We start from the raw sequence: 63,240 nt of genomic DNA, 5'->3' as shown, positions 1-63,240 counted from the left end.
CGTTTCACCGATTATTTACTATATCTCACACTTGTGTAGAAGTCAATAAAGTCTGTGAAATTGATACTTCATTTTTCCCGCCTTTCATTCCCACTCGTGTATTCTGACTGGCACGTGACGCGTGTAAATAAATGTTCTATACTACCAGTTATGGATGTTTCGCGTACACAAGAGGCAGACCGAAACGAAAACATTCGTGAATACAGCAAAATAAAAAATGTTTTCATCACGGGTACTAAACAGTGCCTGCGATACCGCCTGTGCCGATGTGGAATGAAGGCACTTCGCTCCCGGCACCTCGAGTATTGCAAAACGAGGAATATCGGTGAGTGATTTTTGTCATTTTTATCAATTTGTTACTGCATGGAACATTTTCTCAAAAATCGGGGAATGTAGCGGGGTGTATATGTATCGAATGTACATATCCATGCTAAATGTTGCGGCAAATGATCAATTTCCTAGAAACGCAATGACAAATAAGTTGGGAGTGAAACGTGAATTGTTTTTACATCAGTAACTTTTGAGACTCATTTCTTTTCGCTGACCCAAACGATGTCTTCTCTGCCGTCGTATTTTTTTTATAAATGACATGTGATCTGCTAAAACATAAAATGTGTGCAGAAAATTCCGAATTTAAATGTTATGCAAATTTTGGAAAAGTGCCGCAGGCATTTCGACGATGCCGCAGCCCCTTCGAGGTGCTGCAGGCACTTCTGAAAGTATCGAGACATAAATTTGGCCCATAACTAACCAAATCTCTAATAACTCGCATTCGTACAATAATGTTTTATGTTCACAAAGATCAAATAGTTTAGCAATCGGTTTATCTTCGCGGGTAATCTTAAACTCTGGTACGCGATTGTTTTGGTCAATTGAAGCAAACCGTATTTCCGAAACATTATGCTTTTTGAAAATTTGATTTTCTGTCCGTTATATGCTGTTCGATATTTTTTTCTTTCAAAGTTTTGTTTGCAGGGAAAAAATAGGTTTTTACGTACATATAAGAACTATTGAAATTCTCGTATGTGATCATTTATGAGCTATACTTTCTATGTTCTCCATTTTTTCATAATATTTTTTTTTGTAGATATGCTTCATATTTTTAGGAAAAGGCTATTGAAATAAGTTCAAATATCTACAGAAAACTTCGAAATATCAAGATAGTTTCTGACTTTATATCGAAATAATTGTCTTGCTAGTAAATGGTAGCTGTCCACAACTGGCACCTATACAAATGGTATTGATATTATAATGCAAATTTTGACTGTTGAGACTCTTGCTAGAAAACTTCGCTTTATCACGATATTTTCTTGCAGTATCGCGACAGCTACTTACCTATCTCGTGGCAGAAATATGACACCACAAATGATGGATATTTAAAGCGTAAGAAAGGTTTGGTCCCTTTTATTTTACAATACTATAAAGTCGGATTATTACAGTATCATGGGGCATTAGGTTTTGTCCTTCTGTTTTTTCTGTTTTCCATTTGTCTTTTTGTCTAGCTTTGGGCCGAATTTATGACCGATACTTTCAGAAGTGCATGCGGCACCTCGAAGGGGATGCGGCATCGCCGAAAAGCCTATGACACTTTTCCAAAAGTGGCATAACGTTCAAATTCGGAATTTTCTGGACACATTTTATGTTTTGGCAGATAACATTTTATTTATAAAAGTAATTTACGACGACAGAGAAGATATGGTTTGGGTCAGCGAAAAGAAATGGGTCTAAACAGTCACTGATGTGAAAAAAATTCACGTTTCATTCCCAACTTATTTGTCCTTGCGGTTCTAGGAAATGGATCATTTGCCACATTTAGCATGGTTATATACATAAGATACATCTACACCCGCTACATTCCCCGATTTTTGAAACAACGTTCAATGTAGTAACAAAATGACAAAAATCACTCACCGTTCTCGCTCGTTTTGTAAACATTGGCGAAGTACCTGCGGTACCGGACGCGAAGTGCCTTCATTCCTCGTCGGTACAGGCGGTACCGCAGGCACTGTTTAGTACCCGTATTCATGTAGATCACTTTTCCCTGATACAAGTCGAATTTGTCCATGCTGCACAAACACTTAAAACTTAATCCTCGTGCAATGTCGTATGTTAATAAATCAATGGTACCGATTTCATTATCCGATGCCAATGGAATTAACATATCGTCAGCATCCATATTTAGGACATATCTGCCTCAGGCATTTCAATAAATTTGTGAAGCACTAGCCGATTCAGAAACCTTTTTTACAAGACAATGTGTAAGTTGCTAAGATACCAAAATCATACTATTCCCGACAGTCATTCTCGTTTATAATCATGGGAAGTCACTAATGTAACACACAATTATATTTACTGCAGTATTACGCACATGTTTTCTTTTTGTTTGTTTGTTTGTTTTGGGTTAAACGCCGTTTTTCAACAGTATTTCAGTCATATAACGGCGGGCAGTTAACCTAACCAGTGTTCCTGGATTCTGTACCAGTACAAACCTGTTCTCCGCAAGTAACTGCCAACTTCCCCACATGAATCAGAGGTGGAGGACTAATGATTTCAGACACAATGTCGTTTATCAAATAGTCCGGGAGAAAATACGCCCCGCCCGAGGATCGAACTCACGACCCCGCGATCCGTAGACCGACGCTCTACCTACTGAGCTAAGCGGGCGGGCCATGTTTTCTTTGCTAATACGTTGCCTAACATGTATTTGAACTATTCAAAGTGTTGCACATGCGGTTTAACTATTTTTGTGTCAAATTGTTCCGTTAAATCGCTTATGCATCAATGCAAAGTTAAACTGTAAAAAATCGCGAAACATCAAATTCTTTAAGATACCTGCATGATTTATGTTGAGCATGATAAAAAAACATAGGCCACGTGTTTATTTGATTTTCAAAGTGAACTTATCTTGTATTAGTTTCCATTCATGTTTTGCCCCCAGATTAATGCAAATATAAACATATCTATCATAAATATGTGATTTTTTTTGTAGTTTAAAGTATTAATGACAAAGCCAGCATCGTAAAAAGAAAACCTTTTTAAAACTTATTTTACGTTGAAAAAAATATGTGACTTGCGAAATGTTATATATCTTTTTCTAAACATTACCAACATATTATATCTTTTCCTAAACATTACCAGTCTTAATTTTTTCCATTATACGTTAAACAGTATGTGAAAAAAAGATCACCACAAGTTGTTACTTTCGCGGTTTGCCATTTAAAGGCAATGCCGTCCAGATTTTCCTTTGAAGTTTTGTCATGGGTGGACGGATAGCTCAGTGGTTTGCACACTGGCCTTCCAATCCTGAGGTCGTGGGTTCGATCCCCGGCAGCTACTTGGGAATTTTCAGAAACGCTTTTCAGTGTTTCCCACCCAACCAGAGGTGTACTGGTCAGGAACCCAGGCAATCCTCGAGTGTATCAGTGCTTTACACTGGGCACGTTAAAGAACCAGGCTGTCTATTCGAAACGAGCTAGGCTAAGTTAGCCGGACAAGCCTGTATCTGATTTCTGATCTCTCTGTCGTGGGGGCTTTGTCTCACTCTGTCTCTCTGATCAGATCGCTCTGTATCTGTACTAGTAGAGGATGAATTATGCGACCTGTATGGCTGCATTTGAACTATGTAAAGCGCCTTTGAACGTGAAATTGATCATGAAAAGGGCGCTATATAAATCTGGTATAATAATAATAATAATAATAATATAATGTTTTGAACATTAGAACATGAGTTTTTGTCTCTAATCTGTCTTTAAATGCAAAATCAAAAGAGAGAGAAAAGAACGTGTCGGGAATCAAACTCGGGCCGCAATAAAAAATCTGCGGTCTTGACCAATATACCAAGGAGGAATATGCGCGTAACGGTCGTTAAGTTTACTTACACTATCCCGGTATTTTGAATGGAAAAATGCTCAAAATCAACTAATTCTTAGGTGTTTCTATAACATAATCTGTCAATAACTAGGTTTTAAAACCTTAAGAAATATAGCAACAAAATTCTGATATCTAATTGTTTTGTCGTACGATCTTTAAAACAAGTCTACAAAAACATGTAATGCGCGAAACCATTATTCCATAAATCATGTCCAAAGAAATCACAAGTCTTGTTGGCGTCAGTCCATGATACATGTATGTTTTAAAACATTTAATGACTCGACATGATTCTTCCGAAACCACATTTCAGTAGAGACTGTGCTAGATCGAAATAACTCGACATCGTACTTGCGACCACCTCTATTAAGCGATTTTTGTATTAAACGACCAGTCAAAATCCCTCCCGAACGTTTTCAGTATATAAATTCATTCCATTAAACGACTTTTTTTATGAAACGACTAGCGACCACATAAATTTAGTCCCGATAGGTAAAATATTCGACAGAAGTATCTATTAAGCGACCGGTTACCAAAATTCTACTGGGCATTTCTTCATCTGTGTAATTAGCGAATACGTTTGGCACGTGACTAAAGGCAATTAATCTTTGTATCAGTCAAACTGACAAACAATCTAGCCACAATTTTCAAGGCTTGCGGACTTGGAAAACTGATCACGTTGTTAAAACAGATTTTGAAACCATACATATATGTTCATAATAAATACAGTTACATTAACAGTTAAAAATAACTTTCCTTTTCATCTGACTGAAATTCATTAAGAGACCATTCCATTAAGAGACCACTACTTAGCAGTCCCTTGGGTGGTCTCTTAATACAATGTCGACTGTATACATTTTCGTACATTCTTCGGAAGATTTTCTTAATGCTTGGTTGAATACACCTACAGATCTATGTGAACGTCAAGATGGAAATAATAACACAATGAAAATCTGACTTAAATATGCGTAAATATCGGGCCATCTTGATATATACGGAAGCAGACGTTTCTTCTTTGTATTTTTGGTGTTGAACCTTTCATGTAATTGTAAACAAAATACTCTTCAACCAAATGAAAATTAGAATTTATATCGTGTCTGTTCGTCCGTCACAGGCTCTTATAATATTTTTCATTCTAGTTCTTGATATTATATTTGTAGTGTTCAACTTTCAAAAAGAAAAGATGTTAACGTTTAAAAACACTAACAGGCGTGTAATCACGATTGTTTCACTTGTTCTGGCGACTCACTTCTTGAAGTGCTGGGACGGAAGCGGTAAACGAACATGTTTTCGGGTGAGCTTATAACAAATCAGGTGGGTGGGGCATAGACATTTTTCTATTCTTACGGCTGATTTTCGAAACGGAATGAAGAAATTTGGTGACGTTTTTGAGATATAGGAAGGGAAAACGGAAAATACTACCGTCGTCGGTTATAACAATAGACTTCTCCATGTTTCGATTTTTGTATATTTAATAATTATAGGTGGTGGGGGTTAGTAGAAAATTCATAATTATGGGCAGTGAGGTTGGAGGAAAATTAAAAGTCATGGGAAGTGGGGTTCGAGGAAAAAAATATGGGTGGTGGGGTTTTTCAAAAAGTGCCTACCGACCCCATACAATTAATTCTGTAACTGCCCTCAATAAATATTTCAATGGCCAAAATATTAATTTTGTACCTTTTGTAACAAATTATCTACGTGACATTTAATTGCGAATGAAGCTATACATTCACATCTAGTTTTGTATACTTGTACATTTAAAGTTGATATCTAAAGATAAGATATTTGAGTTAAAAATGTAGCTTTAAAGTAATATTCAGAGTATATTAATAAACATAACAGTATCTAGTTTAAATAGAACAGAACACACATGCCTTTTTGCCGCGTTTATATATTAAATTAACATGATCGTAACGTAAAAGCACTCTGCGAAGATACATGATGGTATTTAGCTGAAAATGTTTAGGAATAGCCGTTTGAAGTACTTTTATTTCGTTCCTAAGAAAAGTGTATGTTTGACATGTCAACGCTATTGAACAAACGTACAGCTGAAGTAGGGGTGTACACACAGGTGTAATACGGCTTGTTTACATTTCTATAAATGCAAATGATCTCCAAAATGCCAAGTGTAAGTCCACAACGATAAAAGAAAACAGTATTGACGTACATAAAACATTAAAATACGTGTTTAACTAAAAGATGAGATTTTTTTTCTTCTCGGAAGTGCTCGATTACTTTTTTATTACTTTTTACCCTATGAGAAAAACTGTTTTTATTGCAATGATAATTTCATTTGTACAGTATAAGTAACTTAACTGCATGAAACTGTCTTAAATTTCAGCTTGATAAAATCAATGTTCAAGGCATTGTGGTATTTTCAGAAGCGCGTGTCGCTGTGACAATTTATACCAAAATAGTTGTCGTGACTTAACTTTTAACCAGTTAACCTAGGCCTACTTAAAGCATGGTTTCGTTCTATTTTGTCATTTGTACCTTAATTTGCATACGGACTTTAAATATACCCAATTTCAACTATGACAGTTATAAAATTTTATAATGTGCAGAATTTAGTCTGTGAATATGCGTTTACAAACACACACATCAAAAACGGTGAAAATGTAATGTTTTGGTTTTTATCAATTTTGGCAGCAAAACTGCAATTAAAAGTTCATTTTTTATTAAAATCAAAACAAGATAGCCCGCTTTTATCCATATTCAGACAAATATGAATGTTTGCCAATGTTTTGCAGCACAGTATTAAATGAATTTACCATATGTTCTGTAGTAACAATCTTCTGAGATCTGGCACATATAGCACGGCCCAGTATAACATTAACAAATAATTACTAACTTTTTTTGTTATAAATGACGTTTAAACAACAACAACAAAAACAACAACAAATCTTAAAAAAGAAAGGTAGGGACCATGTATCTTCTAAGAAAAGTTTTGTTTGACATGTCAACACTATGGAACATTTTCTAAACTGTCGACCAGCTGAAATATGAACATATTTGTAATAAGGTAACTGGAAAAAGTTAGGATTTTGTCTTTCCGCAATTATTTGAAATGCTCTTTGATTAGCTATTTAGTTCATTTTTAATATTTGTAATTGTTAAATGGGTATACAATTGTTATAGAGGCACGGTGGGGAAACCACGTGACTAAATCGGATAACGTGCACGCAAAAGTGCTAAAAATAGGCCCGCTTCAGGTATGTTTTTTCACTATAACTTCTTTTATCCGCAGTTGTTTAAAACAAGATAACGTGCATCAACCCCGCAATAAAAAGCTCTTTCAGCGGATACATGTAACTTGATGAAACTCTCTTTCGTTTTAACGTAATCCTTGCCCAACCGATTCGAAAGATGCAAAATATTTTGGTAACGAACATGTCTGTTCACAAGTTACGCACCTAGCACAGTTTCTGCAGAGAATTTTCGCTGGAATGTAGGTTTAACATAAAGCTTGTCATTGTCCAAAGTACTGTACCAAATAGTTAACATGAATATTCTGGAATATTGAAGATATCGTAAGACAAAGGGTGCGGTAACGTACACGTTGCGGTTTTTCAGTTTTCCCCAGAGGGTAACGTACACGTCAAAGACTATTTAGAATGCATGTAGAACATTTTTGTCTTTAAATGACTGAACTGTAAACATTTTGATATTGTTAAAAATGACGCAAATGCTGGGAATAGGCTGTTTTTCTTTCGGTAGGTTAGTATATACAGAAATGCTACTCTTCAAAGGCCCATCTAACCAGACATCGGTAAGTTCGGATATATTCAATACATCAAAACCTGTTTTGATTTATCAGTCTAAATCTAAGATCATAATGTGTGGGTAGAACGTTGGACTTGTAGTTCGGAGGCCGCGGGTTCGAATTACGTTCGCAGAATGTGACTGCTACCATCACAATGCATTCGTTCTTCGCGAGAACTGGCAGAACTCCAGGAAACAGTCATCGAGAGTGGACGATATAATGTATCAGAATTTTACTCTGCAATCCATATAAAATTATAAATTATTAAAGAAACCTATACACTTTAAGTGTTTTTTTTTCTATCAAAAATCGACTAAAATGCCACAGTAAGTACTAGACTCCCATTCTCATGCACTTGTAATGTTATGATTTATCCTTAGCGTTGGGGTCCTGAAATTATGGTTGCAGGGGTGTATGCACTAGGTCGAACCTAACTACTAACTTGGGGGAAATGTGTAAGCGGCTCGTAAGGTCAGTCGGTAGAGCTTTTGCCTTATAAGCAAAAGGCCCCGGATTTGAGTCCCGGTCAGGCTGCATATCGTTAGCGGGGGTTTCGAATTCATGACCGTCTATCAGTAAGAGGTTACAGTGACTTGAGATGAGCGACCTTAACCACTTGACAATGGAGACGGATCATAAATGTATATGGTAACATTTTTTTCAAGAGTAAAATAAAACGTGAAACATAAAGGTTTCTTTTAAATCTAAATTTCAAGGAAATCTTTATTCGATGGCGGGGTTTCCAGTCCTTTAACATTTCACAACAACTTTGGTCAGGCTTCTCATATCAGAGTACGTCCATGTACTGTATTCCATAACATTAAACACTTTTAAAAAGTTCCCACATATCATCTAAAGCTTAAAGATACATGAATATGTATGCCAATGATGATCTGGTACTATAATGTTAAAATACCGTATACATGCGTGGTTGATATGAGTGGCCTTGCGAAGGAGGTAACTTTACAGACCAAATGTGTGTTTCCTCGACAGGTAAAATTATCCATTTGATATTTATGAAATCAGTACTCAACTGTATTAAATTATTGTATGGATTTTTATAACTGAAAAATGGGACCACATAGAGTTATAGTTCTTCAATTCTGCACATCCTCTCATTGTGTTCTATCATTGTGTGAAGTAACAAATTAGCACATTAATACTTCTTGAGTTATGCTCCGGACAAGAAGCGTCACGGACACCTGTCGGTCGCTAAACGGACAGACAGACAGACGGCGGAAAAGTGATCCCTACATGTCGCAGCTACTTTGCAGAAGGCGACACAAAAATTATCTAAGTTATCTGTACTTGTTTAAAGAAAAACTAAGATTTTTACGACATTTTCTAACTTTAAAATGGCAAATGTAAAATCGAAATCCAATATAGCTTAATTTAGTTTAATAGTTAATTATAATCTTTTTAATGTTTAACATGAACAATAGATTATATAATAATGCAAACCATTATCAAAATATAAAAGGTATTTGATTTTATACTGACAGTTTAAACGACAACGTGTTTATATTATTGGTTGATTGTTTAATATATGGTTCCATGCATGATTGAACTCAAAAAGGTTGTCAATGATACAAATAATGTGCATGTTGACATATCATACTAAAAGATTCTCTGTATTGAAACGTTTTAATGAAGAAAAATCATGGTTATCAAACATGTAACGTTCGAGTAATCGTTCGGGATTTATACTAATTCCAGCATCTTTTTAACAAAATCAAAAAATGTTTACAGTTCAACGGGTCATCAAAAAGATTTGAACATATGGATTTGATTAAACTCCGCTGACAGACAAAACTATATGGTTTATTCCCAGAAACCTATTCGACTTTTGATATTTGGAAAGATAAAAAGCTAACATTTAAAATGGAAACTGCTAACAATGTCCACTTGTCAAAATAACATACACGTTTAAACCATTAAATTCCAACTGCTGTTCATTTTCACTGTAGCATCTTTGTATATACTAACCTATCGGAAGAAAAACAGCCTATTCCCAGCATCTGAATCTTTTTTTAACAATATCAGAATGTTTACAGTTCAGTCATTTAAAGACAAAGATCTTCTACATGCATGATAAGTAATCTTTGACGTGTACGTTACCCTCTGGGGAAAAATAACGTGTACGTTACCTCCTGAAAATTTACCGCACCCTTTGTCTTAGGATATCTTCAATATTCCAGAATAGTCATGTTAAATATTTGGTAAAGGAATTAGGACAATGACAAGCTTTATTCTAAATCTACATTCCAGCGAAAATTCACTCCAGAATTTGTGCTAGGTGCGTAACTGGTGAACAGACGTGTTCGTTACCAAACTATTTTTGCATCTTTCGAATCGGTTGGGCAAGGATTACGTAAGAACGGGAGGGAATTACATCAAGTTACATATATCCGCTGAAGGAGCTTTATAATGCGGGGCTTATGCACGTTATCTCGTTTGAAACAATTGCAGATCAAAAAAGTTACAGTGAAAAAAACATACCTGAAACGGGCTTATTTTTAACACTTTTGCGTGCACGTTATCCGATTTAGTCACGTGGTTTCCCCACCGTGAGAGGGTCAGCATATTGTTAGAGAAAGTATCGTTGCGAAATACTATTCAAATATTTAGCCCAATCAGAAACGCCTTCTATAACTAGAATAAATCAGAACGCATTTATATAGCACAGAGGTGCATAGATCTAAAATGAAAACAGCCATAGGTGATTCATTCGCGATTTATTATCCAGCGAACACTGTGTCTGTAGAGTGTTCATCTCAAACCTAATTTGTTGTGATTACATTGGGTCTTGTAGTCTATTATTACAGCTATCCAAAGACTTCGAGTGATAGATCCATCGTAAACTTGAGATCTCGAGATGTTAGAATGACCACGCATATTGGTTATAGTATTATGACAGTGCTATAGACGATATGATATATCAGCTGAGCATCGAGAAGCTTTAACAAGGATACGAAATAACCATAATATTAATTATGAAAAGTAAGTGTTGTCACTATTTCAACAAATGCCCCCGATTTAGGCCCAAGAATGCAACAGTTGTATGCGCAAATTATCACATATCATTTTGTGTCCTTGGCCATGCCCTAAGAGGCCTCAGTCACAAACGTAACACATCTCCTCAATATGGTTTATGGATGGAAGACTTACATCCCGAACAAGAATTTACCGGACGCACACGCACGGACGGACGGACAGTGCGGTTTTATATGTCCATCCTGGGGACAAAAGAAACTTACAAAATACCATTCGCGTAAAATTCTGACCAACTGTCTAGACACACATTAATGATCTCAGAAAGAGACTATAATCTTCCGAATATTTCCCAAATATGCACGGATTTTTCATGCAAAACAAAATGTCATGTCATAGTTGCTGACAATCTGACTAAAGTACTTGATCTTCCTAGAAGAATCTTAGTTATCTGTCAAACCAGAATTCTGATAACAGAAGGAAATAGTTTTTTTCTCAAAAAGATAGACACATCTCTTGATTGCTAAGTCGTACGTTGGAAATGCGTTATTTCCTTGATATTATTACTAAAGCGTATAACATAAAGATTTTATTTAACTGAAAAAAAGACAAGAGTCAATGCAGAATAATTAATATGTTGTTGCCAACGCAGCACTTTGTCTTTTAGGGAAAAGTCTGCCAATTTTTGTATATACTACATTACATAGTTTATTAATAGGTTTTAATAAAAATAAGAAAAGACGCCGCTTGATTTATGTCAATTTTGGTCAATTCGGAGTGTGTATCACTGTTTTTGACTCGCAAAGCCGAATTATAATATTCTTATTGTTTCCTTGAAGAAGGTACATAACTATAATATATCGCATTTTCCCAAAGTACAAAGTCATTGAATATGGCGGTGTTTCATCGTAAAAGATATATATTTTGGAACAATTTTTGCAGATATTTATTGTAGATAGTTAATATTTTGCTGGCATTTTATGTGTTTTGACAAATTCGTCAATTAGCAATGTATATAATATGTGACTAAAGAGTGCTACTCAATGTTCATATGCAATACATTTACGTGTAGTTTATTGCGGATACATAATAGATCTAGTGCTTTCAATGTTAGACTAGTGATTAACGGTATTTGTCCTTTATAGTGTTTATTAGATAGAGATATAGTGATATTCAATATAAGGTAATTTCTTATTTTGGTTAACAAATTGTGTGGACTAACTTGATTGAATAACGGATTCAAAATTTATATCAATTGATATTTACCAATTTACTAGTAGTGAATACAACACAGAATAGGTTTCCTGATTAAAGAGAATAAACTACTAATAAATTACTGACACTGAGTGTCCATTATTTATCTACTTCTTCTATTATTGTCTGTTAGCAATGGCGTTGCCCAAGATATATATTAGAAGCCATAGACACTTTTTCATCGCCTGTGCTATCGGATCGGATTGTTTTACTTGATACCCGTGTCTATATCCTGTTAGACAAAACAACCGATGGGCAGTAATCATATCAAACCCTATTGTTCCTATCGTTTCCAGTTCCTAATTTATTTTGTAATGAGCTTTATTTCTCCGTTTGTTCTGTTAATGCAACAAGGGTTTGTCATGAAATCTTAGATATGGGAGATGGATCGCAGTACCGCTTACAGAGATGTACTTTCAATTAATGTAGGACAGCTGAAGACTCTTTGAATTTTATCCGTAAGCACATAGACTTATTCCCGAGAGTTCAGTCAAAATACACTTTGAATTTTATCCGTAGGCACCTACACTTATTCCCGAGAGTTCAGTCTTAACTATTGTCTAGACCGGTTTGTCCGTCGCTAAGTTGTTTGACTTTTATGTTAATTAGTGCCAAGAGAATGGATTAAATCCATTAAACAATAACATTAAATCCATTAAACAAGAGACAACATGTCCCGACGAATTTTTAATGCAGAATATAATTTATAGATTTCCATATGCCTAAGAAAGATAATGATGTGATACACATGAAGAAAGAAACAGAGGTATTGACTTCGAACATATAGAATGTTGAATTCCATGACCGAACAGTTGCAATTTTATTGATGTTTAAAACTTAAAACTTTGATCTGCATTTCCAAAATTTGCAAAATTGAGACTTGGTTCATCATAGAAATAAGGCCAAGAAGACTCTTGAAAAAATGGAATCCTGAATTGTGAGTTCGGAGTTCGGTGTTTAGGGTCATGTGCGTGACACAAATTTACACAAAAGTTTTGCCAATGACTGAACTCAAAGATTGATCCATTCATGACATTGTTTCACAATTTAAACATATTAAGTCTTTTACGGCACATTTGTACGTTCATCTTTTGATGGAGAGAAGTACCACGAGTGGTCCTCCGGACATTATCTTATAACGGGCAGACATTTTAGTAGTAACTATGGAATCCCGGAATGCCAGCTGGATGGTTTCCTCACATGAAAAAGACTACGCCTTGAAGGAGCCTGAGGGGCCTCCGAGGCTGAGTGTTTTTTTTTTTTTTTTTTTTTTTTTTTATGAAATTCAATATTGTAACGACTAAGCCAGCATAATTTTAAGTCATGATCAGCTTATCCGAAGTTAGTAAACTATAATATTCGCACCTCGATTATGTTATAAGGCCGACCTCATGCCGATACCCGGTGTGGATCTAGAGATTAGCCTCTCCTGAATATATCTTTGTACTTATCATGCCTTCAGATATCAATCGGGCCATATTAGAGACGAAGAAACACTAATTAGTCACCTGCTGCCAAACGTAGATGTCATATCCGGGCTAAGACTAAATTTCTGCCGCACGCGCGATAATGTCATCCACTAGATGATGACTCTGCCAAGCATGGCACCCAATACCAATGTAGCCACGCCTCTGAGACTAAAAATAGCCTGCAGACCCTAGCACTGTCTTCAGTACCCGTTAGAGCTTGTGCTAGCCACTTCGTTTATTATTTGGCTTATAAATGCCAAAACACCCAATGGATGTATCTCCTGCTACCAAGAAGGTACAGTAACCACACAAGAATGCCTAGAATTTCTGGCAGGGTTTGTGAGTTTGGCAGAATTCCTTAAACCTATGAAAATATAATATAAATTCTTAACATAGTTACCAAATCCAAGACTAGATAGAACCTTATATCCTCTCACATATAATAAAGATCCACTACCTATATCTAGTACACCTAAGACCCTTTTACAAGTCCAGAATAGATATTTCCCATTTTAAAATATAATATAATCTACTACTACAGTCAGTCATTATCTAAACTTAACATAGATAGATTCCTTTCAACTACATATCCTTTCATCCATTCCATCAAGACCGTATAGGCAAGACATGACACTGTTTTTGTCAAGCCTTTCTTTACTCTTTGGAATTACTGGAACTACATCTAGATAAGGAACTTCTATTAGGCGCATACAAACAGGGGAACATTCCTGACCAGAGGTAGACGAGAACCAAACACCATTACTCAGATAAACCATATCCGATTATATTGTTTGTGAAATGACATAAATAAACAATTAAATCATTGTGTGTTAATTTTATTTCAGGTGTCCGTATTATCTACTCCTTGTATCTCCCTATTTTCCCCCTACGTGTGTTTGAGAAGAACCCTCGTTTGGATATTGAGGTGTGTGTGGGCCAGCAGACCCCGCGTACGTTTCAATATTATCCCATCTTTACCAGGTCGAAGTGGTAAGCGTATACATGTTTGGCCTGAACAACCATGAAAATACCGCTTAAGGTATTTCATAAATAAGATTGTAGTAATATTCCTGAAGGGTATAGAGAAGGAAACAGTTAAAAGATTAAGACCGAGGCCTGATATCGTCACATTAATACGTATTTCTTATGGTTGGGCCAAGTGGCCTCGTATTTACGCAGGAAACTCATCTTCAACCTTCGCCTAAATTTCATACAGAGAAACAGAATGACAAAGTTTCATGTAGATAATGTTAAAATGTGGTATTTCAATATCATTCTAAGATTTGACCCTACGGCTGAGTATTAAACACCCTCGACCCAGTTTCAATCCAATAAACATAGATTTAATGAGCTTTGAACATAAATTCTGACCATTTTGTTAATATAGAACATAAAGAAAATATGGCTTCTAAAATATTAACATGAATTTCTTTTTTTTTTGAAATTCTAACATAGCTGATGACCTAGTATCAGTTTTGTTTTTTTAGAAACATTCTGACCAAGTTGCATTGAAAACTGGTCATCATTGTGATCTCTAGAATGTTAACAACCTAACTGATGATGACGGTCAACGACGACAACGATCACAGGATGATCTTATATGAGCTATACCAGTTTTCCAGGATTCAGTATGAGAAATAATCTGCTCCTCGAAAGTAACTGCTGACCTCTCCGCATGAATTTGAGCTGGAGGACAAACGGTTTCAGACACATTGTTCTTATAAAATCGTTACGGATAGCATAACTTAAAAGTTTATGTTCAAGTGACCCGAAATTGTAATTACAAATTTCTTTGAATAACTCCCCTATCATGCTGATAATCAATCGCTATGTCCATCTGCATTTCATTTTATCGCGTGTACGCTCCCCCCCCTCCCCCCACCCTAAAAAAAACAACAAAAAAACGAGAAAACTAGACCAAGGTGGTATTTTAAATCACGATCATTTACTATTTCATAGCCAATACCTCAACTACTCTTACGTTACTATGCCATTCTTTTGTGAAACGTGCAGATAGCCTATGGTAGAGTGCCCACTTCGAATGCTGGAGGTTTTGGGTTCCTTTCCTGACCGAGTCATATATAAGAGGTGAAAATGCTATCAGTAGCTTTCCTCGCTTGGCGTTCAGCTTTTAGGGGATACTGTTCAGACTGATGTCAGTGTGTTACTGGGTGGGGTATCATGTCACAAATATACGGCGTGATATTCCAGTGAGACAAGCACATGACGAAGCGGGACATTGCGCTAACTACCTAAAGCAGTCATTGTCATTTGATAAATGACTGAAGAAACATTGAAAAGACGATTGATCTGATGCTTACTGAAAGATATTCAACCACTCGGGCTTACGCCCTCTTGGTTCAATTTCTGCGCAACTTAATTCTGAACCATGATAAATCAGACGACAAACAACTCGACGGCCTTCATTATCTGTTAAACATACTCTTACGCATTGACGTCACGTCAATATACTGCATTTGTGTCATACATGCGCAATAAAATATTGCTTCCCAGTTTCATTTGTTTCTTTTAAAAAAGAAATATAAAAATCATAATACATGATATAACAGAACTATATTTTGATATATCTCAACTATTTGTCACGTGTATAGCGTCTTCGTATCGTTAAGGTAAAACATGCTTCTGCTATACATTATTTCTTAAAACTCAAACTAGAATTGTCATAGCATTCACATTTACTTAATGTATCGATGACCCTCAGAACACAATTCTACATAAACAGAGCATTTAATTTAGCAGATATCTGAAATAGTTTCATGACACGATTTAGTTAAGTCAATTAGAGCAAACAGAATTAATTGTTTCCTAGAACTTTAAGGATGTTACCACGGATACTATCAGGCTACTTGTGAAGTCGCAAAAACAATTCGTCTAATCAATAATCCGATCATAAATTACAATGTCCTAAGTTAAATAAGTAACGATAAGAATGAAAAGATGAGTAAATTGAAATGTCTATTTTTTATATTAAAACTGGTATAAGTTGGTCAGATTAGCAGAATCATGAACATTGCTAACCCTTGAAGTAAAAGTAAAGCAATTCTACTGTTGTTTAAATCTTTTTTATCTAAGCATGTCAATTTAATGTCAAAAATACTGTTTTACCAAACAGTTAACATAACAATCCTTCAATATTCAACATATATCCCTTAAAATTAAATCTACCGAGGTTAAGCGTTTTTTCTTCTACAGCCTAGTTTTCATTCAAAACATTTCAGTCGGGCTTCGTTGAAAGAGCTGAAATGTTTATTAAATAGAATGAAGATATTTGCACAAAGGTCAATTTCATTTTTAATAAATCGTTTTTGGCTATATATATTGCCTGATATGCTTATATCAAGTCAGATTCATATGGTGCCATAAATGTAATAACGATTTAACAAACTAATATTATAAAGATTACCTGGGCGGTTGTTCATCTTCCTTGTTTTTCCTGCACAAATAAAAGAGAAAAACATGTTAGTCGTTCGTACTAATACATATTCAATATATAAAGTAGTAACAACTCAAATTAATCGGGATTAACCGATTATCATTAGTGTACTCTCTTTTATTAGTAAGACACAATGATAAGATAGAAAGTCAATGTGCTTTGGCAAATTTCGTTTTGAGTTGTGAACTATTTTATATTTAGCTATCGTTTGGAGCGTTATCACACATGGCACTTAGAAAATAAGAAACTGTCTCTATTATTTCGTTTTCGCCATATCAATACCAAATAAACACACTTAAAGCCCTAATGTGTTTTACAATTAATCAATCAAATTAATATTCGAAAATAATTAATTTCATTTACACCTTTAGACGCGTTTTGCAAACGTACAACGTAAAACAGCTAAATAACTGTTCACCGCTAAAACAAGCCTATTGTATTATAGAAAGACTTAAGTACAGTGTAGCGGCTGTTAAAAGTCCCCGGTATTATATATATTTTTATTTTCATGTCCTTTGGATTATTGGAAGCCTATCTTTTATTATACAGTGGAACCTCCCTAATCCGAACCCCTCTAATCAGAAAACCTCTCTAAACTAAACAAATTATTTTGTCTAATTTCTTCTTATTCATTTCTCCATTGCAAAAGAATCCTTGTAATCCAAAACCTCTCTACTCCGAAAGCCGAACAAACTTTTGAGATTTTTATATCTAATTACATTAAAATTTACCCTTCTAATCCGAACCTTATGATGTGAATCTTGCTAACTTTTGACATTTTTAAGTCTGTTTACAATTTTAACTATTACTCTTCATAAAGATGTCAACAATAATCCTCAAGACTGTTAATCAAATGTCATGTCAGAGTTTTGCTTTGTAGATGCATGCAATAAGCACAGGTCTGTAAAAAGCAAATACAATTAAGTAGTTTGTTTTAACAGAAATTTGCAAGACATTAGACTTACGTGCAATAAGTATTGCCAATGTAAAAGACCCTTATCAATTTGTTTATCATATACCTCACATATTTTTATGCAATTTGTTCAGTTTGCAAATTGATTCACTGAAAGTGGTACTAAAGCGGATCATTAAAATAACCGGACAAGTAAAATATTCACCTTTTTGCTACCTCCTGGGTATGTAGGAGTGGTGAAAGAAAATGTTTACAAGAGATATTGAAAAGTTTACATTACACTAAAGCAATCTACATGTTGTTTATAATTTAATTATCTTTTTATTCTATTCACAAAAGGATGAATCTACTCATCATGTGTAACAAATAGCATAATTTTACGTTCTAAAATAGAAACATTTCTAATCCGAAAACCTCTCTAATCCGAACTATTTTTCTGGTCCTAGCATGTTCGGATTAGAGAGGTTCCACTGTACTTATACAAGAATTCCGCTTTAGCCGGATCTAGAGGATTGGGTGTTAGGAGTGTTGCATTGTTTTCCTCACATGAAAGGACTTGAAAACCGAGTCTGAAATTGATTTGCTTGTTTCCACACAATATTTTCAAAAGATTTTAAGTCAGTCTGAGAATTCAGGTTAACGCATGTAAAATGTAACACATTCATATAATCAACGTTTATATCTACATGTCGTCTTTTACATTCCATTATATACACTTGATTTGATTAATGAACATAAATTTCTGTTTTTGAGTCTTTGGAATTTGGACATTGAAATTAAAAGGACGTGTTTTTTTTTAAGAGAGAGAGATATTAACGAATAGTAAAAGGAACACATGTTCTAAAGTCACAATATAATCACTGCTTGTTTCGCTTTATTTTATAACTTTACTTTGTTTCCCAAATTTTGACATTTCGGACAGTTTTTACTGCGCCACCTTTAGTGCAGCTGCCGGTCCGTTACTTATTGACTCTCTTTTTGACTGAGATATAAAACTGGATTTTCCGAGTGTTGTTGCTGCACAACCTTTAGCGCAGATGCCCTATTACCTCTTGAGACTCCTTTTGATTTAGATATAAAGTTTGAATAGTGCGAACGGTATCGGAAACTTTGCATCTATCGAAAAAAAAAACAACAACATGTTTTAGTGGATAAAAAACGAATCGATTGGTATAAGGAGAAAAAAATGCAGGAAAGCAACACTGACTTGGTTTAATGAGGGGTAATAAGATGTGAAAAACACCTCAAACAAATTGCAAAGTCGAAAGTCCTAACTCTATTGAAGATATATAGGAAACAGCAAGATGTATTACCACTAGTTTCTGCTTTCTACCATACAAACCTCCAGGCTATAAAGATGCCCACAACCGCAACTATGGCAGAAACCGTCCCCGATACTGAGCCAGCTATTGTTGCAACATAACTACCTGTAATAAAACAATTGACAGTGCAAATTGAATTGATGGCTTAATACCATTCTACTTAGGATTGCTTTTGTAAATCAAAAAAGCGATTTTAAGAATTTGTGAAACAAGATCTTGGCTATGCTTGAATTATAAAATAAAAAGAAAACAAAATTAGTCAAAGAATTTGTTCTACTGACGGATATATTTCAAACTGTATATAAATATCGATTTCAGTGTAGACGCTATCACTTTCAGCGATCGCACTATTGTATCACTTTGCCCGTGTCTAAGGTTTTGATGAAATTAGTGAAAGATCAATTTGTCGTTGGTGTATGTGTATTAGTTGGTGAAACACTCTTAAAAATCATGTTTTTGCCCATGGGTCATGTAACATCAAGTTGTAATAATGAAATGAAAGAACTGGCACGCAGAAATGAGCCGTTCTAATATTCCAAATTAAGGTAGTAGATGTGTAATAGAGTACCTCCTTTTTGAAGAGTATTCAATTCCTAACATAAACCCACATTTACTGCAACTCTCAGGGGTGCGTAGGTTCAAGCCCTACTGGGACCAAATTTCTTTGCTCTTATTTTCCGTTTTTTTCTGGTAAGTTTTTACTTCTTTCAACATCTATGATTGATTTTTTGTACAAAAATGGAAACAAATAATTTGATAAGCGATTTCTTGCTGTTCAAAGTGAACTTACTACTTAAACAGAAGGAATAGAGTTACACATCTTTAAAAATATTGAGTTACATTGGTAAAAGTTCTCTATTTTGCTTTCACTCTTTAGATTACATATTGTGGAAGAAATTAAGGTAGGTTTTACGTCTGCCCCTAGGTCTTTATTGAATGAAGTAAGCAAAATTCAAAACAGAAACACAGGATTCGACCTTATTTTTTCAATGTTGAAGTTAGAATTCTGTATCATTAAGTCCGTTTACTTGAGGAACCCTAGATAAAATGATACTCATATTTTTATTTTGTGTTTTATAATTGTTTACCAGTAGTTTGATGATTCTTTTATTAAAAATGAGTTCTCGGCAAACGTTTTGTATATTGGTCATCACTTTGAAATTTGTCTCTACTTGAGCTAGAGGAAATACCGTAAGTTATACAAAATTTTGAGAAAACGGCACGGTAAATGTTATTACAAAATTGCAAAGCAGTGCGAAAAACGGTCATCTTTAAGAATATACCAAACAAATGCTATTTTGTAAACATTGCTATTACACCTCTACTACCTTAAATGCAAACACAATTCACAGTGTCCCATCGCTGGTTTAAACATATTTTATTGCATATCAATATACATTATATCTACATCTCAAATACAAAACTTAACAATATTATACGCAAAAGGGTTAATCCCATCGCTAAAAATGGTGGGTATGGATAATTTTAATTTTTATGTTACAAAAGTAAAAAAAAAAAAATATAATAATCTCTCAATCATTATGCATCAACACAACTCAACAACATGTGCACCAACGGTCTGAAGGATTCTCCGACATATCACCAGAAAAATTACCTTGCGAAGAATTAATGGCCAGTTAAGGCCATTACGCGTGCGCAACGCTCCTTGCCTATAATGCCCATTATCCGAAGAAAACCATTCACCCAAATTGCTCACATGTCTTCATCGAAGTTAATATCTTCCATGAAAAAGTGATTATGTAGATTTTTGTACACCATCTATTTAAATCATTATTCATTTTGTGTAAGAACCTAGCCAGATCTTTATAGAAAGAGGCTACCAGTTTAACCGTGCAATCACCCTAAACATCGTAGTTGATAAGACAGAAGTGTTTGTAATAATTGTTATGATCATCCAATTGGCCTTTTGTTCCTAATTTTTTTTATAGGTTTCAGTGGTTACTTGCATTTGTTTGAGATCAAAACGGGAGCTGCTTGTCATCCAAAAAATATCTTCCGAGTCAACAAGCAATATATCCATCCTTATATCCATGTGATCATAAGAATGGCACACCTTATCACAAAGAAGCAGGCTGGTTATATCCATGACCCAATCCATGTTCTTGTGATAAAATTAGCACAAGTAGTAAATGGGTATTACTTGTCCATGTAATCAACCAAGATTGATGCACTTTCTGCATATGACGTAATATCGTCAAATGTCGATATTTTTCATACGGCCGAGAAACGCTTACAACATTATTACTGAAAACTCCACTAAACTATCCGCCTATCCTATTAATCCCACAAAACATTTCAACTCGCGGGGTCACTCTTGACATCCGAAGCTTACACCGACCGATATACATCCAACCCCCAGATAACAACAAAACTCCTCTTCAATTTGTGACAATGCGATATATTTACATTAAACTAACTGTCCCAAAAAAATCTTCTCCACTGTGACAAATCAAAATTGTTATCTGTAGACTATCCATATACGATATGCGAAACCACTCGGGAACCGCCATAGAAAATATGACAGTAATTCCTCCGATTTCCGAGCTATTCTTCTGAACTCCTACGAACTAAGAATAAATCCCCCGAATTCCGAGCAATTCCACCGACCTAGAGCAAACAGAAAGAACCCACCCGCCCGGACAGCCTGGTCATGCCACACAGCCGACCTCACCGATTCCCCATCAAATATCTATGAAGCCAAAGCTAAGAAAGAAAACAAAAGCAAAAACAAACAGCAACAGCCTTCAACATACCTCCTGCATAAGACATACACTTACACCTCAACAACTTCCGCATGTGTCCGTGTCTTGTTGTACACAGTGTATCCCTGAAACAAAGTACCCATAACCTCCCCCTTATCGAGAGAAACCAAGCAGAGACGTGTCGAAACACACTCAAAAATATACAGCAACATATCGTAACATACATTAAGGCAATAATACAAACACCATAGCAAACTCCGGATCTGGGGGGAACCACCCCCGTCAAAACCTCCAGCTATAAAATTCAGACAAACGTTAGAAGTTTTCAGTTGACATTTTAAGAATCAAAGCATATGGTAACATTACCTTGACTGGTGAAAACCATCGCAAAAAAAGTGCCCTGCTCGCACGTAATTATGCCACCGGTAAACGCTTACGTTGATACTCGGTGATTACCCTCTTAAAATACTCCCACGCTGTTTATATAGCAACGACGCGAATGTAAACATTTTCTCAATGCATATATCTAAAACATGGACATTCACAAAGAAAGTGGTGTAGATATTTTTTCCATACCATAAGCAAAAACATGTTGTTGTATTTTATTTTTGGGTTTAAGGTCGCAACGACACAACTATAGGAAATCTGTCGACTTTCCAGCTTTGATGGCGGAGGAAGACCCCAGGTGCCCCTCCGTGCATTATTTCATCACAAGCGGGCACCTGGATAGAACCACCGACTTTCCGTAAGCCGGCTGGATGGCTTCCTCACATGAAGAATTCAACGCCAAGTTTTAGGCCACATCGATGAGGGGCAAGTGATTTGAAGTCAGCGACCTTAACCTTTCGGGCACGGTGGCCCCCATAAGCAATAAAACTAAGCAAAACTGACTTGTATGTCTCACGATATTATATTTTATCAACAACATGGAACTACATTTTGGTCTACTTCACGTGTAGCACTTATCAGGCACTTCCTGTTTTGAGTAAACAAATGATAAATAACCAAAAGGCCGATGTTACGTGGTAAACTAACCCCCAGAGAATAATGATCCCCCGGTCATTATTTCATTTAGAATAATGACCCCTTTCTATAAAATACTGACACCCCCTATAAAATAATGACCCCCCCCATTTTATCTATAAAATATTGAACCCCCCCCCGCCACCTTACCTATTACTAACATATTTTTATCAATTCAAGCCACTGTCGTATTTCTATTGCTTATATTTGATGTTGTTGTTGTTTCTGCTGCTGCTGCCTCTACAGCTGACACAACAGCAATATATCTTAGAGGCCCCGCTAAGAAATAAACGTACATCTATTGAAAAATGAAATTTAAAAGGGTTTAGGGTTTTTACTTGAATTATCATTGTTGTACATAAAGAGAAGTATTACAATAATAGAAGATATACCTAGGTCGTTTCAAGGTTACTATAGAAATAGAGAGGACCGATATTTAGGCTGGTGGATAATTTGGTTTTGTTTACAAACAGTGTATTATCATCTTTTAATAGTCATCTGTAATGATTCTGGTCATGTTTTCTTGATAGCAATTGAGATTATCCTTTAGAAATAAAGGAAAAACCTCACCATACAATCTTTAGCGAGAGATTTGGCCTACAGAAAATGATTCAAACCACTTGTCACTTACACAGATTTTGCTTAAGTATTTGGTTGGAGTTGCCGAGTGGTTAAGGCCGTTGACTCCTAATCCAGCGGCCCGGGTTTGATTCCCGGGCGGGGAAGCTGGAAATTATGAAACACATGTTTCCCACTCAACCAGTGGAGTTCCGGTAAGCAACCCAGCGTTACTGGATTGAAACCCAGGCATCCTGGCCGCCTGAAAACTAGCCAATTCTGGCTATCTAAACGAGGGCGTTAAACTGAATATGAACAATATGGATATGAACAAATTTATAGAAAAAGGGGCCTTACCGTGATCTTTTTGTTTCCACAAACAGCAATTACATTAAGATTTTATAACGTTGAAACTTGTGTAACGTTGGATGACATTTAGGCTACTTCAGTGATGCACGCGATGCAAATATATGCTTCTACCGCATTTTGTAAAATATTTCACGGAAAGAGCCCCTAGTTTATTTCATAAATTAGTTCAGAATTTTCATAGCAAAAAGACGGCGTAAGTCGTTACTAAATTGAATCATTTTCCGTCGACCAAATCGTCCACCGAAGCTCGTATGGTGCTACTCTAAGATCAAAAGAATCGCGCACTTTTTTAGAACATATAACGCCCATCATAGTGACATTTTATGAAGTTTCCGATTGACAACACTGACTTATATCATTCTGTTTCCCTTATCAAGAGCATCCGTATGTTGCTTTTGAAATTAATCAAGCGAAAAAAAATAAGTCATTTTTACTTCAGTTACTTCAATTTCTCATTAATTGTACGACACAAAAAAAGAAATATAAAATATCTGAATCGTACAAAATGAAGGAGAGGTGTCCTTGTATATGAATACCAAATATTAGGGCAACACGGTATCTTTATTTTTCGACCATTATTACGTCGACCGACGTCAAAGAAGGCTTGCAAGCCACCTTAATTCACTCTTTTCTTCGAATTGCGCTGGCATAACAACGCATCTTAAAAACCAGCTATCCCGGTTGAGGCCGAATTACGCATCCTCTTTTAAATACTTACCACTTTTGTGAGCCTCGGTGGCGCAATGCTAGCGCGCTTGCTTATTAAAGCGGATAGGTCTCCCAACAGGGATAATTTTTCGCCGTATCAAACCTTTGCAATTAGAAACAGATGACCTAATGGAAGGAGGTTACATAAAGGAATCCTTTTACAACTTGGAACCCCTGCAACTTTCAAGGTACACGGTAGAACATAAATAGAACATAGATCACGAAACTCCTGCTTCGAAAGGTGCATGACGTTTTGTTAAGAACATGTTTTAGATCTAAATCTTTTTGTTACCTATAAAAGTTTCATGCTTGAAGTATTTCAATAGGCTTAGGTTTTAATTTCCAAGATTTTTTCAAGATTCTTTAACTGTTACAGTACCTTTAATTAAGTACCTTTTTAGCCTCGTAACTTTGTGACATCGCATTATATGCAAGGTATAACGTATAATTATGTTACGCATACATGTGAATAATTACTAATTTACCTTCTGCACAATGTAAGCCTTCTGGAACTTATAATAATGGTGAATTTGTCTGAAAATTTAGAGGAAACATCATTTTTTATTGCATCCTACCTGTTGCACTTATTTCGTATTAGCATGGGCTCGCGGGCTCATTACGAAAAATGCTGTTCACGGTAAAATAGTTCATTTTCTAGAGTGCAAGATTGTAAAAAAATTGTTTAAATTGTTTATACGTGGAAAAGCATAATGTTTTATGCTACACCTAAAATTGATGTCAAATACCCTTAACCTTCATTATGTCGCCTATATATCACTCATATATACCTCCAAAAATAGGCGAAACTGGTATGAGGTAGCCCAGTGGTTTTATTACGTTCCTAGTCGTTAGAAATTATTTAAATTTCAGTATATTTCAGTATATTGTTAAAGAGACATCCTTCTTTGGATTTTGGATATTTTTGTTATTTTTCAGGCGTTTTTAAGTAGAAAAAGGCAACAATTATATTAATATAAGGCATAAAATATGCAAATCGGTTGTTGGGAAGTCCCACGTTTTATGACCTGTGACGCCCATGACAATAAGATGTTGTTCAAATTTCAGTATAATATTGAAATATAGTCATTCCCCTGGAGGTTTTGGTGATTTTGTCACTTTTCAAGAGATTTAAAGTAACACGTTTTGAGCAATTACCCCTTTACAACAGTCAAAGCCATTGCACAATATGATAACTAAGTTTCTGTTACGACACCCGTCCGATTTATATATAAATGTTGTAATGTGTTTTTAAAGAAACAAGAGAAGCCAGGACCACTTCTTAGTAAAAAAAGGGCTGCAGTTGAATGACAGCTATATCTCCCGCCGATGCCATTTTGACTGATGACTGATTTACAATTGTGTTATTATTCTGCAGTTATATCAATTATTTAGAGGTAAATACATGAAAGAGCCGGGGCGGGAGGTGATAATCGGCCAAAAAAATGAATAGTAAGGCAATGTCGTGTATTAATGTACTTATTACACATGTTTTGTTTCACTACTCAAATGAAGTGATTAAAACCCCTGACGCTAGTTTTCAATGGCTAAATAGTCTGGGGATACTTTCGTCTCAAAATATGTGTTTAGTCGTACCCAGAAGCATTTTGGTGAAAACATAAGTGAGTGCACAAAATTTATTCTTGCACATTTAGACAAATTACATTCTTTCTTGACGGTAAGGAGCGAAGTAAATTCGTATTTATGTATTTATCAAACTCATCAAATGGTTCACCATTTTAAAAACATGGAACAACACATAATTTGAGACATTCCGTGAAACAAACTGCAGTTTTCTTAGCAGTAGATCTATGTTTATGAAAAGCAATCATAACATTTTCACTGAATAGAAACCTGCAACTTGTTCGAAATTTTGAAATTGTGAAGTGCGAATCATTCTGTTATACAACTCATACTCGAACACTGTTGAAACTGGGAATTCTAGCTCTAAGGTAAATATGTGCATGTTTTATTTCATTACTAAAAACCAAGCATTGTAACTCTGCGATAAACAACAGCTCAACATGCATACAAGTGACAAGACCATCCAAGTCTAACACCAACTCAAACATGCTCTCTCCAGTGCGGATTATAATTATGATTTTCCGGGCCAGGCCGATTAGTGATAATCATTGCGTGGAAGCAATAACCTACTGGAAACACACTCATTTTTGTTACTTTATAGAGTTATATATGCATCAAGAGAAAATACCGAATACTCTAAGACAATGGTAATGGTAATCAAACGCTAGCTAATACAGTGTAACATCCGAAAACCGAACGACCTCCAGACCAGCCTTAAAAGTTCGGTTTTTAGAAGTTTCCGGAATTCAGTTTGAAAGTTTATAGGCAAAGTGGACGTTGTGCACAAGAGTTATGTTTTCTTACGCATAGGATAAATCAGATTTTTATCCTTTTTAATTTTAAAATTTCATATCAATGAAATCTGTTTTCAAAAAAATGAATGTCCGTGAGCTCTTGGACCAAGTAAAGGAGGTAAATTCGTCAGGCTGAGAATCAACTACGTATTGTCGCGTAATAGTTTTTCCGAAAGAGGTATGTGTGCGAGCCATTGTTTACTTAAATTGTTTTAGCTTTTCTGGGTACAAAGTGCAAGGGAGAGCTTTAAGCATCTTCCAAAGACACCAGTATTGTTATATCACCTCCTGTTCTAACAGTACTACATACACTGCTTTGGCGCGGGGTTTCCTTTTGCTGCATATTGCAGCAACTTTCGTACTTCTTTCTAATTCTTGACATTCAACTTTACAGTTTTGATAAGGTATAGGAATAGCTTACATTTTACATTACAACTTTTGGTACGAATAAGATCGTTATGAATTTTGGAAATTCCTTAAAATTCTTCAGTCCAAAAAAGTTATACGCAGATAATTTTGTTTATGAATAATTCGTGAAAACTTTAATTAACTGGTTTAACAGGCGTGCTTTTAAGACTATCAGTGTGTATTTCCAGGGTCTCTGTTCTTTCTGAAAATTAGCCGTAAAACAGGTATGGATGAACGTATATGACAACTGACTTTTTCAAGTGGAAAGTAGTACAGGCATTTGCAACAGGCAGTCGTTTAAATTGGAAGTTGAATACAGCTATTCAACTGCATAAGGTTGAAACATGTTAATCAACTAAAAACGCTTTCTGTAACTAATATACATCATACGATGACAACAATATTGCACATAGACATAAAAATGCTTTTCCGATCGGATATACAAAATCACTGTCCTACGTTATCTTTTTAGGATGGGCAACTGAAAAGTAACGAAAAATAAAACAAGAGGCCCAAGATGGCTCAAGGTCGCTCACCTGAGAAACACACTATAACACAACATAACAGTGTAAACATGTTTGACTTAGTGATTTCATGTGAAAATATTCTGACAAATAAGCATTAAAATTGAAGCAAAAATCTTGAGTACAAACAACTATTTTCTTTGATTTGAACTAGTGATCTAGTTTTTGACCACAGATGAATAATATTTGAACTTGACCTAGATTGCATCATGGCTATCATTCTGACCAAAATTCATGAAGATCAATTGAAAATACAGCCTCTATCGCATACACAAGATTTTATCTTGATTTGACCTAATGACCTAGGTTTTGACTACAGACAACCCATATTCAAATTTGACCTAAATTTCATCAAGGCAACCATTCTGACAAAATATTATGAAAATCCAGTGTAAAATGCAGCCCCTATTGCATACACAAGGTTTTGACTTGATTTGACCTAGTGACCTAGTTTTCGATTCCAGATGACCCATATTCAAACTTGACCTAGATTCCAATAAGGCTATTCTGACAAAATTTCATGAAGATTACAGCCTCTATTGCATACACGAGGTGCTTCTTTGATTTAAACAAGTGACCTACTTTTTGATTCTAGATAACCCACTTTCAAATTCAACCTAGTTTTCATCAAGACAATCATTCTGACTTACTTTCAAGAAGATACATTGTAAAATACAGCCTCTATCGCATACAAAATGCTTTCCTTTGATTTGATCTAGCGTGCTACTTTTTGACCCCAGTTGACCCATATTCAAACTCAACCTAGATTTTATCAAGGCAATCATTCTGACCAAATTTCAGGAAGATCAATTTTCCTTAATGACCTAGTTTTTTTATCCCAGATGACCTACATTCAAACCTGACCTAGATTTTATCAAGGCAATCATTTCGACGCAGTTTCATGAAGCTCAATTGAAAAATACAGCCTCTATCGCATACCCAAGGGTTTTCTTTGATTTGACCTATTGAACTAAGTTTTGACCCCAATGTACCCATATTCAAACATGACCTAGAATCCATCAAGGCAATCATTCCTACTTATGTTCATTAGATCAATTGAAAATATAGCCTCTATCGCATACACAAATGTTTTCTTCGATTTGACCTGATGACCTATTTTTTTACCCAGATGACCCATGTTCGGAATTGACCTAGATTTTATCAATGCAATCATTCTGACCAAATTCTATGAAGGTCAACTGAAAAATACAGCCTCTATCGCATACACAAGGTTTTTCCTTAATTTGACCTTGTGACCTGGTTTTTGAACCCAGATGACCCATTTTAAAACTCATTCTAGATTTTATCAAGATAATCATTCTGACAAAAATTTCATGAAGATATGTTGAAAAATACAGCCTCTATCGCATAACAAAAGCTAAATGTTGACTGACGACAGACAGACGACAGACAAACGACAGACGACGGACGCCGGACATCCAGCGATCTGAAAAACTCATCTGAGCATTGTTCAGGTGAGCCAAAAATCGGTTGAAAATCTATCAGCTGAATGATTTCAGTGCTATGTTATACAAAACTGCAGTTAGAATAGCCACCTACGGGCTATTCCACGTATAAGCAATCCATAGAGTAATAGAAACAGCTTACAACACATATGTCCGTCCGAAGCTTAAATACTACTCTTCTTTATGACACTCCTGCAAAAATCCCTAACATACAAAATTGTAAAACGAACTGCAGCTCGATATATATGTAATAACTATGGTCAAAAGGCAGTGTCACCCAAGTGCTTAAAGATCTTAACTGGCAATCCCTTGAACATTGTCAATAAAGTACAGTCTTATTGTAGTTGAACACATCTATCTCAAACCTACAAGGAACCTGAACTACTTGATCTCGTACGCAGTACCATTCTAACTCATTTTTTCCAAGAGCAGTTAGTTTCTGGAATAGACTTCCCCAACACATACAGTCCAGCCCCAATGTGATTCAATTCACTGAGAGGCTGACAACTGTAACCATCTAATCTAAATCAATGTTTTAATCATAGTAATTGTAGTTCTTTTTAACTTTACACCCAATAGGCTTGTTCATCTTTTAACGGTCTATCCCTGACAAGTGCAGCTAAGTCATAATCAGAATTATTCAAACATGGCATGGGTTAAGGTAAGTATGCCTGGCATTTAAAGCATATATGTGTCATCATTCTACAAATCCTTTAAAAATGACGAAGAAATCGAAACGTCATTTAGGATTCAGTCAGGAAAATCCCAAAATCTTGTATTATTTCGATTTTAGGTGATGTTAATATGCCATTATTTGACTGGGCAAATGGCTCAATTACTGGCCAATGTATATGCTAATTCAGGACTCTTTATAAAAAAATTCAAGACGGTCTCACTATTTTAATCTGAATCAGGTTCGAGGGTTGTTAAGTTACGAACTAGAAATACTCTATATCTATTTCTAACAAACCAACCAAGCAAAGTTCATTGTACAACAAATCTTCTACATTTAGGTTCCTCTGACCATAAAATGGTCTTTCACGAAATAAAAAGGCAAATAGGTAGACCCTTACACACTAACAAAGCCAACTCGGAACAGTTCAATGTAGATTTAAGAAACAAACTACTTTTAAACTTCTTTCAAAGATTTGCCCCATATATACCGAAACCACCTATGTGCAGTATACAGAATTATCTGACAAGACCTTTTTGTCTTCCTTGCATTGCATCAAAATTGATGGTGCATATTTTAGTGTCAAACATAATTAATCATATAGACAATAAAAATTTGCTCAATTCCTTCCATCATGTCTTCCGTTCTAATCACAGTTGTGACTCTAAGTCACCAATGAAGTCAGTGGTATCCAGAGAGATTGTCATTTGGCCTTGCTTTTTGCTAACATATCATAAGACTCTTCGCTGATCATACAGTTGTTTATCTCACTATTAATATCCTGTATGACTGTGAGACTCTCCACCAGGACTTCCATAAAATAGGACTGCAGGAAAACACTTGGTCCATGGAGTTTACTCCTGGTAAGTGCAAAGCGATTAGAATATAAAAAAACAACAAAGAAAACTATTGACTTTCCGCATTAGCTACATAACCATTATTAGACGCTACATCCATGAATGAGGACTTCAGCTGGAAATCACACTTACAAAATGTATCATACAAGGCAAACATTACCCTAAATACATAAAACAATAAATTATAAATATAAAGAAACTGCGTATGAAACAAATGTTCGCCCTCAGCTGGAATATTGCTCAATTGTTTGGCCTCAATGACAGAACAATCAAACAGATGAAACTGAAAGCATACAGAGGATTGCAACCAGATAATTTTCGTCGTTTCGTCAAGTGACACTGTCTTCGTTGATTTTTACGGTCATTTTGAACATGATTATAACTCTAACATTTTAGTAAATACCAAATGTTCTGAGAAATGCCGTTGTTCATGTGAATCTTGAACTTTATATAATGATTCTCTCAGTTAAACAATATTCATAGTACTGAAGTGAAAAGATATAAATTAAGAATATATATCCTGTATTGCGCCTGTTCTTGGTTATTTTATTTGAATGCCAGTTTCAAATGGTGGTGCACTATAATGTTCATATAATACGAAACGAGCATGGTTACAAACTCTAATTATCGCTTAAACTGATAGAGTATATATTAAAGTAGATATCTGTACTATTGAAATAACTGTTAATGAAAATATTCATTGGAAATGTTAGATTATAACCAAATTCAGTATACTCCTTTAATAAAAAGACCATGTTTGATATCTATACAAGATTTACGTACCTTGCCGTAACACTTCATGGTCTGAAAATATAAATATATAATATAAAGATGCCGATGCCTCCAGAGGTACACAGAGTAGTAAAAATACACTTTCCCTACGTAAATTTTTAAGTGTCATGCATTTTACTAATTTTGATATAGTTAAAATAGTAATAATCATGACTCTTCCTGTTCATAATTTTTTGTAACAGGTCAGACATTGACTACCATATTTTATGTACTTGAAATTAAGTATTACAGTTAAAGCATTACATCGAAAATTCCATTGCAATTATTTGTACAATTTTGTTTTTAAAGTTCAGCACGCTATTTTTGCTGTATTTTAATATATGTTATGCGTGTAAAGTTCTATTCAACCCGTGCAGAAGGTGCGTGGACCATAGCACGCATTTCATCTACTTTATCTAATAAAACCTAGCCCGCAACATTTGCATGTGTTGAACGGCATATGTAGATAACAGGAGGGAGAGAAATAGCTGCTACAAAACACTTAAATATAAAGAAGAGCTTAAAATGAACAGGTGCACATTCCAAAAAACCGTATATTGTGCATTTTCTTTGACAAAGATTCTTCCAGTCGGAGCTATACACTCTGGCGATGAATTACTTATCATTATGACGTCTCAAATTAATTTTAACTCCGTGAATGTATCGGTTATGTTTACAAAATATACGAAAGATTCAACGAAAGAAAAGAAAGGCATTATCTACATGTCACTAAATATACGTAAACAAACATTCATTTTGAATATTTCCTCATTTATGATTGTCGTTAATAAAATGCCTTGTTGAAATATTTATATATTTAATTTTGATGGGTTTCACGTCGCACCGGCCCAGTTATATGTCATGTGGCGAATTTCCGGCTTAGATGGTGGAGGTGCCCCTCCATGTACTATTTCATTACGAGTGGGCACCTGGATAGAAACACCGACCTTCCGTAAACCAGCTGGATGGCGTCCTCACATAAAGAATTCAACGCCCCGAGTGTGACTCGAAACAAAGTCGATGAGGGGCAAGTGATTTGAAGTCAGCGACCTTAACTACCCGGCTACTAAGGCCTCATTGTTGAAATATAATGTAAAGGAGGAAATAAGCATATAACAGAGTGTTACGGAACCAAGTACTCCCCTGTCCCCTTAAATCTTTGTTCTGTGTGCGGAAGTATTAGCAGCAATATATTGTAATATGTGAAATGGAGTGATTGTTTATCTGTTTTCACTAGAAAACTAATCTTTTTTCTATACAGTTTGTTTCTGAATCTTGTGCTGTACCACCAAATCCCACTTTGTTTTATCCCTTTTTTGTTTACTTAAAATCACTCAAGATGCCACAATTTTAGAACACCACACAATAAAACTACATACAAAAAAACAACAATTCATGAATATGGCAACATGAATTCAACAAACGTTTAAAAAATGTGAACAGACATCACGATGTAGATTACTGAGGGATCTTAAATGCGCACGGAAATAAATGACAGAAATCAGGAAACAAGAACCATAACGTTTAATGGAGAGAAGGTATGTGCAATAGTTTTTTTTAAAATGGTAGCCTCCTGAAAACAAAACTCTTCATCAGAGTAGAGTTGACATATAAGCAGTAGTACATATAAAAAGCAGATCAATTAGAAGACTATGTAATCACACACACACACAAAAAGAAAATAGCAGGATACTACTTTGGAATGATCAGGGACAAAGCACATTAGGGAATTTAATTAGATTCGCACCAGGCCTAAGTGATTGATGGGTAATTAGATAAGTACAAATGGACAAAACAATGCAATTTGAATATCCGCTATATTGTTTTGTACCAGAATAGAATGTTGTTTAAAATAGTCATTGGTACTTCTAGTGTATTGAAGAACCGATCTCTTGTCATTGACGGGAACAAATTCAAAATTTCGTTTTACCTTTTTGATAGGTTTCTTGTGTTTACCCGGACAAACTGACAGATGGCTGGACAAAAAGATTAACATACAAAATAAAATAACGTTTATAGTTTCCATGATAAACTTCTATCTATGAACAGGGTTACATGAAAAAATAAAGTTATCACATGATTTAACTTTCTGTAATATAGATTTAGAAGGTAAGTATTTAACATCAGATTGATAGTTTTCGAACAAACATTCCGGTATCTGTTGTAACAGTTGTTGCCGGTCACATTTACGTTATACACAAGAAAAGGACAGCATCATATAGGTCGTACTTCAACACAATGTTTTCTTCAGTAAAGTCTGCCGAAAAGAGCAAGACCATATCACTAAGAAAGTTCACAAGGGAGTATGAAGTGCCTGAAACTACCTAAAAATCAAAAGGAAATTTGGAAATTTATTCCTTTTTAAGATCACCAGTGTCTCTTTGCGCTTATATGACACAAATGTGGTTCAGGTACACAATATGACAAGTGTTCGGTATAGCCTTTGAACAGAAGAGTGTCATTGATGTTAAAGAACACTTGTTTAAAGGTCTCACGTTTCTGAAATTGCCTTAAACAATAGAGAGAATTAGCCCTTAATTTGTGTCACCATTTATATTTACAAATGAATAGAACATAAACGAATTGAAAATATTTTTGACTGAAACTGAACTCTACGAAAACTCAAAATCGATGTAACACGCATTTTGTCAGACGGCAACCCACAAAAGATTCTTAGATCTAAATATACGTGTGTTAACACTTGTACGAACGGAAAAATCACTTATACTGCCATTGCCTGTTGTTATGCAGTAAGTCACATGTTACCACCATATTTTATTCACAAACCTGAACTTCAGTGTAAAGGGTTGATTTCTGGTGGTTGTTCTAGAAACTTAATATACTGTCATGTCCACATCACGGTCATATATTGTAAAAGATATATTTGTACACAAACTAGTTCTTGAAATTTTAGACTTCTCCAGCTTTTGTGTTGTAAGAAGACACATTTTAAATGAATAATTTCGTGTACAACATAGAAGTAAATAGAAAAAGTGGAACATTCACAGGTCGCTCAACACGACAAAAACGAAAATGTTGCAGGCTCGGTTTGATTCAGCCTGTTCATAGACGGTAGTGGAAATGCATGCTACCGCCCACGCCCTCTAGCCTCGGGTTGAGCAGAACTCAACATTTACACAAAGCAATTACAAGACATCCACAGATGTATTCAAACGGCGATGAACATGGAACCTTCAATGCTACGCGTGTTGAGGCGTGTAATTTCATGAAGAGCGGCGTTAGGTCCCCAGATAAAATAATGGGTTTGCCCCAAACGAGAAAACAATGGGCGGAACTAAACAAACTGGAATTTAGGAAGGGGATCTGAGGTTATGGAGCATGCGTATCACAGGAACTGTCAAAAGACAAAATTAAAAAGCAGGCACCATATCCAAGGGGTGATTATACAATACCCAAGGCTATGAAAGCGGGAGTATTGGAACCACCCAGGCCGAAATAAGTCTTATCTTTTAACCGCTAGATTTCAGCACACGGTTATGTGGTAACAGTTTCAACAATATTATAACTAGAAACCAGCTATCAAAATTTTCGGTAAAGCCTTTTATGACAAAGCCCTTTTACTAAGTAATTTTCAAAGTACATTTAGAACAACTTGCATATACCCATTCTGGGACGATTAAACTTCCAAAGAAAATTACAGACAGTGATGGCACCACAACAGTCTTGTCAAGAAAAGAGAGGAGAAATGCACAGATTTTCCTAGAGAAAGAGAAGACATAACTTAAAAATTATGGAGATACCCTTATGAAACACAATCAGAACATGAGCAGAGTTCAGCAAGGAGGTTGTTAATTTCAAAATTTGTACAAGCAATCAAAAGTGATGAGTTCTATAAGCTTGCATTAGGTACGAAAAAAAAAATGGAACAGAAAACAAAAGTGATTAAATACAAACCGGAAACAAAACTTGACAATTAAAAGAGTAAAGGACTAAAGGAAACAGAGATATAAAAATTGCATAGAGAAACCGCTCCACGAAAAGAATCACAGAAAAAAAACCAGATGCTACTTCAAGAAATAATGACATACTTTTTGTAGAAGAAACATGCCAAGGAAACGGTTCCCTACTGGAGTCGAGTTTAAACGCAAGGAATTAGTGTGGATTACGCAGAAGATTACAAAAAAGTTGCATTCTGTGTCAGTACATTCAAACGTGTGAAATAAAGAGAGTCGTACAATAAATTCAGTGTGTACGAGCAGTTGTTGTACACTTGCAATTCTAACAGAAAGTTAAAACCTTGAACAATCTTGTTGTGTACATGTATATTAGAGACATACTGTAACTTACATTTTATATGTAACAAAATTTTGTAGAATTCTCTTTAATAATCTTAATAATCGTGAATATTCAGATTAGTTAATTGAATTATAATTAAAAAAATTCTGCGAAATATGTGTATAGGCTATTATCTTTTTACAGGGCCATAATCACTCAAAGGCATCGCTCTCCCACGTATTTACCTGTTTATTACATGTTTACCTATAATATAGTAAGAAAAGTTTATTTTGTCATTTTAATGAGTACGGCATCTACGGGCATAATAATTTTTAGCTTTTCAGTTTCTATATTAGACTATATACAGTAGAACCAAATGTCTTGACAGTTGTACTATTTTTCTTATAGTATAATTTAAAAAATAATTATGTCATTTCCCGCGCTTACGTCAGGGCCATTATTGATAATGGTCCCGAGGCTAATTACGATAATATGAAGATACACGACATAGTGCGATAACAGGAGAATTTTCAGCAAAAACATGTTACTATTTTAGTTACTTATGTAAATCATATGTAGTTAGAAGTGTTTCTGATGACTTCACTCACTGATCCGCCTGAAATGTCTGGTAACTTGTAAAAACTGCCAAGAGGTCAAGGCAGGGTACATGGTGTGCATGCTAGGCTTTACAGGTCCCGACCTAGTGTTACACGCTTAAATTCTGAATTCCCTCTCTTGTATAACAGATAATGTAGTTAAAACATGGATTATTATCGTGTTTCATTGAAACGATGATGAAGGTAGAAACCACGACGGAACAAGTCGAAATCAGCATGATTAAAGCGAAAAATTATGATGATAATATACTACTGCAAAGATCAAAACATTTTAAAATCGTTACGTTGTAGTTTCGAATTATATTGTAGAGACCTACCGTTTTGTACGTTCTGGTATGGAAATTAGTTACTCCAAGCCGGACTGAGTTACTTCCCCGTAAAGATATTACGCGTTTTCCACTGTTAACCCGCAGTTAAAATTACCAATTGTATTTTATAAAACAAGGTAAGTTTATGTGTCATTTTGATAACATACAGTAAAAGATTAATCAGTTTAATCATTACGAATCAGAAGTTTGATACAGTAATGCATTTTAATTCTAAAAGCCTACTGGGTTGAATTCAGTTACTTTTCTTAGAGGCTATTTTAACTTTGGGTAAAAAAATTAGTTACTTTTCTTAGAAGCTATTTTAACTTTGGGTAAAAGGGTAAAATACCGCTGTGTGAATAGTGAAACAGTCAGAATCTACCAGGCTACGTGAAGAGTACATCTAGTAATTTAAGAAATATTTTCTGCAGCACAAGACATAAGAAGGATGGCAAACTTGGCTTACCCGACTGCCCCAACTGACGTAAGGGAAAAGTTAGCTAAGGAGCAGTTTATTGTCTCACTGGTCCGACATGCGACTTAGAATAAAGCAAGCACGGCCGTCAAATCTGAACGATGCAGTACGCCATACTGTGGAATTAGAGGCGTTTAATAGGGCTGAGCGAATGCACCAAGAAGGTCATGGGTATTTGATGACAACAAATAATAAGGGAAATTCTGACAATACAGAGATAACTGAGCTTAAGAAAACTGTTGAAGAAATGAGGAAAAGCCTGCATGCCTTAACAAGAACAAAGAGCTCTCACAAAGCTGAGACACGGAGCCATGAGAAAAACAACAGCTGGTCAAATGACACGAGACGTCAGACTAACAGGTCGTACAAGGAAGGCGCTGCAAACTAAACTGTTTTGAAAAGTGAAAGTTAGGATGCTATCTAATATCTGTAGCTGAAAATACTGCTATCCCTGCCAGAACAGAAGCGATTATTCAAGGACAATTGAAAGACGATAGTCTTATCGCGACTAAACAGATTTATATGGTTGAATCATCTCCAAATTTGTTGAAGAGTGGAAAAGGTTTTGTAGCTAAAGCTTAAATATATCCAGACAAAAACATTTCATTAAGAGTAATGAATATATCAGATGAACCACAAATGTTTTATGCTGGTACAAATGTTGCAACAATAAGCCCCACGTCATGTGTAGAAACAAAAATTCTATCTACAAAAGATGAGACAAAGATTTCTGAGTACTTAAAAGATTTGTATAACAGAACAATTACTGGAATGACTCCACAACAATGTAATGATGTGGCAAAGCTATCGATGAAATATTCATCAACCTTTTCTCAGAATGATGGTGATATAAGCCAAACAGCCTATCAAGCAAAGAACACGAAGAGCTCCCCTTCATATGAACGAGGAAATCGACAGACAGATTGATGATATGCTAGATAAGAACATAATTCAGGAATCCTCAAGCCCTTGGGCCAGTGGCATAGTAATGGGGGAAAAACGAGACGGATCTAAACGTTTTATGTATAGATTATAGAAAAGTGAATGATGTGACGGTGAAAGACGCCTATCCCCTTCCATTGATAGACGATACTTTAGATCAGCTGTCAGGAGCTCAGTGGTTTTCATGCATCGACCTTAGCTCAGCTACTGGCAAGCAGAGGCTGAAGACGAAGACAAACAGAAGACGGCGTTCATATCCAGAAAAGATTTATTCGTGATTCGAGTGATGCATTTCGGGCTGTGTAATGCTCTAGCAACGTTTGAACGACTGATAAAAACAGTTCTAACAGGTTTAAATTGGCAAATATGCCTTATATATTTAGACGAGATTATTGTCCATGGTAGAACCTTTGTTGAATGTTGAACAATTGGCTAGCCTTAAGCTTTACCCGAGAAAACGTCACCATTTTGCAAAAGAGGTTAAGTATCTAGTTCACGTCATATCGGCAGATGGCATAAGGACCGATCCGAAGAAAAGGAAGGCAGTTGAAGATTGGCCTGTTCCGAAAAATGTCACAGAATTGAGAGCTTCTGTTGGACTTTGCAGCTACTATAGAAAATTCATTTTTGAATTTTCAGGGATAGCTAAGCCACTGCATAAGAGGCTGAAAAAGGAAGACCATTCATATGGACAAAAGCATGTGAAAAAGCGTTTCACAGGCTAATGCAAAAGTTGGTAGAAGCTCCGATACTATGTTATCCTGACTTTACAAAACCATTCACTTTAGATACTGACGCAAGTCAAATAGCGATAGCTGCAGTTCTTTCACAAAATATCGATGGCTATGAAGGAGTAATAGCGTATGCTAGTCGAACATTAACAAAATCTGAAAGACGATACTTTATAACAAAAAAGGAACTATTGGCATTGATGCATTTTGTGAAACACTTCAAACATTACCTGTATGGGCGAAAATTTACTGTGAGGACCGACCACAGTTCATTGCGTTGGCATATGCAGTTCAAAAATCCAAAGGGGCAAGTGGCTAGATGGATAGAGGTATTGTCTGGATTTGATATGAACATTGTTCATCGTCCTAGAAGATTACATAACAATGCTGATGGTTTAAGTAGAAAATGCACATAGAACAAACTACTGAAGATAAAACTCCATTTTTACCAAATATGAAGTTTATTGAAACTAAAGAAACTGAACAATGCTACATGGTTGCACACGTTGATGAATCATGTCTTACAGCTATAAAGATTATCTAAGCAAGTGATAAAGATAGTTTAAAGGTCAAGAAATGGATCAAAAATAACAAAAGGTCCACACATATAGAACCTCAGCAGGAAAGTCATTTTATAAAATCTCTACTGAACCAGTGGGATAGATTATGCATTTAAAGCGATATTCTGTTTAGAAAATGGCACATTAGCACAACAGAAAAGAGCTATCAGGTTATTATTCCATTGAGTCATAGACGAATTGTGTTTTCCAACTCCCCGTGATATAAAAGCCTCCGATCACCTAGGAGTGAAGAAGACGTTAAAAGGATTACGTCAAAAGTATTATTGGCCTGGACTCAAAACTGATGTCAGAATTTATGTTACCGGGTGTGATGCTTGTCTTAAACGCAAATACCCCAATAGAACAAAAAAAGCCCCAATGACAATTGTCAGATCAAGTTATCCAATGGAAAGAATTGCAGTTGACAAACTGGGCAAACTACCAATAACAAATCAAGGTAACAGATATATTTTAGTTATTGGTGATTACTTCACCAAGTGGACAGAATGCCAAATATTGAAGCGAAGGCAGTGGCGACGATCTTGATAGACGAAATCTTTACCAGATTTGGTATACCTGATCACATACATTCTGATCAAGGTAGACAGTTCGAGAGTCATTTTTTTGAAGAGATGTGCCAACTACTGCAAATACATAAAACACGACCAACACCATACCATCCACAAAGCGATGGAATGGTCGAACGTTTTAATAATCTTGTCACTATGCTCAGCGCATTTGTTGATGACAATCATAAACAATTGGGATGAACTATTACCATACGTGATGGCATACCGGTCAAGTGAACATGAGACAACTGGAGTATCTCCGAATTTATGTATGTTAGGTAGGGAAACAACCTTTCCCTTAGATATAATGTTCGAAATGCCCCCTAGTATTAAGCCTATTCCGAAGAACAGGTGGGTATGGGAGTAAAGAGAAAATCTTGAATTAGCACATACCTTTGTACGCCAAAATACAGATAAGGCAATGTTTAGACAAAAGAAGATCCATGATAGACATACTTCTTTCGAAAACGGTAGGTGATAAAGTTTATGTTTATTTTCCGGTAAAACGAGTAGGGTGTTCGAGCAAACAGACATCCTATTGGAGAGGACCGTAAGAGTTTACAGAGAAGTTGTCAGATGTACTATATAAAATATCTTGCGGTAGAGCTGATTCATGTCAGGTAATTCATTGTGATCAAATAAGGATGGCCAACCAGCAAATATTGATCATGAGACTCTAAGAGAAAGTCACCTTGAGTAAGTACAGGTAGGCAGAAGTAAAAGATTTAGAACAAAGCCAAAATGGATGCAAGATTATGTCTTTTCTATTTGCAGGATGATGAAAACATATACGTATATGTCCCATTTGCAAGAGAGACGTCAATGTTAACGAGGATCTTAATCACCATATCCTGAACATTGCCCAGAAAAGATTTAGGTGTACAGTAAACGTCGCTTATAAGGAACAGCTTGGGGCCTCTAAATATTGTTCCTTATAACCGAGGTTTCTTATATCCGTATAGCGAACTAGTTCCTTGTAACCGAGGTTTGTATAACGAACACAATTTGTATAGCGAACACTATTTGACTAACGTTTGAAAAGGTCTCACTCTCACACTTCGGACTTCGGACCGACCATGAATCTTTATGTGAGAAAGTTGCAAGTCTAGTACAGGTCCTTTCCTGGAGAGATGGTAAGGTCTGCATGTATGTGGCTGAGATTCTGTTGAAAACCCGCTTTAAACCAAATGTACGTCGGTATGAATGACCGTAATTTGTGTTTACTTTTTGTCGGTTATTTCTATCTTCTTTTAAAGGCGCGCTTCATTATGACTATAAGATATGTTGCAGTTACTCCCATTACCTTGCTCGATGGCATGTTATGTTAATAGGCATCAATACTAATATAAAATAGATGTTCAAATTTTTATTACAAAAATGTTAAATTAGACTACCCATTAAGATTAAAAGTAGAGTGTTTTGACATACAGTGTATTGCGACTAGACAACGGCGCCATAGATACGGATTAAAGTGTAAATTATACCAGTAGTTTCTTACTGTCCATTTTAACACCTGCTCTATTTTTTTACAATTGGAAATTTGGTAAACTGGACTGTTTGCCATTTATAATCACGCGTAATTAGCACATTTGTTTAGGATAGTATGACCGTGACCGTGACTGATTTTCGTTCACTATTTTTTTTAACATGAAATACCCTAATACATGTAGCGCTGGAACATAATTTTGAGTAAATATAAGTCTACTATCATCTAGTTTTTGGTAAATGTTAATGATGCGTTTATATATTTTCTTTTAATCGTATCCAAGAATATCATAGAAATAAAATAAGTTGTTTTTATTCATGTGCATGAAAGCGTGTGAAAGTACTGGCGTTACTCTGACGTCATCGGCGATTCTGCTGTTTATTTCCGGTTTTCAATTCTTTTATTCTTTATGTCTGTTCGCTATAACCGAGCTGTTTTCGATTGAATTTCATACTTTGAGACTGGAAAAAGTGTTCCTTATAACCGAGTTTCCTATAACCGAGGATTTTTACATTGAATAAAGAAGGAATTAGATCGAGGAATGGAAAACTGTTCCTTATAACCGAGTGTTCCTTATATCCGAGTACCTTATAAGTGAGGTTTACTGTAATATTTGTGGGATCACCTGCAAGACAGAGACAACAATCTGCGACAACATGTTTAGAGAATTCATTCTAAAACTACAACTCTGAAACCAGATGATAAGCAGTCTTTAAACAAGACTGAAAAGAGCAAGGTTGAAAGTACACCAGGATCAATTGGTGAGACAGAAACTGGTAATCCCGACACAACAGAAAAGCAAAGTTTTGGTAAAGAAAGTGATCACCTTTGGGACAGTGACCCAGACGTAGAGCTGGAAGAAGTTGCGCAAAAGGAATTGTTAGATACTGCTAAAGTTGAACCTAATAAGCATGAAGATAAACCAGTAGAGATAACAACCTCTGATAATAGAGTTGTGAACGATGTTACAACCGGTCGATTGTACCATAAAGCAACAATGCCGGTTCCAGTAGTGACACCGAAAAAGAGATTTATACCCGATGAAGAAAATGATGAGAATAAACGTAAGTTCAGGAAAGGTGATCATCATAATAAAACAGTAACAACAACTTGTAAAAGCACTAAGATTATGGCTGAACCAGCAGATACCCCTATGAAGAAATAGAGGTAAAGGAAGTAACGGTGAAAGCAAGCACCCCTCAGATACAGTCAGAAGTTATGAAAGTCAAGTGTGGCAAAAGCTAAACCAGAAGATGACTCAATTTCCAGTAGAAAAGATGAAGCTCATCAGAGCCAGAAAATGTCACGATGTGATAGTTGCGAGATCATCATCGAAGTTAACATTATCCATGCACTACACATGGGATGTCACAGTCTTGAAAACTCGTACAAATGCAATATTTGTGGGAGCAGCTATAGTTATAAATATGGGTTTTACACTCATTTCACGCGAAGCCATAACTAATGTGATTATATGGCAGACAGAAAAGTTATACACAGACATTTAAGATATTTTCATTCAGTAAACTTTTTATACGTGGAAATACACGAAACCTTTTTGTCTTTTGTTTTAGAGGATTGAGGAAATCAATAGGAAGTTGAGTAAAGACTATGAGGAATGTTCGAAATGAATTGCTTATTTCTATGTGGAGACTTCAAATTCAAGTTAGCCCAAAAGGGCTCATTTCATGCCCTAGAAGTACTCCCCGTGGCTAGAAATGCAAAGTTTCAGCCGATGTATCCACTTATTGAAGGCGTCACGGTACGCTGATTTGGGCACAGTAATAAGGTACTGATGAATGGCAGATCCAAGTGCCTGTCGGGACTGGTATTTCCGCCCAGCAAGGAATGATTTCAATTTCGGAAACAAAAAGAAATCACATGGGGCAAGGTCTGGGGAATACGGGGGTGAGGCAAAACAGTTACTTTTTCTTTCTTCAAAAACGCCGTAACTATTGCGGAGGTATGAGCGGGGGCATTGTCATGTAGAAGACGGACATGTTTAAAACCAGTGGCAAGGCGTCGTTTCTGATAATACTTTTTCAGTTTCTTCAGTACTACGTCTTTGTAGTACTTTCCGGTGATGCTTTTGCCCTTTTTCACCGGCACTTTTATTGCGACTCCTTCACCAGAGAAGAAGATTGCATACAAAACCTTCTTTGCACTCAAAGAACGTTTGGCAATTATTGGGCGTTTGCTGTGTTTAGTGGCCCAGATCTTATTGATAACTTTTCTGACGGGCTCAAAATAATGGACCCAGGTTTCATCACCTGTGACGACATTGGCAAACTGCTTTTTGTCATATTTTGGAAACATTTGAAGCAGCTTTTTGGCCACTTTAACCCGTTGCCTCTTATGCTCATCAGTCAACAGATGTGGCACCCATCTAGCAGAAATCTTTCTGACTTTAAATGCTTCTTCAAAATAAGGTGAACCGTTGATAGTGATATGCCTACATTTCGTGCAATATCACGAACTGTAAATCTGGCTTCTCCTTCAATGATTTCCTTTATTTTGGAAACGATATCTTTACGAGATGCAGATTTTGGCCTACCTGATTTCGGTGCATTTTTGATGGACTCTACACCAGACTCAAATTTCTTTTTCCACCGCCGAACTGTGTCATAAGACACACAAGAAGGTCAATAAGCAGCAGAAAGTTCAGTCATTAGCTGCTTCAAAGAACAACCAAGTTCTGAGCGAGCTTTGATGTAAGCCCGTATTTCATCTTTCTTGTCGACGCTTCTACCAACCATTTTTACTACAGTGGTCAATGATTGCGTGTATTCAAATGGCAAATTTTATGTCTTACACTTAGTCTAACATGTACATTTATACACCGTTGTGAGGGTATTGAATAACCCTATACAGGTAGGTATTGGTTTTTATCGTGCCCCACGTGGATATCGAGCTAGAGGACAATAAGCAATTCATATCGAACACTCCTCGTATAATTTAAGCAAGTCGACAATATGTTATGGAAATAGCAGAAATTCAAGTTTATTCTATTTGAATTTATTGTTTTGCATGCGAGACGCATGAACCCGGAGGCATGGGTAATGGTTTTGTACGTTCTGGTATGGAATTTAGTTACTCCAAGCCGGACTGAGTTACTTCCCCTTAAAGATATAACGCCATTTCCACTGTTAACCCGCAAATAAAATTATCAATTGAATTTTATAAAACAAGGTAAGTTTATGTATCATTTTGATAATATATAGTAAAAGATTAATCAGTTTAATCATTACGAATCAGAAGTTTGATACAGTAATGCATTTTATGTCCAAAAGCCTACTGGGTTGAATTCAGTTACTTTTCTTAGAGGCTATTTTAACTTTGGGTAAGAGAGTATCTAACATATACATACCGCTGTGTGAACAGTGAAACAGTCAGAATCTACCAGGCTACGTGGAAGAGTACATCTAGTAATTTAAGAAATATTTTTTGCAGTTTTTGCCATACATTAATTATACAGTATAGCCTCTGAAGAAGCACAGCTTCCCAGAGGACTACTAAAAGTAAATAATGAAGGTTTGGTTGCAGTAATAGGGCCAAGGTAATAAGTTAAGCGTTGATCACCTATCTTATGAGAAGCACAGCTGTCCTGAAATGATGTGAACGTTGAACGCATTGTAAGTGTAGAAATAAGTAAGTTCATCATTTATCAGCTACCTTACGAGCAGCCTAGCTGCCCTGAGGTAGTGGGAGCGTTGACCGTATTGTGGTCAACTACTAGCAGTATATAAGCTAGTGTTTAGTTGTTAGGTTGAGTCTGGACTGTTGAGCTGATTGTGAGTTGACCTATTCAATTGTTTAATTCAGAGGTAGTTTACTGTTCACGACGAATCATTTGTTCTAATCAGAAGGTAAGCAACCTTGAGAAAAATTAATATAAATAAGTTCATAAGTTGAACGTATTACAAATCATATTAGACCACCAATCACTAGGTAAGAAATCATAAGGAATATTTATTTCTGTAATTCTATATGTTGAACATATTGCTGATCATCAATAGGTAAAGTAGCCTAGAGGAAAATTATACATTAACTAGTAGAAAACTAGTAGTACTTCAGATTATAGCTCAGAGATACGTTACAATATAATGCTGTTCTGACTATCATCATCTTAAGTCAGACCTTTATCATCAAGAGTTACTCTAACAAGAAACGATTTTGATAGAGAATCATTCAATAAATGGTTTTGCAAAATTATTCTGAAATCTGAACTGTACGTTCAAAAGAGGTGAATATCGATGTTTTCTATGTATTATTAAAAAGCGAAAAGAAAGTAATAAGTTATGACTTATTTGTATATTGAAACCTACGTTTATCAGTGGAATTAAGTTCTCATTGCATTTTCCTTGAAGTACTTGGTGTGAAAGTGTTCATGCCTGAGTGCGGTGTGATGATTAAACAATTTGATATATGCACACGCTCGATTTGCACTACAAATTGATACTTGTTCAATATTTAGATATGTACTTCAATATTTGTTAGCATGCTTTTGAAAGTGACAGGAACTAAAAACCTATATTACGTTATTGGATCACGTGAATTTATAGAGGTAATGTACGTTAAAAGGCATAATAAAATTCAAAACATTTTAGTGTCCGATATGTAAGATCCACTAAAATACATATTAGCATGTGTGAATTTACGCAATCGATCACCACCACAATGCACCAAACCAAATTAATAAGTCTCCTATATACGAACATATTTTAGAATAGATTTGAAAATTTGTGTTAAGGAAGTTTTGCACGTTAAATAAATCGGAAGTGATGGCATAACGTCATTTATCCGGAAAAACGTAGAATAAAGCCTGGATTTGGCGTACGGAAATGAAAATCATTTTATGAATTAATTGAAATTTGTGAGTAAATTTATTACAATGGCACTGTTGCTATATTTCTAACGTCAAAATATGATATGAAAACATACGACATGTTAAAATAATTAAAATGTTGTCTTAAAATTAGCATGAAATGTCTCATTCAGTTTAATCATGCTCAATAATCTCAAAACTAAGCACACGGACCTATACATTTTATTTTACCAAATTATAGGCTATGTGTTTATTTACAACTGTGAGAAATTCATCAAAATCTACATTGTAGAAAAAATTCTATTCGCAAAAATGTTATAAAGTAATGATTTTCCAATAGACTCCCGTTATGAGATATTGCGTGAGGTTCAAATTTTTCAAATCAGTCAAGCAAACAATCAAACACACGACCCTATCTTTTTTATTTGCTGAATTTTCTAGGTATATTCTGAAAATTTTTGAAAAATCAAATTTTAATCAAATTCTACATTGTAGAAATAATTTGATCCAAACGTGCAGAACTACCTTAAAACAAACATGTTTGTGCAAATTGATTTTTCTCTCCAAAACAGGGAAAAAAACAGCATTAAATAAATTCCCTAAAGCGGCATTTTCGGGGGTAATTTTGTGTTGGCTTGTGCACTAACAATTACGCATGCATTTGTGTATTAGAAATTCCTGATCAAGCAATTTGTAGGCAAAATCTTGTATAAAAGAAGGCATCTCATTATTCACTTAAATAAACAAATAGCTGCCTTGCTTGACTCTCGGTATAAAAACGATAGTTCCAGGATTGGTCAGTCCAGTCTCAGTATAATGTGAATAGGTTTGGTATATGTCCTGTGTCTACGGCGTGAAAATTCAATGTGACATCACTTTAATTGCTAGAAGAAGACACTGTCGTTTACGTGACAATGATTTATGTTCTTTTGCCATGGTTTAGAATGTTGTGATTGGTCTAGCCCAGCAAACACACGCCGTCGCAAAGACGTCTTTTTATAGTTGTTTTCTATGTAACTCATAGCAAAGTAGAAACAGACTTCCGAAAGTGATTATCAGTTTTAGCGCACGGCAAAATATGCATAGTTTTGCATGTCCGCACGCATTTAGTGTACAATATGCATAAAATACTGACTAAAGGTTAGGGTTAGTATCACCATGGTTACAAAATATATACATTTAAGATATTTTCGTTCAAATATAGTAAATCCGGTCTGTACTGGAGTCTGTAATTTATACCGGAGTCTGCATTGAGTCACAGTTTTTGTTTTGGGGTCGCGACGTCGGTGATCAGAATCCGACGTTGTTCCAACGACTTTACAACGACCACAGTCTGACGTCCCTATCCCGACGTTGTTCCAACGACTTTACAATGACCACAGTCTGACGTCCCTATCCCGACGTTGTTCCAACGGCTTTACAGCGACCAAAATCCGACGTCACTATTCCAACGTTGTAAAATTGTTGGAACAACGTCATTAGATCTACTGTAACTTTAAAATATTTCAAGCTGCAAATATAATTTCATTGCGTGAATACTTTATTTCATTTTTGTCGTTTAGCGTTATTCGTGAGGTTAGTTACATTAACTCGAAAGAGTTCTGTCCCATGATTTCCGACATATGTTCGAAACTGACCAGTCAAAACAGGTCTAGCTCACATGCCTTTTTGCACTCGTTCAAGTTGTTGATCGGAGTTTTGAAAACTTTTGGAAGTATTTAAGGTAGCAGGGTACATTTTGGCCCCCGTCAATATTTATTATAATTAGAACTTCGTGATTTTGCATGTCTGTTAATTGAGGTGAGATTATGATGTTACTTCTATAGAAAATTTATACAGCCGACACATGTAAAATTCTGATGTCAGTTGTAAAACTAACTGCTGGTAGCTTTGTATGAATCAATGAGGCACTTTTTCGCGGAAAATTCAAATCCCGGAAGGGTTCTGTGCTTGTTGATTGATACTCAGGAATATTTTCGCTATTTTGTGAAAAAAAAACGAGCTGGATGGGGCCCATTCTGTTTATATCCTGAAGTTCAGTAAGGACTATTAAATTGAGAAATGCAATAAAATTGGGCATTGTTCTTGCTGCGGGATCATTGCAGGCTGTTCAAAAAGTGCAAAATTAATAATTTTGGCATGCTATTTTTCATTGATGGTGTAAAACTTTCTTTTTCATAACTTTCTTTATTCTTGTATGAGAATACTGATCTTGCTTTTAATTAAAAGCACAAAACATGCTCGAAGTTTATAAAATGGCCACCCTGATTCTGCTGATAAAGGAAGTGCAATATTGCGACTCGCTACATGTAAAACTGTCCGTGCCCAAAATTTTCGAATCTAAGTGTACCCTGCTACCTTAAAAAGCGCCCTGTGCAGATTATATGTCAAATCATGGCTTCCTTACCTGTAGGTATGTTGTTAGCTTTTAAAGCAGTTACTTTGTGTCATGACGTTTTTAAAACTGTTGAAGTTATAGCTTTAACTTATATTGTCATATATTTTTGCGGTAAATTTTTATTTATATGTAACTTATGTTGTTAATTTCAACTCCAGCTACATGAGGTCAAATTAATAATTATGCATTTTAGGCCAGAAATGGATTTACTTAAAATATCTTGCTTTGCAATGAAGATCAGACTGTCAACATTTTGCGGTCTTTTACTGTTTACAGTGCTAAAAATAGTTCGAACTTTCCATAAATTAAAGACCTGTTAATGACAAAAGGGTTTTAGTCTATAAATTTACATGCTTATAATGTCGAACAGTTACACGCCATTTGTATGTTGATATATGTCACCAAACAGCATTACTTGTTGGAAGCGGTTAGTGGTCTGATAGTCAAACTAATTTTATGCGGGTCATGATATATCATATAGGAGAGATCGTGTTTGTATACAAATCAGTTTTAGTTTTTAGAACTGATAAGACAGTGATCGGCCAGGCGTCCATGTTTTTTTGTTTTGTTTTTTTTTGTAAACAGTGATATATTTCTAACTGCATAAATGTTCTTAAAACACAGATTATATCAATACTTTTTATCAATGCTGGTCAAAATTCTATCAAGTCACCAAAAATCTATATATGAAAAAAAGTCCCCGCCTTCTATATAAAAACATGCAATTGCATTCACACCCCATCCGCCATGAAAAACAGAAGTGCCAGTGTGAACGGGTGGTTCCTTTATCTAAAGGCAACAAAAATATACCCGGAACTATGCTTACTTGTCGCTGTCACCGTATTGACTAACATAAAATCAACAGTTTTATCATTTTGTTAGTAGTCAAAGTCATTGGGTGACACTACATGTTTTAGAGATTTCCTGAAAGAAATCGTGTCAAATAAGTTTAGACATGTTGAGACAGCGACAGGCAAGTTATCATACTGTCCCGAAACATCCTGTTACGTTGTATTTGGACATCTCCATAGAAAATAATTTATTATACTGCTTCACATTCTTTTGGTGCCTGTTGATTCTCTTCAGAAGTAACATAATAGACCAACTAATTTGACGAGATCCTAGGAAATATTTTTTCATATGGGCAGTATCCCCACTTGCGTCAAACACTCTAAAGACCAAAATAGTTGAAGCAATTTCCGATGAAATTTTCATCGCTGCCAACGCTTTAAGTTTAAATGCCGATTATTTTCACAAATGTCCAAATGAAAAAATTATCTCAACATTTCCTAGGATTTATGCCAACATTATCAAATACAAATGTAATATCCAAAATTACTAATTTTCTGGTGATTTAAATGTATGTATGTACTTTACACGATTAAAGTTTACGAGTCTCTGCATGCAAATATGCGAAAACAAACCAGATAACTTTACTTAACTGTGTACTGTGATTTATCTTCCATTTTTTTTGTTTTGGTCCTTCAAAGTTTTGACGTTTAGATTGCCTGTCACAAATATCAAACAATCTGAACGGCGAATTATTTTGACTGTAACGTATGTGCCCCGTGCAGAAAACCTAGGATCTGTTTTACAAAATTTTTGATATGTCTAAATTTAGGCAGGCATAAGTTTTCATTAACCTTTACACTGCTAAATTTCTAAAATGAACTGGCCCATCGTTCTATTTGGACGGTACCATTTATTTTTCAAAGGGGTGTTCGCTGAAAATTTACTGACTGAATAGTGAACAGTGCAGACAATGACCTGCCTGCACAGATGTGCAGGCTGATCTTGGTCTGCACTGGTCGTAAATGCAAAGGCAGAATCACTTGTTTCTAGCAAGCTAATGGAACGGTAAACTAGTTGTGAAACTGAATCAAAGTTGTTTACATCTAAAATGCAATCTTGACAGTAAATTCTCAAAATTTATTTTATGCATGGGTGTACTACTGTTGTCTGTGCTTAAAATGTAGATTATTACAAAGTAGCTCTAATTTTAATTTTTTTTGTTGAAAGGTTTCCATATTGTCTGCTGTTGGAAGAACATCTCTGAGGGACTGTGAATAGAATCTTTATCTTCTGCTTATATACAACACTTGCTCATGGGCCTGTGGCACAATTTCTAGCTGTACAAGGATATTATGGTGTTTAATAAGTAAGAAATGTTGAATAAAATATGCGTGAACTTAACTGAAACTCATCTGAATCGCGTTACACAAGCATTTATGTGCATGTTTTAAATTTAGAAGAATTCCTTAATAGAGTGAAAATAATGATTATGCAAGAGTTGTATTTGTCTTGGGTCAAGTTTTTGTTGAGCCCACTTGCGGTGAGCACGATTTAGTCGCCACTTTCAATGTATGTGCATGCGTCCGTCTCATAACTTATACATGCATAAACCAATCTTGTTTATATTTGGCATGAATTTTCACCTAAGTGAGAAGATGTGTCATGCGTAAACCAAATGTTCCTATCTCAAAGGTCAAGGTCACAGTTTGAGGTCAGAGGTCATATTGAAGTTTGTTCGGAGCAGCTCTTCTTCATGCATGGTGGGATTTTGATAAATGATCTTTCGCATACTTCTCTTATTTATTTAATTTTAGTGATATAGATTCAAATTGTACCTTTTTTAAACTTTTTATCACAGAATTCGTTCTGTTTACAGGTTGATTACAACGAAACTAATGACCATGTTAACATGAGTAGAAAAGCAAACCGGGAGAAGAAACGACAACATTGTTTTACATCTTGAAGGGTAAATATTTAAGAAATACTATTTAATCATACTTACGTGAGAATTGTGAACATTAGTAAGAATAGAAATTCTAGCGTTTGAATGAACCCGTCCACTCTATTCAGGGCTCCAGAAAATTTGAAAACTCAGTTGGCCCGAAATGAATTCACGACATCGGCGCTACCCCACCCACCGTATTATCATATAAACTTTGTGACAAAGTAAAGAAATTAGTATGTCATGCATTAAAAGTGATATACCGCCAACGAAAACTCAGAAGGTCCGAAATGAATTCACGACATCGGTGCTACCCCACCCACCGTATTACCGTATAAACTTTGTGATAAAGTAAAGGAATTAGTATGTCATGCAATAAAAATGATATACCGTTATCTTAAGTTACCATCCAATAAAAACAGTCAGTATGTGTTATATGTGATCGTTACTTTGCTTTTTTACTGAGAAAACACTTTCAATGATAAAACTGCAAATGCATTTTTTTTGGTACTGTGTACCTTACTAGTCGAAAGGCCAACGCACGTAACTTCGGTACCATATACGCAGCAGGTACTTTGTAATGTTTCCTCTTTATTCGGTGGATTTTTATAAAGTTTTAGGTTGCCCATCTCCAATGTATGTGATTTTTATAACGACTGTTTGTTGCTTAATAAATTTATTCTTTTGATGTGAGGAAAATGCAACCTCTAGCCTAGTACTTGTATAACCGCAGGATAAAAAAGTAAATCCTGCAACTATTTGTTTTGATATTCAGCGTCTTTAGTCAGTATTGTAGTTGAACATCTTGACATATGTATGTCTATTATGAAACTTGTTATTTGTCATAAAATAGAAATAGCAATAGTCTAGATACAGCAGAGGAGTGAATATTGTTTTGACAATCCTACTCACTAATATTTCCTTACCATACAATTAACTTTATACATAATTCTAATATGTGTGATCATCTTTTAGTTTTTTAACAAAACGTTTAAATTTACATGTGTGTTAAAGTGTATATGTTCAGCCTGCGTAGAGAATTGCTAAGGGAACAACAAGTTTGAAAGTTCTTGTCAGTCTCTTCAAATACTCATGGGACTAGGAAGGGGAACCTAGGAGTGGGAGAAGTGCCTCTGACTGATATGCACTGTTAGATAGAAATCAAGTTCAATAGTGAAATAGCAGAAATCATGAATTGCATGCTGTATGATCTGCTCTCTAAACACGAACATTTGAATTTAAGATGTGTTAAATGCAAAACAGTTTTACTTACAAAACGAATCTTTCAGTAAATTCTAAATGCAGCTGAAAAGTGATACTAGTATACATAAAATGTGTCAAATCAGTGCAAGTAAAGTTTGAGTTTTTGTTGTAGACAAAACTGAAGAACTTGTATCCAATTCATTTTCGGGATGCGCAGTGTTATTTGAATTATTTTCAGATAATTTAAAATTCTACAATGTGAAGAAATTTCAAATATTATCTCAAGAAAAAAGTTTTTTGCACAATGAATTGTTTTTAGCTCGACTATTCGAAGAATAAGTAGAGCTATCCTATTCACCACGGCGTCGACGTCACACCTTGATTAAGTATTTCGTACCAGTCTACATTTTGACAAGGTCTTTTGAGATAAAGCTTTGAAACTGTCGAAATCCACAAATAAAGGAACATGGTGTGTCTAATCGGTTTCTTTCTTTTGTCTAAAAATCTATTGTTATAGTTTGACCCTATTCCTAAATCAATTCTTCGAATAGTCGAGCGCGCTGTCATCCGACAGCTCTTGTTCAAAAAATTGCAGTCGTTTGTTCATTGTTTTGCCAGTCCATTACACTTAAACTTAACTTTATTTATTCTTAATATTTTTGTGGATGGATTAGATTTCTTATTCACAAGGCAAAATCAATAATTTGTCGGTTAAGGTTAATGTTGTCTCGAGGTAAGTGATGGGCAGACTTTATCCATTTGTAGTGATTTTGAGAATAATTGAAATAATTTGTCACATAAATCAATATTAAATGACCTGGCTGAAAGTTAAATATGAAAATAAATTGCATTTTGTTCAGATTGTTCTACATAGAACTTTTTGTAAGATGTTTTTTTACTAAAATCAGTTTTGGAAACTGCATAAAAGATGCCGCATTTGGACCTTTATAGCTTTACTATTTGAACAATAAGAATAGCAATCCTACTCGATACGGCATCAGCTTTGCGTCACGCCTTTGTTAAGTTTTTTGTACCAGTTCACATTTTGGCAAAACCTTTGGGGATAAAGGTTTGAAACTTTCAACACTTGTATATCATCACCATATCCAATTTAGGCAAGGGCACATAACTCCATCACGGATTTTGGCTGAATTTGGCTACCTTTTAACTTGGAAATCTTGATTAAGTATTTCCTAATATTTATTGTAAACTGTTTGACATATGACTTTGAAACTTTTATCACTCGATTATTATTATTGTATCATAGTCTGTATCTGTAGTAAGAGTACATAACTCTGACAAGAATTTTTGCTGAATTATGACTCTTTTTGGACTTGGAAATTGGTACAATTTCATTTCAGTCCATGTTTTGTAAAAACTGTTTGATGTGTGCCTTTGAAACTTTGAACACTTGTTTATTATATGATCACCATCCGTAAGTAAGTGTTCATAACTCTATCAACTATTTTTGCTGAAGTATGGCCTTTTTGTACTTAGAAATTGGTTCAGTTTGCGTACAAGTACGTGTTTGTCAAAACTATTTGACATATGGCTTTTAAACTTTGAACACTTTCTTACTTACTATCATGATTTCCATTTATAGGCAAGAGAAGATAACTTTGACAACGAGTTCGGATAAATTATGGTCTTTTATGGAGTTGGAAATTGGTTCAGTCAAACTTATTGGATTGATTAAGCAAGATATTCCATTAAATAACGATAAATCTAGTGCAGAATGTACAAAGTCATGTAATATACTAAATTTGAAATATTACAGAAAATTTACATCCCTGTTGCATTTTTTGCCGATATCTATATTTCATTCTCAACCGTTTTAAATCACATTCTAATATGCTTTTGTCTGATAAAGCACTCTTACACTAGAATGACGTCACATTAACGTGCGGTGACGTCAAAGTTTTTGTTGCGACCAAGAAAGAGCGCTTCTATATTTTATCTTCTGTTTTAGATTTTGGGCATATTAGAATCGGAATAATTCATAGCACAAGCGTGCTTTAACACTTTTTATGCACTCGGGTGGTAATGCGTCGGGCGTAATAATTTCACGAGGGCGCAGTGTTAAAGCACTCTTTTGCTATAAATTATTTCTTAATTGTTCTGTCAAATACACATTCTCGGCTCATCTTTTTGAAACGAAGATGTTGAAAAAAATCACCCAAACTGGGGGTGAGTAGCTTTAAGTTTTTAGCTAGACTGTACACACTATATGCAGAGCTATCCTGGCAGCATCTAAAATTGGATTTCACAGACTGAAGTGTGGTATCGAACCAATATTTCTGGAATTCTTTAAAGGAATTTCAGGCAGTTTCACTCATTAATGGATATTATTCAATGCATTTTGTTCAAACATAAAGTAATTGTGTAGGGATAACGCATGTTTTTCGTGTTACAATATCTCCATAATCCTGAGGGATTGGTTGGTACCCGAGCCCGGTACCAATGATTCCTGAAGGATTCTGTAGCTGTTATAACACGAAAATAGCATGCGCTAACGCTATTATAGCATAAAACCAAGTAAATGAATATATTGTCCCTCAACGTCATTAAATTCCCATGAAATGCGCGGTAAAGTTTGTTGTTTTTTTTTCACGTTGACGTCATTTCCTTGTGAATTATCCGTTTAGGGGCCGTAATACGTTTACGCCTCGGAACGCAATAAATAAAAATGTGTTTTAAAGCATGTAAGCGCTAGAATCTCTTTGTTAACACAAGTTTTCTCTCCTGTTAAAACACCCCGTAAAGTGGCAATAACAGCAGTTTTATTTTAATATTTCTACACTATCAAACTTTGAAATAGAATCATGCTGCTTCTATGACAGCTCTTGTTTTTATATGCTATGACACTTTAAATGGTTGCCCATTTACACTAGTGTTTGTCGTTGTATTTATTGATGAAATATTTTGTTAATAAGCTATTGAATAGCCGATCGACTGTTGCTGTCCCTGAACAGCTCTTGTTACAGATTACATGCATCAACAAAATTTATTTTTGATTGAATGGTATATGTACTTTGTAATAAAAACATTTCAGTTGAATCATATTTAGTATGTTTTCTTACTAGACCCAGTATGTTAAGATACGTCGTGTGACTATTCTATTATTCAGTAGACCTTTGTTTAAAACCATACACTGTTGTTTTTTTGTACTTTTAGACGACGAAACAACATTGAAAAAAGATGTCTTTCAAACGTAAAAAGGACATCTTTCCAAAGTTGTGAAAAATATGTCTTTCCAACGTTGCAAAAGACGTCGAAACACCTTTCACAATCAAAGAAAAAACTACGTCTTTCAAACGTTGTGAAAAAGACGTCTTTCTAAGGTTGCAAAAAGGACGTCAACGCACATTTCATTATCAACCAAGAAACAACGTTTGTCTTTCCAACGTTGTTGAAAAGACGTCAACACACCTTTCATTATCAACCAAAAACAACGTCTTTCCAACGTTGTTGAAAAGACGTCTTTCCAATGTTGCAAAAACGTCTTTCACACGTTGTGAGAAAGACGTCAACGCATCTTTCATTATCAATCAAAATGTAACGTCTTAACAACGTCAGGAAAAGACGTCATAACAACGTTGTAACAACGTGTTGTGTTTGCTGGGAGGTAAGTAGCATTATACTAAGTAAGAAATCATATTAACACTTGTGTGTTAATTTTGAATACAATACTATGCAATCATCCAATCATGCAAAATAAACTTCGAATTTGTTGATAAAAATGTTTCAAGATCTTTTTAGATGTAAAGAAAGTACTTACGGAAGCAATGTCCAATATGATTAGATCCGTTAGTGTGAGTTGTTGTCCCAGTAGGACAAGCAATGCAAGAAGTTTGATTTCGATAAAAACCCTTCTGACAGGAAATGCACTCGTTGTTTTTCTTAAATTGTCCAGCAGGGCACTTGACTGAAATTATTTTTTTGAAGAGCCAAATAAGTTTACAATCAATATAAAATTAAGACATGAAAACATTTTCTTTTTTTTTTGTTTTTTTTTTTTTGTAGATTTTTTACAATCTATTCTGTCTTATACTATGCCGGAAACGTAATATATTGTTTTAATCGCTTTATTAAATTAAAAGTTATTTTATTTAAAACATAAAGTTTTATCTGACAATAGCGCTTATTTAATGAAACTTTTATAGGGACTTATCCACACATTTAGCGAAATAAAAATCTTCAAAATCTTTACAAATTAGATAATCTGAAAGTCCGACATTCCCCTATATGCTCCATTGTGTATCTTGCATCTTTCCTGATTATTACTTTCACGGCATCAATGTCTTTGTCAGACGCAGCAGTCCGAGGGCGCTCAGGACGGGCCTGATCTTTGGTGCAGGTTTTCCCCTCTTTAAAAAGAGATACCCATCGGACAATAGTACAGTATGGCCCCGCACTGTTCCCGTACACTGTCCAAGTCGATTTTAACTTATTTTGCGCCTATGCCAAGCAGTCCGCGTGTCTTGTGATGCGTCCTCTGCTCTTCGCGAAAATTGCAAGTAGATTGAGCTATTTTTCAGCCAGTATGATATACATGTACTACATGTATTTCAATTGGTAATTAAACGTGTTTTTGTACCGATCAGTTGGACAGGAAAATCAATACTCTTTCCATTGGTATGGCTACATAGTCGGAAGAAAATTTTATTTGAGATAAATAGGTCTCATCCTCTCTGCGTTTTAACAAAGAACAATCAATTTTGTTTATCACAAAATCATTTCATTGCTCGAAAAAAGCGAAGTTCATATAACAATATGACATGATTGACGTGCTGTAATATTTTGGTTATCAACTGATACACTCATATGATAGTCATTTTAATAAACATATATCAAGATAACCCGTGTGTATGGTGCCATATGTTATTTTGGTTTGAGAATCGTTGTAGGTCTGCTATAAAGTTTGGCATTGAACTCACTGCGTCCTTTATATAATTGAGATATTGTTGGAAAAAGACATTAAACCCGAACACAAACAATTGATATTTCACATAACACTGAATCGTATGAAAGGCTAATGTGCGTGGAAGACGTGTGCCTCATGCTTATTGCCTAATGCCTCATACTTAATGGCAGTAACTTGTAAAACTTTAAATACAAAATGTTATATGCCATACAGTATACAATATTTTCTAACTTCTATTTGAGAGAACAAATTGTCAAAAGTTAGGTTTAAGTCTGTGACTAAAGATAGGATTGTTTTTGAAACTGTCTTAAGTGCAAAGTTTTTCCATCTTAACTTTGGTCCTAGGACTAGAACTTAGTACTAACTTTAGACTCCCCATGAAACGTTGTGAGAAAGACGTCAACGCATCTTTCATTATCAATCAAAATGTAACGTCTTAACAACGTCAGGAAAAGACGTCATAATAACGTTGTAACAACGTGTTGTGTTTGCTGGGAGGTAAGTAGCATTATACTAAGTAAGAAATCATATTAACACTTGTGTGTTAATTTTGAATACAATACTATGCAATCATCCAATCATGCAAAATAAACTTCGAATTTGTTGATAAAAATGTTTCAAGATCTTTTTAGATGTAAAGAAAGTACTTACGGAAGCAATGTCCAATATGATTAGATCCGTTAGTGTGAGTTGTTGTCCCAGTAGGACAAGCAATGCAAGAAGTTTGATTTCGATAAAAACCCTTCTGACAGGAAATGCACTCGTTGTTTTTCTTAAATTGTCCAGCAGGGCACTTGACTGAAACTATTTTTTTGAAGAGCCAAATAAGTTTACAATCAATATAAAATTAAGACATGAAAACATTTTCTTTTTTTTTTGTTTTTTTTTTGTAGATTTTTTAAAATCTATTCTGTCTTATACTATGCCGAAAACGTAATATATTGTTTTAATCTCTTTATTAAATTAAAAGTTATTTTATTTAAAACATAAAGTTTTATCTGACAATAGCGCTTATTTAATGAAACTTTTATAGGGACTTATCCACACATTTAGCGAAATAAAAATCTTCAAAATCTTTACAAATTAGATAATCTGAAAGTCCGACATTCCCCTATATGCTCCATTGTGTATCTTGCATCTTTCCTGATTATTACTTTCACGGCATCAATGTCTTTGTCAGACGCAGCAGTCCGAGGGCGCTCAGGACGGGCCTGATCTTTGGTGCAGGTTTTCCCCTCTTTAAAAAGAGATACCCATCGGACAATAGTACAGTATGGCCCCGCACTGTTCCCGTACACTGTCCAAGTCGATTTTAACTTATTTTGCGCCTATGCCAAGCAGTCCGCGTGTCTTGTGATGCGTCCTCTGCTCTTCGCGAAAATTGCAAGTAGATTGAGCTATTTTTCAGCCAGTATGATATACATGTACTACATGTATTTCAATTGGTAATTAAACGTGTTTTTGTACCGATCAGTTTGACAGGAAAATCAATACTCTTTCCATTGGTATGGCTACATAGTCGGAAGAAAATTGTATTTGAGATAAATAGGTCTCATCCTCTCTGCGTTTTAACAAAGAACAATCAATTTTGTTTATCACAAAATAATTTCATTGCTCGAAAAAAGCGAAGTTCATATAACAATATGACATGATTGACGTGCTGTAATATTTTGATTATCAACTGATACACTCATATGATAGTCATCTTAATAAACATATATCAAGATAACCCGTGTGTATGGTGCCATAAGTTATTTTAGTTTGGGAATCGTTGTAGGTCTGCTATAAAGTTTGGCATTGAACTCACTGCGTCCTTTATATTGAGATATTGTTGGAAAAAGACATTAAACCCGAACACAAACACTTGATATTTCACATAACACTGAATCGTATGAAAGGCTAATGTGCGTGGAAGACGTGTGCCTCATGCTTATTGCCTAATGCCTCATACTTAATGGCAGTAACTTGTAAAACTTTAAATACAAAATGTTATATGCCATACAGTATACAATATTTTCTAACTTCTATTTGAGAGAACAAATTGTCAAAAGTTAGGTTTAAGTCTGTGACTAAAGATAGGACTGTTTTTGAAACTGTCTTAAGTGCAAAGTTTTTCCATCTTAACTTTGGTCTTAGGACTAGAACTTAGTACTAACTTTAGACTCCCCATGAAACGCGGAACTGATACCTCGGATGGATATGTTTATGTGTTAACTTTATATAGTCGTGTATGTTATCACTAATGAAAGAGTTCATTTTGTATATAAATAGTAACATCATCATAGAGATATATGTTCAATGGTAATAAAATCTAAACAAAAATGTTGAAACGTTGAAGAACTATTTTATAGTCTTTCTACACAGATAACGTGACATTATGGTATAATAACGTCAGGATGCAAAGCACGTGACATTGTACGGGTAAAATAGGTATATATATTGTTAAAAACTATTGAAAATATAAAATGAAAGCAATTTTTCCGCTGTATGATTGAAATATATTTCACACTGTGTTAGATTTCTGAATACTTTGTTGCGGTGACATATATCTCTTGATAAATATATAATTTTGGCTTTTAATAAGTTTTAACAGACTGAAGTTAGGCGGGTTACAAACAAAACTATGATATAAATTTGTATGAAAAAATCGTACCGAATGAACATTTCTCTTCATCAACAGATTCAGGAGTACGAGTTGTTTGACTTCTTTTTTGCCGTCTTAACAATTGAAAAAATCTTTCTGGACAAAATTCACACCTGTGGTTTTTCTTGGAAGTACTATCTGGACATCCAACTGAAACAAGTATTGAAAGACAGTTAAAGATCAAAGTGATGTAATGTTATGCTTCTATTGAACTTTTGCATCCATAACTGTTGTGTTACACTTATATTCTGTAGAAAGGAAGATTAAACGTTTATGACAAGAAAAAGCAATGCTATCGTAGCACAGGGGCAATCGTATAATAGCTAAAACACAAAATAGTCTTTGTCAAACATAGTGGTCTTCATACCCTGTGGTTATGGTCGCTGACTTTGAATCACTTGCCCCTCACCTACGTTAGTTCAAATCCTGCTTGGAGTGTAAATTTCTTCAGGCGAGGAAGCCTTCCAAATGCTTACGGAAGGTTGCTGGTTCTACCCAGATGCCCGCCCATACCTGCAAAAATGCTAGAAGGGTCACCAGTAATTATCCTCCACACCATCAAAAGCTGTAAAAGACGCCTTTACTAAATTGCGTCATCAAAACTGCACTAAAATAATAACACATATATATAAAACCCACCGCAAACTCCATTTACATAAATGTGTCCTTTAGTGCAGTTGATAAATCCTTCTAAACGAAGTGACGATTCATCTGCTTGTATAAGGCCTCCGCTAGTATTAACATTAAAGACGTTTTCGGCTATAAGATAATCGGCTGTTGATTCAAGATCTGAAACCACCTTCTGTAATTCATGGAGGACTGGAAGTATTCAGAAAATGCTGAACATAATAAATAAATAAAATAAATATATTTGTCGTATTTAAAATCAGTATTGAACAGAGAGTAACTACATGGTAATTGTGAATTTTAATTGATTTATAGCTATGCAAAGATGTGAATATACATCTATGATGACAGTAAATTGGTAATTTGCAAATATATAAAAAAGCGGCAGATTTAAATGAACTATATATATCATATAAGTGATAGCTAGATCTATTCAAAATGTTATGAGATCTAGAGTTGATTCTGAAATAATTTCTCGTTGAGTCAGAATCCTCCAGTAATTAAAACAATTTCGCGACCTATGTACAATTAGATGGGCTATACTACACATTCATAAATACTTAGTGGTCTCTGATAAGCAACGGGACATCCCGTTTCTTGCAAGCCAGTTACACAACGGAGGGAAAAATTTACTTTCGATATTTTCTGCGACTATAAATTACATAAATATGATTTTAGTTTTTGAAACCAAAAGTTATAAATATCTATTTAATGTGTGTATTTCATTATTCAGTATTATCAGAAACTTAGTAAAATGGATTATCTTTTCAGGAGACACCAATTTCATACCAAGACTGTTATAAAATGTCTCTCAAGGTCGTGTTATACAGTAACGATGAAAAATCCAATTGCCACCCGTAGGCTGTTTCAAAATAAGATGCATATATTTCTAACAAGTTCCGATTCATTTTCCTATTAAACAAAGAAGGCAAAAAACAGTGAATTATTATGCAACAAATCACTGTTCTGACGTCACAATTATTACGTCATTGCGTCAAACGGCATAGCGGCGCGCTGGAAAAGAACCCGATTGTAAAACGGGCAATTATCTTATTAATGTCGTCAAGGATGAACTTAAAAATCCTTGATAAAGTGTTAGAATCGAGATAATATATCTCATTTAGTGATTTGTCTTGAATAAATCATTGTTGGTCGTTTAGATGCGTATTATTATATCATTCTCTTCGCATCTAAACTCCAAACAATGATTTATTCAACGACAAATCACTGGATGAGATATATTATTTCTTAAATAATACACATGATACTGTTTGATATTTGAAGAATAATCAAGGCAGACCTTGCTGTAGAAAAAAAAAAGTTTTAACCAATGTGCGGTATATGACATTTTCCAATCTAGCTAAGGTTCTTTCCTTATAATTCCAAAATACAGTAACTATAAGACGGACGGTTATACAGAAGAAATGTTCATATTTTTAAAATAATGACTTTTATGTTATGTATCAATACCGTAATGTGCATTTTCTATGATCTGTCAACCCAATGTTATCAAACAATGGTCACGGATTTCAAATACGCATGTTTCTAAAAAGTCGCAGGTCTCATTCTCACCTGATTGATCCACGAATCCAGTATTATTCGCAATGTAGTCGAGGTTTCTGAGAAAGGTTAAAATCAACTTTGTTTCTGTGTAATCACCAACTTGGTTTGGTATAAAATTCATGGTCGTGTTACAATAACCTGACTGAATGCAACTCGTGTCATTGATATTTTTCCTAACTTGGTCCTCAACTTCAGGCTGTTGTTCTTTGGGTATGCTCGAGTTATACGTTATTTCAGTTTCAAGCTCAAATACTTCTGGTACCTTTGGAACTGAAAGAAAATGTCACAACATACTATTGTAAATAGAATTAAATAGCACATTATTTATTTTAGCACTGCTCGAAGTTTTGTCCATTTATTTGTTCAGTTTGTCCTCGTTGAGTGTATATTTTACTTATGCTATATTTTCATCAGTAACATCATACGCTGCGATAGCGTCCTAGTAAGCTGTTCCTATCAGATCTTTGTTCTGATTTATATACTGAATGTTTACAGTTTTGTTTCCTTTAGGAAAAATGGGGTTATTTCTCCCCTGGCAGCATACACTACCATCGTTGGACTTGTGACACTGATCACCTAAGGCGCCTCCGTGGTCGAGTGATTAAGGTCGCTAACTTCAAATGACTTGCTTCCGCACTGCAACGGGTTCGAAATAATGCGTGGAGGGACACCAGTGGTCTACCGCCATCGTGAAATGCTCAAGAGTCGTCATATGACGTATCATTATGACAGTGTGACATAAAGTGAACAAAATCAACTGATCATTTTTACTCTAGCATCAACATAGTTACATGCATCCATATTTTAACTATGCATATAATCATAGTTTCAAACAAAAACAGAATTGATACAGTGATTTTCAAACACTGTTTTCATGATTTTCTGAGATAATCAATCTATCTATAGGATC

At 35.2% G+C, this 63,240-nt stretch overlaps 1 protein-coding gene across 1 annotated transcript; it reads right to left on the bottom strand.

Moving 5' to 3' along the window:
* Positions 1-19,025: 19,025 nt before the first annotated feature.
* Positions 19,026-62,600, bottom strand: LOC128554791 (sushi, von Willebrand factor type A, EGF and pentraxin domain-containing protein 1-like; the record flags this gene model as incomplete). Its single annotated transcript, XM_053536102.1, has 7 exons — positions 19,026-19,138; positions 31,501-31,521; positions 56,351-56,497; positions 58,148-58,300; positions 60,150-60,290; positions 60,780-60,959; positions 62,340-62,600. Coding segments are annotated over 7 exons (1,001 nt in total), but the record flags the coding sequence as incomplete, so codon positions are not given.
* Positions 62,601-63,240: the final 640 nt, after the last annotated feature.

Source organism: Mercenaria mercenaria, unplaced genomic scaffold (assembly GCF_021730395.1).
Source record: "Mercenaria mercenaria strain notata unplaced genomic scaffold, MADL_Memer_1 contig_750, whole genome shotgun sequence".
NCBI classification, from domain to species: domain Eukaryota; kingdom Metazoa; phylum Mollusca; class Bivalvia; order Venerida; family Veneridae; genus Mercenaria; species Mercenaria mercenaria.
The sequence above is the reverse complement of the archived record's forward strand: the minus strand, read 5'-3'. Positions and strand labels throughout refer to the sequence as shown.